Source organism: Carya illinoinensis, chromosome 15, assembly GCF_018687715.1.
Source record: "Carya illinoinensis cultivar Pawnee chromosome 15, C.illinoinensisPawnee_v1, whole genome shotgun sequence".
Taxonomy (NCBI): domain Eukaryota; kingdom Viridiplantae; phylum Streptophyta; class Magnoliopsida; order Fagales; family Juglandaceae; genus Carya; species Carya illinoinensis.
In genome coordinates this window covers 37,686,103-37,758,191 of record NC_056766.1, presented here as the reverse complement: position 1 = coordinate 37,758,191, position 72,089 = coordinate 37,686,103, and the positions used below count along the sequence as shown (strand labels likewise).

Genomic DNA, 72,089 nt, shown 5'->3' with positions numbered 1-72,089 from the left:
TCCTTACACGTGCACACCCTAGCAAATATTGCACGCTTGTCCTTATTTAAAACTTAGGTGTTACCATATGGTTGGCACCCTTGGCACTATGGATACTTGACTGGTCCTTTATCGAGAAATGGGCTACTACAAAAGTGTGTGTCAAGGGCAAATAAAGGTCAATAAGGGACCAAAGACACAAATACAGGAAGCCCACGTGAAAGAAGGTGAGCAAGGGTCGAAACTAAGTGAACGCATTGTTTGGTGAGATCATGTGATGACACTAGGAGCTATTGTGGTCAACAAAGAGTCCGACAGATAGGGCTTATCTCGTGAAAGACTTGCAACAATGAAACAAGTCCTGTAAAGATACCTCCGTCTGAAGGCCACTATTGTCTTTCGTATCATGCTCAAGGATAATGGTTCTTCCATTTTGTACTTCTCAATCCTTATAAATAAACTTCCAGATATGCATTACATCGATATAGATTTATTTAGAGACTCATACATCTAACTTAACCATTTGAGATATTCTCTACAGATATAACTCAAATTTCTTTCTATGTTTCGCATGAGCTTTTTGTGGATGTTGTTGAAAATTATCTCTGTTAGCAATTATATAAACGTACACAGCGAAAGAAATACCTCAAGAATAGTCTGTGTAGTTGTTCCACGAGTGAATCCAGTGTTCAAATAGATTTCTCCACTTAGTGCGTGAATGTGCTACGTAGATGAATCTAGAGTCACATTCAAAATGCCCACAGCCGAAGTATTTTCACTCACTGACAAAGAGAAATTTTTTCAAGAGAGAGTTATTCTGCTAAGGAATGGAGGACTAATTTATCAGTCGTCCGCGCCCCTTCATATAGTAACCGTGGCCAGCCAAAGTTACGACCCTTGACTCTAGGCATAACGCCTGGAGTAATGCCAGCATCCCTGAATGGTAAGAGGCAGGGGCATGCCCACTAAGGGCGCCCCTGCTTTATTACATCTCCCACTCGCACATAGTGGACATCCCCAGGCATATATGTCTCAACATGTTCTCTATCTCGTTCATACAAAATAAATAGGTCGTGCGACCACCGAGTACACTTGAAAAAATAAAAATTGGGAGCAGTATACCAAATCTTTCCTCGAGAAGACCAGCATAGCATCATCCTTAAAGTGTCTCGTATGCCCTAGGCTCATTCGATCGCATCTAATCAAGCATATTCGATCCCTTTTTGAGTTTAAAAATAAACCTAGAACTATGCTTTAATTGCTTCTTAGTTTTCATGATGTGTTCACAAAAATTGTCACTACCAAATTGTAGCGCCAAAGTTTGACGTCAGCAAACACAATCTAAATGCGTTGTCGAATAGTCTTCCCTTCGCCCTCATGTCACTCAATGTTAGTCTAACTGCTTTCCCAACAATACCTCTTTAGACCGTATCAATCATGATCATAGAGAGTATGCTAGAGTAGCAAACATCATAACCTCTATCTTATGACATTGTCAAAAGTCATGAAAGGGCATCATTTTAAAATATGAAGTATAGGACTCACACAGTGAAGAAACAGGGAACTATTCATTCACTTCCATATTTGGTTGCAAGAGCACATGTAGTATGAAATACATGCTACGGTGAATCTCTCTTTATCAAAGAGCATATGTCCATATCAAACACCGTACAGATCTTAGTCTAGACACATGTCTAACCCGATTTTCTCAATTTGCTCACCCCCAAGGTGCCAAAAAGAATCTCACATCTGGCTTACTACAGGCTACATGGATTGTGGAGTGTCCATGCACGGTTCTTTTAAATTTAATGAACCTCATTTTAGTTCTTACTAAGGCAACATATCTCTTGTGTCATACTTATCTCTCTCAGGACAAGTAACAAGTGACACAATGTCTCATCTTTGCTCGCTATCTCTTTACAGCGCCAAAGGTGATCACTCGTGTGAATGAGTCGATCTAAGCCTGTTAACATACCTTGTTTGTGTGTACAATTCATGCAATATGATCAAAAGAAAAGAAACACATTGCATTAATTTCTCCAAAGAAAGTTTACATAACAGTGTCAACTGAATCACAATCTACGCAGTCCTAAATTCCTAACATGAGTCATAAAAGCGAGTTTCGCTATGGGCTTTGTCAAGGGATCAGCAACCATGCGACTCGTAGATAAATGTTTCAGGACCACTTCCTTTTGTGCCACCATATCTCTTATGTAGTGATATCGGATATCAATGTGTTTGGTTCTTCCATGATATTTTAGATCCTTAGCATATGCGAGAGCAGCCATGCTGTCGCAAAAAATCGTCACTGGATCAGAATAATCCGCGCCAATATCTAAGTGCTGAAGGAACCTCCTCAACCAAACAGCCTCCTGAACTGCTGCTGAACCTGCTATGTACTCTGCCTCCATAGTGGATAAAGCTATACAGGGTTTTTTCTTGCTACTCCATGTGATGGCACCATTATTCAGCAAGAAAACATATCCAGTTGTCGATTTGCACTCATCTAAGTCACTGCCCCAATCAGCATCATTGTAACTATTTAGCTGCAAATTTGAACCCAGATAGCACAATGTATAGTCTGCAGTTCCCTTGAAGTATCTGAAAATCCTCTTGACTACTTTCCAATGAGCCAGTCCAGGATTAGATTGGAATCTACTGACCAAGCCAACTGCATAGCATATATCCGGTCGAGTACACATCATTGCGTACATCAGACTACCAATAGCGCTAGCATAAGGAACCCGAGTCATTTTCTCTTTCTCTTTTGGAGTTTTAGGACACATTTCTTGGCATAAGGTCTCGCCTTTAGCAATGAGATTGTCAAAGGGTTTACAATTACTCATTTGGAAGCGTTCAAGGACCTTCTTTATATAAGTCTGTTGAGACAAACATAGAAGCTTCTTTGAACGATCTCTATAGATCTTAACCCCCAAAATATATTCAGCCTCACCCATGTCCTTCATCTCAAAATTGAGGGACAACCACTCTTTAGTGGCGACAATCATCCCCTTATCATTTCTAGCCATTAAAATATCATCAACATATAATGATAATAACACAAAACTCGTTTTAGACCGTTTTATATAAACACAATGGTCTTCTGCGATCATCGTAAACTCATTCAAAAGAATGGCTTGATGGAATCGGAGGTACCACTGTCTAGATGATTGCTTTAGGCCATATATAGATCGTTTGAGCTTGCACACTTTGCGCTCTTGACCTTTAACCACAAAGCCCGTGGGTTGATCTATATAGATCTCTTCATCTAGTTCTCCATTGAGAAAAGCTGTCTTAATGTCCATTTGATAGAGTTCTAAGTCCAATTGTGCTACAATGGCTTGAACCAAGCGAATTGAGGCAAACCTTACTACTGGAGAAAAGGTTTCGTCATAGTCTATACCCTCTTGTTGGGTATATCCTTTCGCTACTAGACGAGCTTTATGCCTTTCTATTAACCCGTCCGCTTTACGTTTGACCTTTAGAACCCATTTGTTCCTAATGGCCTTTTGTCCTGGCAGTAGGTCTACCAGATCCCAGACCTGATTAGTCCTCATAGACTCCATCTCATCGTTTAGTGCTTTTATCCACTCATTTTTAGTAGAAGATGAGAAAGTCTCTTGGATGGTTCTAGGCTCATCATCATCTTACAGTCCCACCATGAAAATCTCCCCTTCAATCTCAAATCGACGACGGGGAATATTTCCGCATGAGCTTCTACGTGGTTGAAACTGTTGTGAATAATCAACAAGTGGTGTTTCTTTGCTCAGAGCTAAATCACTCCCACTGTTTCTAAGAGCTTGAGAAATTTCATCTTTCTCAACTACGACACTTGGAATGATTTCCTCTTGATCCACAAGTTCTTGGAGTTCCAAACTCCTATCAACCTCGCCTCTAATTGGAAATTCATCCTCGATGAAATTCACATCTTGTGACTCAATTTCAGATACCGTCCCATCAGGTTGTTCATCGATTAATACATATCCCTTAGAGTGATTAGGGTACCTTATAAAGATACACTTATTTCCTCTACGACCCAGCTTTCCATATTTATGGAAAGAATCGTGAACGAAGCCCGTTGAACCCCATGGCCGCAAGTTATTCAAGTTGAGTTTCTCACCGGTCCAAAGTTTATACAGGGTGGACGGCACCGATGTGGAGGGCACTCGGTTAAGGATATAGGCTGCAGTCAAAAGTGAATCCCCCCAATATGATATTGGTAAGTTTGCTTGTGCCATCATCGATCTAACCACCTCAAGCATATCCAATTTCTTCTTTCTGCCACGCCATTTTGTTGTGGCGTATATGGCATTGTCAACTGCCTTTTAATTCCTTTTTCATCACAGAGCCTTTTAAATTGCTTAGATAAATATTCACGTCCACGGTCTGTTCTTAGAGCTTTTATACTCCTGTCTAATTGATTTTCAACCAAACTCATGTACCGTCTAAAGCAATCCAATGCTTCAGACTTATGGGAGATCAAATAAACATGACCATATCGTGAATAATCATCTATGAATGTGATGAAATATAAAGCCCTGTGTCTTTCCTCCACACTTTTTGGGCCACAAATATCTGAGTGGATTAATTGCAACAGAGAAGATAAGATGCACTTGCTGCTTTTCCAAACGGTTTTCTTTTTGATTTTCCCATCAAACAATGTTCACAAGTGGGCAACGTGACTTTAGCGAGATTGCCTATTAGGCCTTCTCTAGCCAACCGTGTCATCCTCTCTTGCCCAACATGGCCAAGTCTAGCATGCCATGTATTTGAATCTAAATTATCAGATTCAGTGATAAAAATAGTAGATTCATTCACATTTGAATAATCCAAATCCATTATCATAAAACCGTCTGAAAGAAAAGCAGAACCATAAAAACATTACCCAAAAATAGGGAAACACCATTGTTTTCAAATAAAATGCGGAAACCAAGTCTGATTAAAGTAACTACGGAAAGTAAATTTCGTCGTATTCAGGGAGCATATAACACATGATGGAGTAATAGAATGCGACCGCCTCGCAATACTAGCTTGTAGGTACCAACTCCCAGCACCTCGACACTAGTTCCATTCCCCACCTTGATATCACGACTCCCAATTAGAATTCGACGATACTCGACAAATTTGACTCTGTCTCTTGCTATGTGCTCGGTCGCTCCTGAATCAATAGTCCACATAGAATATTAGTGAGCAACCATCACATGACTTGTTACATAAACAGAAAGAGAATAGTCAGATTGTACCTTCTTTGGCTCAGTATAGTCACGAGCGAAGTGGCCTTTCATTCCACAATTAAAGTAATCCATATTGGACTTGTTCTTTCCACGCTTCCCTTTCTTGGTGCGTTTGAAAGTTCCTGACTCTTTTTGCACACGTCTAGTGGATACCCCAAGCTTATTATTCTTGCGTTTAGGCCTAATTGCCATACACGAGCCAGATTCAGCCACATAGGATGAATGTTTAGGCTTAATAGCCTCTAGGCGCTCGGCCTCAAGCTCCAACTGACGAGACACATCATCAAAAGTTTTGATGTTCTCATTGTGCGTCAAATTTTGGCACATGGCTTCCCATGAATTGGGTAGTGAGCATATAGCTACTTGGACTTGCTACTCATCCGTCAGATTGTTTCCAGCCACTTTGAGTTCACGGATCATTGATGACATCGTTCTAAGATGCTGCTTTATCGTGTGTTCAAAGCACATCTTATAAGAGTCAAACTTCATAGTCAATCTGCACAATCTCGTGGCAGAAGTTCCCCTGAACTTCACTTTTAGTGCTTCCCACATACTTTGAGCAGTGTTATACTCCTCGAACTCACCGATAAGGTCATTGTGCATGCTGCTTAACATAGTAAAGCGCGCGCACCGATCCTTTGTGAGCCAATTCTCAAAAACCTCATGATCCTTTCGGTGTTGTTCATAGTTTCCTTTTTCAAGCACAGTTAGGGAGTGAGTTAAGGTCTCCAAGGCCTCTTGCTCATTCAGGACATACTGGATCTTACGATGCCAAATGTCGTAATTTTTTCCATCCAGTTTTTCTCCTTTGTTCAAATTAGCAACAATACTTTTCGATGCCATTTCACTACAAAAAATGCACAAATTAGATATATACACACACTTAAAAAAAATGCCGCGTTTATCTAAGTTAAAGAGAAAATAATCTAGACATGTCACAAGATCAAAAATTCGCTAAGCTTCCTAATCATCTCTTGCGCCACAATGCCTAATTATTAACTATTAATTTAATTTTCGCGCAATTTTAAATTGCATGGAAATTTTCAAAAAACAAATTCAACCATACATCCACTATCACCAGGAGAAGCAGTAGCCCAATGGTGCGCTTTCATCTTAACTCCCACTTGGTCATGGGTTCTAAACACAAGAAAACAATTTCTGCCATTTTAGTGAAAAAACCTCACGGGTTGGGCGAGAAAACTATTGGGCTCTGATACCAATGTTAGCAATTATATAAATGTACACAGCGGAAGAAATACCTCAAGGATAGTTTGTGTAGTTGTTCCACGAGTGAATCCAGTGTTCAAATAGATTTCTCCACTCAGTGCGTGAATGTGCTACGTAGATGAATCTAGAGTCACATTCAAAATGCCCACAGCCTAAGTATTTTCACGCACAGACAGAGAGAGATTTTTTCAAGAGAGAGTTATTCTGCCAAGGAATGGAGGACTAATTTATCATTCATCCGCGCCCCTTCATATGGTAACCGTGGCCAACCAAAGTTACGGCCCTTGACTCCAAGCATAACGCCTGGAGTAATGCCAGCATCCCTGAATGGTAAGAGGCAGGGGCATGCCCACTAAGGGCGCCCTTACATTATTACAATCTCAACAATAGATATGGTAGAAGTAAGTGAGTATAATAAAAGTGCTCTGAGTATTAAGTTCCCATTAGTTCTTTACATGCACCATTAATTAGTCTTTTTACATTACAAGTCCATATATACCATGAACTTTGTTTAAAGTTATTACATCGAACTCCTCTCAAGAGCAGGCTAAAAGGTAAGGCCATTTAGTCCATTGTTTAAGGCCCACTTTATATAGAAGGTCTTGAATTTTTATTTATTAAAAAAATTATACTTATCATCTCTACAAACCGCATATTATATTTAATTTTTTAATTTTTATTTTTTTATTCTTTTCAAATGTGTAGTGTATAGATAATGAGTAGAATTATTCAATTAATTTAGAAATAATAAAACTAATTTTACTAAAAAAATGTAATGTGTAATGTGTAGGGATGATGGATAACAAAACCTTTTAAATTTTAAGTAAAGCCTTATTCTATTTAAAAATTTAAATATTATTCATATTTTATATACTTATAAATAAATAAATAAATAAATAAATAAATAAATCTCATTTTAAATTTCGGATTAAGTCCTAATTTGTATTGGGCGGCCATCCTTTTCTCCTCCTTACCACAAAAAGATTGTATGGTGGAGTGTGCGGACGCCAACTCATCCCACCAACTTGCACTATTCCCTGCCAAAAGGCGAAGGGAGAGATAATTTTTTCCCTTTCCCCTTTGTGCATCTTTCTCTCTTTTCAATTTTAGGATTAAAAAAGAAAATACTTTGTAATAAAACTAAAACCGAAATATGAAAAATAAGAAATTTAAAATGGTATAAATTTTGAATAATTTTATTTAAAAGTCTTTCAATTACACACTATATACGTTGTGTAATTTGATTTGAAAAATAGAATTTTAAAATTTTAATCTTACAAATCAAATTATGTCATGTGGATAGTGTGTGATGTAAAGACCTTGAAATTTATATGTAAAATAAATTACTTTTATTCAATATTGAAATTCAAATTAGATAAAAAATCAACATTTTAATATTTTTGATAAATAAATCTAAAGAAAGAATTTAATTTTGAAGAATCTTAATCTTAACATTTTAAATAAATAGATTTAAAAAATATAACTTAATGCTTTACGTCAAGGGCGAAGGATTTTTTTTTTAAACTAATTGAATTCTTCTACATATTAACTATATACCATGCATTTAGTAAGAAAAAAAATAAAAAATAAAAACGTATAATGTATAGTGTGTGGGATGTTAAATAAAATTTTTCTTTAAAGTAAATGAATAATATTATTCATCATTTCCCCATTTCATGATAAGGTATAAAATGATTGAAGAAAATTTGTTGGAGATAATATATTATGTTTCACTTGTAAGTCAATTATGTGATGATATATCAAAAACTAATGTGAGGATGAAAATAAAAAATAAAAAATAATATATTTTTTTTAATTTTTAATAACATTTAGCATACAAAAACTTTTATAGAGTAGTAATACACACAATATTTCTTTACAACTTTTAATAAAATTATATTTTAAAATGAGGTTATTTTTATAAATTATTTTATAAAAATTTTGTCCATTTTAGATATAGAAAATATTTTATCTAACGTGCCTTAATGTGATATATTAGAATATAAGATTATTTATATTATAAAATTAATCTAATGTATTATATTAAGTTTTATATATTTATAAATTTATTTTATTAAAATTCTCTATGGTAGCACTTTTTGTTTAATTATATAAAAGATCATAAAATTATTATTTTTTTTTTCAAAAAAGTATAAAATAAGAGCACGACTTGGTCCAAGAGCAAAATATATATTTTTTTAATTTTTTTCATTTATTTTTTAAAATATTTTTAAACTTTTTTTTTAAATTATAATATCATTAAAAAATATTTTCTTAATTTCTAAATAAATAAAAATTTTATATCGGATACATCTTCGGGATGAATTATCGGGAGATTTATAACCAAACATTTCTGATAAAATAATTGTGCGAATATTACTTTACTTCCAAATAATCTATAACCAAACATTATTCTCTGAAAAGACGCGAAAGTGGCGTGTGGGGCAGACACGTACACAGTCTTAACTGATCCTTTAACTGCTGCCCTGCAGGTGGAAAAACGCGTAAATGCCGTGTGAGTGTGACTCGTGGCGTCACGTTTCCTCCCGTATCCTATTCCACGTTGGCGACCTTTCATCTTCTCTGCGCGTCCCCTCAAATCTTTCTCTCCATATATATACAAAGAATCCACCGATCCTTCTTCAGAACCTTCTCATTCGAGAAAATCTGACGGAATCGAACCTTCAGCAACCATGTCGACTAACCCAACCTCGAATCCCATCGAATCGAGCCAGAAGAAGCCATCGGTGTACCTCCAGAACATGGATGAGGTCGAGAAAGTATTCAACCGCTTTGACACCAATGGCGACGGCAAGATCTCCGAGTCGGAGCTCGGTGCCGTCCTCAGCTCCCTCGGTACCGCATTCGCAGACGAGGGAGAACTTCGTCGTATCATGGCAGAGCTGGACTCTGATAACGATGGCTTCATCTCCCTCCCCGAGTTCGTGGCCTTCTGCAGCTCCGGCTCCGAGGACGGTGGCTCCTCCGAGCTCTTAGACGCCTTCCGGCTCTATGACCAGGACCAGAACGGCCTGATCTCCGCTGCGGAGCTCCACCTCGTGCTCAACCGCCTCGGCATGAAGTGCTCCATTGAGGACTGTCACCGGATGATAAGATCCGTCGACTCCGACGGAGACGGTAACGTCAACTTCGAGGAGTTCGAGAAGATGATGAGCAACACAAACAAAAGTAACGGCTCCGCCCAGTAGAATTATGAATCAACGGTTGCGGACGGGTGGAGTGCAGCAGTCTCTACTCGCAGATCGATGTAAGTGTTATCGTTTCCCCTTTTCAGCACATCTTCAAATCTGAATCTGAAGTCCATCTCATATTGTTATTATTGTAGAATATTATGCCTTCCGGGGATTTTCTTACAAATACTATTTAGGAGAAATTCCGACCTGGAAACTTTCTTCCTATCATCTGTGGTGAGGTTGTTATGTATTAATCAGGTATTGATAGTCTTCTGGGAAACCTCACATGGAATAATTTCTCGCAAAATTCCCGAGTAGTTATCAAATATTTCTGTACATTTTTTGATATATTTTTGACATATTTTGCGAAATTTGAACAAATTTAAATTTTGCTCGTATTAATTTCGAAGAACATGTGCATTGCATAGGAGTCGGCGAGGTTTTTGGGAATGAATCCGATTGATTAGCGAACAGTGTTAGGCATAAGACAAAAGACTGGTCAAGATCTCCTGGATAATAGCGAAATTGACAAATCCTCAGTTTTTTCTTTTGAGAATTTTTTTTTTTTTTTTTGTCATGAATAATATCAAAAGTTTTGTCGATTAACAGATAGCAATCCTTCAATTTTTACTCCTATTCAAGACTTATGTTTGTACCATATCAATTTTTCCTCAATCAAATGAAAAAACCTATTATTTTTATTAACGTCATATCTGTTCATCCCATCCCCCCCCCCCCCCCCCCCCCCCCCCCCCAAAAAAAAAAAAGAGAAAAAACTGTCTACGATGTACTGTCCTGAGCATCCGTCTTCTCATCAGGATTCCTGCAATTAAGCGATGAAAAAAAAAAAAAATGATTGTTTCTCGTGAGAGGTGTTATTTACATAGAACGATTCCAAACATTACCAACATATCATATTATAGTAGCGCAAGAATATTACAAAAAAAAAAAAATTTATTTATAATAATTTAAAAAAAAAAAATTTATTTATAATAATTTAAAAAAAAAAAAATTATTTATAATAATTTTTATGTATTCTTTAGACACTCCATTAATATAATTAATTGTAGTAATTTTTTATAATATAATTAATTGTAGTAATTTTTTATATAAAATAATTAATTTGACTAATTATATTATAAAATATATAAGAAATACGTAAAAATAATTATATATAACATATAAAGAAAACCATAACAGGCTAAGAGTTCTTAAAAACGAAAAGTCAAAAGCCCTAAACACTCTTACAAGCTCTGATGCTAATTATTTTTAAAATAATGAAAAGTTTGGATTCAATCCATTTTGTGGATGAACTTGCAGATGAGCCCAAGCTGGCATGCCAACTAAAAAATGAAACATGGCATATCAATGGATGGGCGGGAGAGAAAATGTTGGATTTGTGGAACGTTGGCGCAAGAGAATGCTTAAAATGAAACGGTGTGTTTTCATAATTTGCCATATATGGTACATTTCAAGAACAGAGAATCTTGTTTTCCACTCCATGGTCCCATTCTCCTTCGAGCTCCATCTCCTCCCCCATATCCTTCATTCCTAATCCTAATTTTTCGTCCAATAGTCCTTTTTTCTCCTCCTCTATCTCCTCCATCCCTAACTCCCAAACATATGGTTGATTTGTTTGTTCTAAAACGTGCAGTTATTCCTAACTTTCAACATCAAATAGAGGACTTTTCTCTTTTAGTGGCATCATATTGTATCATAATTTTTGGTTATTTCTAATAATGGGTTTTTCCTAAGAGTCTAATATTGGGATTTCTTATTGTAACCCCTTTACTCTCTTTGTATAAGCTATTTCTCTATCACAAGTGAAAGTATTTATCAATAAGATTGGAGTATCGTTACTATTGAGATAATTTTCAGCAATACCTACATTACTCCAAATAGCCTCTTGTGAAACGAAAATACCACATTGATTGAACACAATAGAGGATGCCTTTGATGATTAAGTCAGTGAGAGAAGTTGGAATCTCAAAATAAATCTAGATCTCTATAATGCATGCCTGAGTGTATGTTTATAGGATTTGAGGTGCCCAACAAGGAAAATCCATCCTTTTGAACACAACATAGGAGATGGCGGTGTCCCACAAGTGAAGGTGTATCCATTGGACCTGTTATATTAGCATAAATTTCTCACAAGATAAATCTTATCAGGAGGGATTCTTTGTCAATCACGGAATCTCCTAACTTATCATCTGGTCTCCCAAATGACGCCTTTTATTTGGTTTCAATCCTTTCTTGCCCTGTTTTATGTAAAATTCTCGTACACATCACTTTGGTAGTGTATCGATCTTTTCTTGCCTTTGGCACATACTTTTACCTAACAGTTACCCCACAAATTCTAGATGCACATGTGACGGTGAGAAGTTTCATTTTTTGGATTCCTATTATGACCCTCCTTCTTGGACATGCATCCTTTTCCTAGTGTGCGCCAATGGTTTGCTAGACACACTTTTACAGGTTGCTTCGTGCAATGCAAATCCTGTGATTTTGTGTCATTTCTTTTACTGCGTGGTGCTTCCCCTTTGGTTATGTCTCCCCCACGTCTTGATTATTATTCTATCAACCTTATTCCTTTCTCCTTCTTTATTATTCTTCTCCCTCATTTCTTTCTTTTACTTTGTGCTTATGTTGTTCCTTCTCTTCGTCTACCCTTATAATCTCAATCCATTTTACTTCACATTCTCTATGGCTTCCAAAAACACTTCCAAAAGCACCTCCGGATTTTCTTATTTGTGCCGGTCTCCAAAATGTGCTTGTTGGAATGCATCTAGGCATGGCGGTAGAACTGCTGTTGGGGCAGACTCTGCCCACCCTATATCTAGATCACAGCCATCACTCAAACATAGTTGGACTCTACAAGAGGATGGTTTGGAATCCCATACTCTATCTGCCAGATGCTTTTTGACTCCCATAATGGCATAGCCAATCATGAAGGGGCGGCAAGCATTTCAGATTTTATATTAAGACGCTCTAAATAGGACTAAGCCTTCCTTTTTCTCGCCCCATCTGAGACGTCCTAGATTATTTGGGTTTCACTCTCGCTCAGCTACTACCCAACATATGGAGGATACCGCTGGCTTGCTATGTTGTTTGGCAGCAAAACCTTGAGACTGTTGGGGTGGAGAACCTAGATCTAACCGCATATGAGTTCCTTCAAGTTCACAGTGTGAAGAGATATGATGGTAATCAATGCAGCTTCCAGTCTCGTATCAACTATTGAGTCATACACCCAGAGTCCTAGTATTCTCATGTTAAGAATTGGAGCCAAAAGTTCCTCTGTGCATGGAGACAATTGGGAGCTTCCTGTTGGTGAGACTTCCCGTCACGAGTTCCTTGTTAGTGTCACTTGGAGTTCCATTCTTGACAGTTTCTCTTTTGAGGTAGCCTCCATTAGGGAGAGTTGTTGTCATGTTTATAAATCATCTATGCCTGGGTAACGGAAAATCTAGATTCAGAGGGTTCCAAAACTATCCTCACCCTACCTATGGTTTCTTGGTCATGCTAAATTAATCCCTTATCTTGGGCCACAACATCCCCAGTTCTACTATCCTTGGGCCTGTTTGTTGGCTTAAAGGATGGCCCCTACTCCTTTACACCATAAAGGAGAGAGACCTTATGCCAAGAGTGAGAGACGACGTAGTGGACCATGCATTTATCTCAGCTCTGCTTGCTCCAATAGGAATGATGTCACCCCTTTAGCGAGATGTTCTTTGCCTACTCCAGCTACGTTAGTACCTGAGGGCAAAAGGGAGACCTGTCAGCCACCTCTTTCACCAAATGTTGACTGTCTAGTGGATGTTATATTCTAATTAAATTAATATTAAAAAATGTATTATCAAATGTTAATAATAATTATATTAGAATTAAGTTAATATTAAATAAAAGTATTATTAAATGTTAATAATAATTATTATTATATTCTAAATGTTAAATATTACTTATACTCTAATTAATTTAATTTATTTGCTTAGAGTGAGAAATTAGTATTTTAATATTTAATGAAATAACTATACTTAGCTATATATGATAAAGTATTGTAACTGAAACCTAAATTATTTTAAAGATGTCCAATCTAAAATGGGGTCTTTTTGATACAGATTATCCAAATTTTGACATCCTGCAACTTTGATCAAATTAATGAGAATGCTCTAAGCAACACTAGTCATATATAAAACTTTTGAGAAATGTTTTTTACAGTCGGCAAATGCAGTTGGCGTGCAGTCGGGGAGAAAAAAGTAAATTAATAAAGGACCTATATGAATAAAAAAAAATTATTTTTATAACTTTTTTTTATTCATGTAGGTCTCCCATGAAAAAAAAAATTTTATAATTTTTTTTATTCATTCCGTACAGCCGACTGCATGCCGACTGCATTTACCGACTCCATCTAGCAAAGCCCAAAACTTTTTAACGTTTTTTCACTCATATATAAAACTATATGACAAGCTATACATAAAAGTTGGGGGCCCACACATCAAATTACGTTGCTTTATTAAAATTTCGGAGGTCATGATCTGTAAACCTTATGCAACTAATTCTTTGCTTACTAATAGAATTTGGAGGGGACAGCCTTTTTTTTTTTTTTTTTATAAAGTTATAGTTCATTAATTAATAACAGGCATTATAATTAGACTTGAAATATACATTACAAGTTAACTATAATATTAATAGTTTTTCAGAATATAATTGTGATTGAATCTAGTCTCTGTTGCAAATTTTTACAAATTCACAGTTTGAAAGATATTATAATTCTATCTAAGACAAAATTAACCAAATCTTATATTCCGTTTAAGACAAATTATTATAGACACTCTATGAACAAAAATGGAAAAGATAATGATTTTTTTTTATTTTTTATTTTTTAAAATAAACAATTGTACAGAATTTAAATAAAGGGATAACTCTAGCTTTTTTAAGTGGGGGTGGGGCAGCTTTTAACTTTAGCTGTCAGACGATTTGTTAGATTCTTTTTCATTTTTTTGGAGGGTGGCCTTGCCCCATGTGGCTCCGCTCCTGCATGAGAGAGAGGGGAAATGGGAAGTGGGAAGTGATAGAAAGAGCTCAACTAAATTTTGTATGATAGATATCATTAAAGATGCACATGCATGAATTTATCGAAAAACAATGAAAAGTTAACGTGTCAGTTTTTCATTTGTTGGTGCAAACCCATGCTTTTCGGGAGAACCCATATTGAAATATATATATTTAATGAAAATTATAATTAATTATTTATATAAAAAAACTTACATAATCGGATATATTCTGAGATATTTCTATATCAAACATAATATCATAAATCAAAATAATATATTTAGAGCTCTACTAATACACTATTTTCTTTTATAACTGATCGGGTATTTATTATTACTAATACTCTTTACAGAAAAACGTTCGAGAGATGATTTTTTTTAATTAACAATAAGGAAAATAATAAGATAGAAGCGAAAAAAGACGGATTACATCTTGGACCAACTCCGATAGATTTCAAAATATGTGACGGCCCATGAAAACAACACACTTGTCTCTTTTCAGTTACAAAGGTTAGATTTTAGAGGTCTAGTGATGGCAAGTTTGATGATCTAGCACGTGTATTAAGAAGAACTATCAGAATGAGTGGGGAATGAGAATCATGCCCAGATGTAGGCAATGTGTGAGAACCATGTGTGATGATTTTCTTAAAACCACCATGTTATATTTTTAGCCCTCTCACAACAAATACTCAAATAACCAAATTAATATAAATGATTATAATGTGCAATTAATTTGAACAAAACACAACCAAAACTCCAAAAAAATTAAATGATTCACGTGATCAGTTTAGTTTTATATTTTAAACACTTTAGAAATCTGAAATCATCTTATATACTCATGCAAGATCAGAATAAAAACAAGAATAATAAAAGAAATGCAAAATCAAGTGCTGATCTTCACCTTAAGTGCTGATTTAATTTTGATGAAACTAAGGTTTCAAACTCTCTGTTTCTCTCCAGAGGATGGCGGCTTCACAAACGAAGGAGAAAAGAAAATATTCGGACTCACCCATCAAGAAAGGCTCACATGCCTTTATATATAAGACTAAGTAATTACATAATTGCCATTTACCCAATATTACAAAGAATGCCATTAATGAAAAATACAAGTATATGGACAAACGGCAAGTCATTGAGGAGAAAGGCTTGGCATATCTTTAACAAATCTCCACCTTGTCAAGTCTTTTATCCTTGCAAAGTGGTCTTCTTCTTCCTCTAGATTGTTCCTGCAAAGTAATCTGAGCTCTAATAGCTCTCCATATTAATCAAATTTAGGCAATGCCTAAACTTGGTAGCTGGTAGGGATTTTGTCATCATATCAGAAGGGTTTTCCTCAGTTGAAATTTTTTCTACTTTAACCTCTTCAGATGCTATTACATCCCTTACAAAATGAAGTTGAATGTCTATGTGTTTAGACCTTTCGTGGTATTCCGAATTCTTGGCAAGATGTATAGTGCTTTGGTTATCACAGTTGTGATAACCCCTTTAACTATGCCTAATTCATGTGAAAAACCATTTAACTACATAACCTCTTTTATTGCTTCTGTCATAACAATATATTCAGCTTCAGTTGTTGATAAAGCAACTACAGATTGTAAATTAGCTTTCCAACTAATAGTCCCTCCAAATGCTATAAATACATACCTAGATAAAGACTTTCTGGTATCCAAATTAGCAGCATAGTCAGAATCCACAAATCCCTCTAACTCACTCCCCTGTTGCACATTCCCTCCAAACTTTAAACCTAAACACTGTGTTCCAATTAAGTACTGGAATACCCACTTTATAGCATGCCAATGTGGCTTCCCAGGATTAGTCATAAACCTACTTACCATGCTAACAGCATAGCTTAAGTCAGGTCTAGAGCACATCATAGCATACATGATGCTTCCCACCATGCTTGCATAGGATATACCTTGCATAAGTCTAATGTCTTTCTCGGTTTTAAGAGCTTGACTTATGGACAGTTTTGAATGTTGTCCTATTGGTGTGCTAACAGGTTTTAAATTAGATAAAGAAGCCTTCTTTTCCTATCTCTAACTATTTCCATACCTAATATCATCTTAGCTGGCCCAAGTTCCTTTATCTCAAATTTTGTTTTCAATATACACTTGACTTCTTCAATTAGATCATCATCCCTACATGCTATAAGCATGTCATCTACATATAAGAGTAGGTAGATAATGTGGTTCCCAGAATGCCTAAAATACAGACAGCTATCATAATGACTCCTTTTAAACCCATTGTCCAACATATGAGAGTCTAATCTTTTGTACCATTACCTTGGGGACTGTTTAAGTCCATACAAAGATTTATTAAGTAAACATACATGACCAGTGTTGGACTTATTTACATAACCCTCAGGGGGTTACATGTAAATAGTCTCATCTAGTTCACCGTGCAAGAAATCTATTTTTACATCTAATTGCTCTAAGTGTAAATCTTCATAAGCAGTATAGGATATAATTAACCTTATTGAACTATGTTTAACAACAGGTGAAAAAATTTCATTAAAATCTATCACTTCCCTTTGAGTGAATCCCTTTACTACCAACCTAGCCTTATACTTAGGACCCTCAACTTCAGGTATGCCCTCTTTCCTTTTGTAGATCCATTTAGACCCTACCAACTTAGCCTTTTCAAGCTTAACAACCATTTTCTAAGTATGATTCTTTTTCAAAGAATCCATTTCCTCATCCATGGCCTGAGTGGGTTCATGTATCTTCTCCAAGTTAGTATCCTGAGTGGGTTCAAGTCTTTTAGTTTTAACCTGAACCATTTCATGTTCATTAAAGACCACATCTCTACTAATGATACATTTTTGTATTCCTAGCTCATTAATCCATAATTTGTACCCTTTTACTCCCTTAGGGTACCCTACAAAGATACATTTCATAGCTCTTAATTCTAGTTTATCAGTTTGGGTATAAGCATATGCAACACACCCAAACACCCTCAAGTAGTCATAGTTAGAAGGTTTTCCAGTCCACATTTCTTAAGGAGTCTTAATCTATATGGCTGATGAAGGACTTCTATTAATTAAATGGACTGCAGTTGTCGCAGCTTCAACCCAAAAAGACATAGGGAGTCCCAAGTTTGATAGTAAGCATTTAACTCTCTCCAATATGGTCCTATTCATCCTCTCGGCTAGACAATTCTGTTGAGGGGTTTCCCTTACCATTTTATGCCTAGCCATACCCTCCTTCTTACATAATTGATTGAATTCACTTGAGAGATACTTAAGCCCATTATCAGTTCTTAATTTCTTAACCTTTCTTCCTACTTGAGTTTCTACCAATTTCTTCCATTCCTTGAATTTCTCAAAAGTGTCACGCTTATTTTTAAGAATGTACAGCCACATTTTTCTGGAATAGTCATCAATTATAGAGAAGAAATAACTTCCCCCTCCATGTGAATTGACCTGTGCTGGACCCCAAAGGTCCGAGTGCACATAGTCTAGGGTTTGTTTTGTAGTGTGAGTGGCTATTTTAAAGCTTACCTTTTTAGCTTTCCCAAGGATGCAATCCTCACAAAAAGGTAAATTTTCTAGTTTTTTCTCACCTAACAACCCCTGTTTATGGAGTTCTAACAATCCCTTATGACTCACGTGACCTAACCTTTTGTGCCATAGAATAACCTATCCTCAGCCTTCTCTAGGATAGAAGAAACCTCACCTATAACAGTTTTCCCAATGAGGGTATCCAAGCCATTTTTAATGACTCCTTGCATTACAATAAGTGAACCCTTAGCAACCCTCAAAGATTCAAATTCAGATCTAAAAGTGTACCCGGATAGGTCTAACACACCGAGTGAGATTAGGTTCCCTTTTAATTCAGGTATGTATCTAACCTTAGTTAAGAGTCTTTCAATACCATCATGAAGCCTTAGTCTCACCGACCCTATACCCTGGATTTTACAAGACTTATTGTTGCCAAGCATCACAAACCCCCATCTAAACTAGTGAAGGTTTCAAACCATGTTTTATTAGGACATGCGAAAAGAATATCTTGAATCAAGGATCAATTCTTTTCCTGAATCAACATTTGACACATTTAGAACCTTGGCACTCTCATACCCATCACTCACAACCAAGGCATCCCCCTCCTCCTTAGACCCATTTCTTTTGTTAGATCTCTTATCTGGGCAATCTCTTTTGAAATGCCCCTCTTTGTGACACAGGAAGCATTTTAATTGCTTCCCTTTAGACTTGGATCTATCCCTCACATTGTTTTGATTATTCTTTTCCTTTTGACATCTTTTTTACGCTCTCTCCATCACAGTCAAACCCTCCCCAGCTTCAGATTTTATTTCAGACATGACTTGTAATTCTTTGGAGTGTAATACGGCCTAAACCTCATCTAAGGTTAGTGTTTCCCTCCCATACATCATGGTCTCTTTCAAATTAGCATAAGTATTATCCAAAGAACTCAACAATAAAATTGTTTGATCTTCATCATCAATTTTAATATCAATATTAGCCAAATCTAAAATAATTTTATTAAAAGAATCGAGATGGTCAGAAATCGATATACCTGCGGACATATTGAATGTATAGAGCTTTATTTTCTTGTACAGTCAGTTGGCCAAAGATTTTGTCATGTAGAGGCTCTCTAATTTCAACCAAATTCTAGCAGCGGTGTCTTCATTGGCTACCTCCCTCAGAACTTTATCTCCGAGAGAAAGAATGAGTGCGCTGTGAGCCTTCCTCGAGATTTCTTTTTTATCCTTCTCTTCAGTAGATTCCGTTTTCTTTTTCTCCAAGAAGAGCTTCTTGGAGACCTTGTTGAGTGAGAATGGCGTTCATCTTGATCCTCCACAGCCCAAAGTCATTCTTTCCATCAAACGCTTCGATATTGAACCTTGCAGTCCCCATCGAACCTGGCTTTGATACCACTTGTTATATTTTCAGTCCTCTCACAACAAATACTCAAATAACTAAATTAATATAACTAGTTGTAATATGCAATTAATTTGAACAAAAGACAACCAAAACTCCAAGAAAATTAAATGATTAATGTGATCAGTTTAGTTTTATATTTTAAACACTTTAGAAATCTAAAATCACCTTATATCAGTGGCTTTCTCGTATTATCCTCTAACGAAACCACACATTTCTTGCACTTGATCTTCACTTCAAGTGCTGATTTAATCTTGATAAAACTAGGATTTCAAACTATCTGTTTCTCTCCAGAGGATGGCGGCTTCATGAATGAAGGAGAAAAGAAAATATTTGGACTCACCCATCACGAAAGGCTCACATGCCTTTATATATAAAACTAAGTAATTACAGAATTGCCATTTACCCAATATTACAAAGAATGCCATTAATGAAAAATACAAGTACATGGACAAATGGCAAGTCGCTGAGGAGAAAGGCTTGGCATATCTTCAACACACCATTTTTCTCAGAACAATTTTCAACCTGTGTATCTACTTGTGTTGCACATGTCTTCGGGAGTTGTCGGAAAGCTGTATATCTATCTTTTCGACAGTGAAGAAAGAAAAATAAAACTAAGCAAAAGAAATATTGATAAACAATGTGGGTGAATGGAGGAATGAGGGAATGAGAGAGATGAGGAGAAGGAAGCTGATGCCTCCTCCCTCTTTGGTGAAAATTAGATCTGGGGCCATTGATTTTTTACGCGAGAGAGAGAGAGAGAGAGAGAGAGAGAGAGAGAGAGAGAGAGAGAGAGAGAGAGAGAGAGAGGCACTAGGGTCATATTGAAGATATTGCCTCATGAAAAATAGCAAAACTCATGAAGGACGAATTAAATCTTTAATCTTACTAATAAACTTTACATCTATTATAAGAAGAGATGCGACGATCACGAAAGAGTGATAAACAACAGACATATTCAAAATCTTGAAAAATAAGAACTAAATATAAGATAAATATAATGATTCAAAATAGATTTATTTATGTCAGAAAGGGGAGGGGGAGAGGTTACAGAAAATTGTGAATGCCTTTTACATACAACATTCACTTTACATTCCTCAATCCTATATTAGAAACTAATCTACCTAATATCGTTGGGCTCGCTACTCATTCGCGTCGTTCCTTCCTTGCTTCTTTTGAATAATTTGGCTCTACGAGGTCTCAGGTATCTAAGATTGTGAAAGTGAGATTTTGTCCCATATCCATGTCTCTTTTATAGGGCGGAACTGTTATACGTCCTTCTGACACATCTTTGGATGTGACTCTTCAAGTGGAGTGTAGGCTTTTGCATATGACACTGCCACTCTTTAAGGCATCTATTGTGTTGTTCTGGAAAACTCTCATATCTATCACAACATTTTTTGTAACCCTTGCTCATCTTGGCAACTAGCTCTTCTCTCATTAAAGCTACTAGTCTCTTCATCTCTTTTCTAGCTCATGGTTGCAACTTTTCTAGCTCACCTACCATGAGGGGAGACACTCATCTCTGCCTCGGTCTGGGAGATATCTGTCAGGACGTCTACAAGGTACTTGCTCGCCCATATGGTGGATTAGCTGCACGTTGCAGAACCCACAACAATTTTCTTCACCAACCAATGGAGTGTTCCTAATCTTTCTTTCCACTAATCAACCGCATTGGTGGTCTGTCCCCTTGTGCTAGCGAGCCCCTCACACAATCTCTTGGAATGCATTTGAAGCCATTTGGATTTTGATATATTCTGTTTGAATAATAGACTCCGTTCACAATTGTTCAAACATGGTTCTTTGTTAGAATGCATTGTAAGATGTTCGGACGAGATTTAGATATGAAATACTTTTGTCCTGAGACTTGTTTCTTATTTGAATGAGTTGGGTGGACTTTGTCCCAAAAACTAATTTGGGACAAAATTTGCATTTTTGGGATGAATTAGTTTGTCTCGAAAAATGTTTTTTTATCGGTCACATTAAATATTTTGTGGTTGGAAAAGTCATCACTTGTCACCAAAATAATCATTTCGTGATGGTTAGGGAACAATTTGTTTTAAGATAATTAAAATTTTGACTTTTTTTTTTATTAAAAAACATTTTTGTAATTTTTGACAAAATAGATTCTTTATACTTCAATTATAACTTTATCGAGAATTAATATTAACAAATAAATTTATGCCTTTTGGGAATACCTTTATATAATATATAAAAGATATATCATTGACTATATTAGTAAAAGATTCAAGCAACATGCGTAGTATTAAAAACACAATTTACTCTTATATTTTTAATACCGAAGATGTTGATGCAATTTCTGACTATGCCTCCAATGTGCTCAATAACCTCCAAGGCTCCATGTATCCATATATATTTCAGACACAAGATTTAGTTGAGTAATGCAACATCCTAGCTCATGGCCTGGCTGTTATCTTTGGTGCATTGAATGACACTTCACTGGCTATTTTTGCTTCCCTTTCTTTTGCCATGTATAGCCCAACATGATGCATAAACTCATGTATGCATGTAACACAAATAAAAAACATAATCAATAATAAGATCAAACAATTAGGAAGAATAGCTCTTAAAGGAATTATTATCTTAAGCACTTATAGATTTGATCTGATTATTCTTCACCCAATCCACAAAAACATTTGAACCATCAGCCTCAGTTGAACCCAAGTATCCATCAAAACAGTCCTTGCGGCTTATTGTTACATTAGTTTCATTCTCTATCCATCGCAGAGCTACAGTTTAGTGGAAGAAAAACCAACATCAGATCAGAGAAAAAGAGAGGGAAGTTTATTCCAACAACATCATGTGTTTAACACAACACAACATGTTGGCAAACTTGGAGGGTCTTGACTCTTAAGCAAGGTATAATGAATACACAAAAAAGAGAAACAACCATGGGGAAACACCCCAGAATAGCAACCGACAGAGATGGTTGGACAACCTAAAGTTGGGGTAAACAACAGCAGAAGAGTTATGCAAAAGTGAATGTATGTAGCAGAATTCTTTTTAAGAAGGAAAAATCTAAAGCCCTAAACACTCCTACAAGCCTTGATGCTAATTATTTTTAAAATAAGAAAAAATTTAGATTCGGTCCATTTTGCAAATAAACTTGTGGACGAACCCTATCAAAGAAAGAAAGTAGAATACATTGCATTCTGTATGAATAAAATGCTTGCACACAGTATTCAGTATTATGTATGCCTTTATATAGGCATTCGGATACAAGCAGAAAAATGGACGTAGTGCAGTACAGAGAATGAAATATGTTACAATGGACAATACTACCTAACAGAATATACAACTAATGATTTATTCCTGAAGATTCTAGAACTTTTGCTGAGGTGGAATGCTTTATTTTATTTATGTTAATACGGCCCCGCGAGTCCAATGGGGTGTCACACACATTGAGACTCGTTCGTAGAGAGGAAAACTTGATCGCAACCAGCAACTTGGTAAAGACATCTGTGAGCTGGTCATTGTTGCTACAAAAAGAAACTTGCAATGTCTTGGCAGCGACTTGGTCTAAAACAAAATGAAAGTCTATATCCATATGCTTGGTACGGGAGTGATAGACTGGATTAGAAGTGAGATATGTCGCACCAAGATTATCACACCATAGAATAGGTGGATGATGAAGAGAGAAGCCAAGTTCTTTGATCAAGGTTTGTAACCAAATGAGCTTAGTTGTAGTGGTTGCTAAGGAGTGGTACTCAGCCTCTGCGCTTGATCTAGCAACTGTGTTTTGTTTACTGGAGCTCCATGATATCAGGTGATGGCCCAAAAAGATGCAAATCCTCCAGTGGACTGTCGATCATCGGGACAACTCGCCCAATTAGCATCCGAATAAGCATGGAAAGTAAGATTAGAAGTTTTTGTAAAAAAGAGACCATGATTAATAGAAGATTTGAGATACCTTAGAATCCAATGTGTGAGTTTAGGATCATGCATAAATTGGCAAACTTTATCCACAGAAAATGAAATATCTGGTCTAGTCAGGGATAGGTGTTGGAGGCTTCCAACTACACTTCTAAACAGGGTAGGATTATCAAATGAGGGAGAATCAAATTTTGAGAGCTTAACGGACCCTAACATGGCGGATGAAATGGGATTTGCATCAGTCATATTTGTCTTACTAAGAATGTTAGAAATATATTTTCTCTGTGATAGAAGTGTACCATCTGGTAAATAGTCTAATTCCAACCCAAGAAAATACAAGCATCCCAAATCTTTCACAGGAAAAAATCGACCAAGAGCCTCAAGAAATTGATCCGTAGCAACAGGGGATGAGGAAGCAATAATCATGTCATCAACGTAAACTAAAGTAAAGATAGTTGCTTAGTTCAGAGAACCAGCCACATGGTGCCTATTTGAGACCATAGATGACCTTGTGAAGTTTACACACATAATCAAGATGATTGGAATCCAAAAAACCAAGGGGTTGTTGCATATAAACAGTCTCATTCAGCCTTCTATGAAGAAAAGCATTTTGGATATCAATTTGTCTGAGGGACCAGTTTTGAGAAATGGCAAGTGAGAGGACTAACCGAATAGTAGTAGGCTTTACAACTGGACTAAAGGTCTCTGTGTAATCCACGCCAGGTTGTTGATGAAATCCTTTCGCAACAAGCCAAGCCTTTCTCCTTTCAATCGAACTGTCCGACTTCAATTTTGTTTTGAACACCCACCTGCAACCAATGAGATTAGAAGCATCTGTAGGGGAACAAGTGACCATGTGTGGGTCCGAACCAGGGCTTGGTATTCAGAAGTCATGGCATCTTGCCATTCTGGGAATTTTGAGGCTAGGGCAAATGACAATGGTTCATCGGGAATGATTTTGGTAGAAATGAAACAATTTTGGGTTGGATAAGAAATGGTGCCATCATTGAATACACAGGGACAGGAAGAAAGGGTCTGGGATCGGGTGATAATGGGGGAGCGTGGAGGTATCATGCGCGGTAAGGGCAATGGTGTAGGGGAGGATTCTGGGGAAGATGACGAAGGCTGTTCATATTGGGTAGGAGATGTAATGGGTTGAGTGGGAGTTAGATTATGTTGTGTGTGGGAGGGGCTTGGGTTTGTGTTGTGCAACGGAAGAATTGGTGTGGAGTTTGGGTTGTTAGAAGGTAATGGACGTGCAGTAGGGCTAGTGGATGAGAGGGGAGGTGGGCCCAAGATGGATGGTAAAATGCAAGGGATAGAAATCGTGGGATTATTGTTTGAAGTTGGAGTGGAATTGTTGTGTTTGTTGTACGGAAAGTTGGTTTCAACAAAGAAAACATCTCTAGAGATATAGAGGCGATTTGTTTTGGGATCGAGACATTTGTAGCCTTTGTGGGTGTACTATAACCAAGAAAAATGCATGAAGTGGACCGAAAATCTAATTTGTGATGATTATAAAGATGAAGATTAGGCCAACACTCATATCCAAAAATCTTAAGGAAAGAGTAATCCGGTAGTTTGTGATAGACCATAAGATATGGAGATTTATTTTTTAGAATTGGAGTGGGAAGTAAGTTAATTAAATAAGTAGTTGTTTCGAACGCATCATCCCAAAATGAAAAAGGTAAGGAGGCCTGGGCTAAGAGAATAAGCCCAGTTTCTACAATGTGCCTATATTTGCGTTCAATAAACCCATTTTGTTGGTGGGTATGTGGACATGAAAATCTGTGAATAATACCAAGATTTTTGCATATTGGAGTGAGAGAACGGAATTCCCCACCAGCATCAGTTTGAAGAGTTATTATTTTATTATTAAAGAAACATTCTGCAAAGGTAATGAAAGAAGTGAAAGTTGACAAAACATCAGATTTATATTTCAAGGGAAAAATCCATGAGAACATTGTGTAATGATCAACTATGGATAAATAATATTTAAACCCATTTCTGGACGCAATAGGAGCTAGGCCCCAAACATCGGCCCAAATTAATTCTAATGGCCCAACATTGTGAACTAAACTAGAAGAAAAAGGCAATTGCCGTGCTTTTGCAAGTGGACATTTTGGGCAAGTAAACTGTGACTTAGTGGGAAAATATGGCAAATGGTTGGAGTGCAACACACGGGAGACCAAATCAAGAGTGGGATGACCAAGTCTTCGGTGCCATTGGCTGAGGGAAATGCGTTCACCAAGAAGAGCTGTTGGAGAAGAGGAGTGCGACAGAGGTGGAAAGTGGTATAGACCATCACGGGTTGGACCGTTGATGAGGAGCTTCCCAGTTGTGTTGTCCTTGACATTGAAATGATTGGAATGGAATTCAAAAATGCAATTATTGTCAATGCAAAATTGAGAAACTGAGACCAAGTTTTTTGTAATAGTAGGTACATGAAGCAAATGATGTATGTGAAAAGAGGAGGAGTTAGAGAGAAAAGAGGAGTCACCAATGTTTTCAACAGGTAGTCCATTCCCGTTGCCAACAAAAATTTGGTCATGTCCTGTGTATGGGTCATAGAATATATTTAACTTGGAGAGGTCATGGGTGAGGTGGTGGGTAGCAGCGGAATCTGGATACCAAGTTGGATCGGCCAGTGAAGTGGAAGAGGTGTAGTTTGCAGTGAATGACTGAGGTGGTTCATACTGATAAGCATGGTTAAACCTATAGTGGCATTGTAAAGCTACGTGACCTGGTTTAGAACATACTTGACAGATGTGGCGGTTGGTGTTTGATGGTGAGTAATTGTTTTGGAAAGTGTTTGAGGGTGAATATTGAAAAGGCTGGGAAGAGCGACCTCTATAAGACCCTCTGTTTTGACCACGGCTACCATGATTCCCCCTATAAGTGCCTCTCCCTCGTTGATCACGGTACTGTCCAGTACTTAAATTGACCAAAGGTTGGAGAGAAAAAGAAGAGTTGATATTGCGAGAATTATAAGACAGCCTGGTTTCATGAATAAGAAGAAGGTGATACAATTCTTGAGGAGTGATAGGATCTGATCTAGTAGTTATTGAGATAACAAAAGACTCATATGTAAGGCCAAGACCATTAAGAAGGTAAGTAACGAGTTCTTTGTTAGAGAGAGGACTTCTGGTAGCAGCAAGAGTATTAGCTAACATTCGGACTTTACTGAAGAACTCAGTAACCAATTGTTCATTTTTGGATAAGTTGGTGAGCTGGAATCTAATATGGAATTCTTTAGCCTGAGAGAGTGAGCTAAACATAGATTCCAGAGTGAGCCATAGCTCTCTTGAGGTTTTTACCGAGGCAACATGTCCTATAACAGACTCTGTAAGAGAAGAAAATAAAACACTGAGGATGAACTAATTAGTTTTCTGCCAAGGAAGGAAATCAGGATTGGTTTTGAGTGTAGTAGTAGACTCTACAGTGGGATCGATTGGGAGATATTTGAGGGGAATGATTTGATTTCAATCAACAAGGGAAAATAGATCTTGCCCTTTGAGGTAAGCGGAAATTTGCACTTTCCATAAAAGGTAATTATCCTGGATTAACTTGATAATGACTATGGAGGAAGAGGAAGAAGAAGGTGTTAGAGTAGTCATGGTGGGATTGAGGGATGGATCGAGAGATTGCTAGTCAGCAGCTCTGATGCCATATCAGAAGAAAGAAAATAGAATACATTGCTTTCTGTATGAATAAAATCCTTGCACACAGTATTCAGTATTATGTATGCCTTTATATAGGCAATCAGTTACAAGTAGAATAATGGACGTAGTGCAGTACAGAGAATGAAATATGTTACAATGGACAATACTACCTAACAGAATATACAGCTAATGATTTATTCCTGAAGATTCTAGAACTTTTGCTGAGGTGGAATACTTTATTTTATTTATATTAATAAACCCAACCTGGCATGCCAACTCAAAAATGAAACAAGGCGTATCAATGGATGGGCGATAGAGAAAAAGCCAAATTCATGGAACGTTGGCAAGCGAGAATGACTAAAATGAAACGGTGTGTCTCGATAATTTTCCCTATACAAGTGCATTTCATGAACTTAGAATCTCCTCCTCCATTCCTTGGTCCCATTTCCCTGCCCCATTCGCATTTGAGCTACATCTCCTTCCCCATCTCCTTCATTCCAATCCCTAATTTCGCATGCGATAGTCCTTCTTTCTCTTCATCTATCTCCTCCATCCTTGACTCCTAAACATATGGTTGATTTTTTTGTTCTAAACGGTGCAGTTATTCCTCGCTTTCAACATTAAGTGGAGGTCTTTTCTCTTTTAGTGGCATCTTATTGTATCTTCAATTTTGGTTATTTCTAATAATGGGTTTTTCCTAAGAGTCTAGTATTGGGATTTCTTATTGTAACCCCTTTGCTCTCTTTGTATAAGTTATTACTCTATCACAAGTGAGTATTGATCAATAAGATTGGGCTATTGTTACTATTGAGATAATTTTTTGCAGTACCTACATTGCTCCAAATAGCCTCCTAGGAAACAAAAATACCACATTAATTGAATACAATAGATGATGCCTTTGATGGTTAAGTTAGCGAGAGAAGCTGGAGTCTCAAACTGAATCTAGATCTCTGTAATGCATGCCTAAGTGTATGTTTATAGGATTTGGGGTGCCCAACAAGGAAAATCCATCCTTTTGAACACAACATTGGAGATGATGGTGTCCCACAAGTGAAGTTGTCTTCGTTGGACTTGTTTCATTAGCGTAAATCTCTCATGAGATAAACCTTATCAGGTAGGAGTCTTTGTCTACCACGGCGTCTCCTAACTTGTCATCTGGTTTCCCAAACGATGCGTTTTATTAGATTTCAACCCTTTCTTGCCTTATTTCATGTAAAATTCTCGTGCACATCACTTTGGTTGCATATCGATCTTTCCTCTCCCTTGGCACATACTTTTACCTAACAGTTATCCCAAAAACTCTAGACACACGTGTGATGGCAAGAAGTTTCATTTTTTGGATTCCTATCATGACCCTTCTTCCTAGACATGCATCGTTTTTCTAGTGTGCGTCAATGGTTTACTAGACACACTTTCACACGTTGCTTCGTGCAACGCAAATCTCGTGATTTTGAGTCCTTTCTTTTACCACGTGACACTTCCCCTTTGGCTTTGTCTCCCCCACGTCTTGATTATTATTCTGTCAACCTAATTCATTTCTCCTTCTTTATTATTCTTTGTCGTCATTTTTTTTTCTTTCACTTTGTACTTTGTGTTGTTCCTTCTCTTTGTCTACCCTTATTCTCTCGATCCATTTTACTTCACCTCCTGATTTTCTTATTTGTGCTGGTCTCCAAAATGCACTTGCTGGAATGCATCTGCGCATGGCACTAGAATTGTCGTTGGGGCAAACTCTGCCCACCCTATATCTAGATCATGACCATCACTCAATCAAAGTTGGACCCTGCAAGAGGATGGTTTGGAATCCCAGACTCTATCTTTCAGATAGTTCCTCACTCCCATAATGGCATAGCCAACCATGAAAGGGCAGTCAAGCATTTTAGATTGTATATCAAGATGCTCTCGATGAAGTTTCCTTTTCCTAATCCCATCTGAGACATCATTGCCGGCCTGCTATGTTGTATGGAAACAAGCCCTTGAGGCTGTTGGGGTGGAGAACCTAGATTTGACCATCTATAAGTTCCTACACGTTCAAAGTGTGAAAAGGCATGATGGTAATCAATGCAGCTTCCATTCTCGTATCAACCATTAAGTCATACACCCAGAGTCCAGGTATTCTCATGTTAAGAATTGGAACCAAAAGTTTTTCCATACATGGAGACGATTGGGAGCTGTGGTTAGACTTCCCGCCGTGAGTTCCCAATTAGGGTCGCTTGGAGTTCGATTCTTAATGGTTGCTCTTTCAAGGTAGCGTCCACTAGAGGGGCAGTTGTTGTCATGTTTGGTTATCATCTATGTCTGGGTAATGGAAAATCTAGATTCAGAGCATTCCAAAACTGTTCTCACACTACCTATTGTTTCTTGGTCATGCTAAATCGATCCATTTCCCATAACTTGGGCAACAACATCCCCAGTTCTATTGTCCTTGGGCCCATTTGTCCCTGCAAAATGACGGCCCTAGCTCCTTTTGACCCTAAAGGAGAGAGACCCTATGCCAAGGGTGAGAGACAGCATAATGGACCATGCACTCGTCTCAGCTCTACTTGCTCCAATAGGAATGATATCACTCGCTCAGCGCGATGTTCTTCACTTACTATAGTTGAGGACAGAATGGGGGCTTGTTAGCCACCTCATCCACCAAATGTTGACCGCCTAATGGATGTTATTGGGTCGGATGTGCAACGCTTGGATTCACTTTTGGATCAAGCGTTTCTCAACTCAATTCCTGATTATCTCCCTGAAACACTTCTGAATTCTTTATCGAAGAGATTTTCTCCATTGGTCTCTTCTTCTCTTGCTTCAAGCGATTTTGTTGAGGTGATTGAGATTGATGAGGAGGAAAATACACTTGGCATTCCTGAGTAGAGTGCAGCTGGGGGTGATGTGCCATGTAGTCCCATGAACGTTTCTAAGGGAGAGGTAACAACTTTAGTTGAAGAAGTCCCATTGGGCACTAGCTTCGATGAGTGTTGTGCCTCTACAGAAGGGGGGAATCTTAACATTATTCCAGCTTATCTAGTAGGCAAGAGCGAGGCAAGGAATCAATGCCCATGCCTAAAGTATTCTCTGTGGGTCTTGCTGGCACAAATGATTCCTCTCATCCTCGGTCCTCACTAAAGGTTTCACCTAGAGGAAGTTCCTTCTAGGGAGGTGTGGCTAAGTCAGAAGCTCCTTGTTAGCCCAAGGTTCCCTCTCCCCTTGAAGCTGTCCCTCAAGAGATTATGCCTTGCCCGAGTTCTTTTCCTGCTGTAGGGCTCCCCCCTGCCTTGTTCAAATTTGAGGAGACAGAAGCCACAGATCCCTTGGTTCCAATGATCACCAAGGAACTCGGGACACTTTTTGTCCCCAGTGCATGTTTTGGTCATACTCTAGTTGACTTACCTTCATGTTTTATTCATCGGGCTTGATGTTGTGCCTTCCTTTGCTATGCTTATCTTCCCTAACTGGGTGTGTCACCCAGGGTTAGTCTACTGTGGAGAAGAACGTGGAGGCCTCCCAATCATTTAAAGTTGTTTTTGTAAGCACTCTCATGAGCAAGCTATCGAGATTGTTGTGGCAAAAGCTGAGGTAAAAGAGTTAAGGAGGTCTGGCCTCTAACATTCCTTGTTGGCAAAGACCATGAATGAGTTGGACTAGACTTAAAAAGAAAAAAAAAAAAAAAAAAAAAAAAAAAAAGAGAAAAGAAAAAGAGTTGGACTAGACTTGGAGGCTTAGTGGGATGTCACCCAAGCCATTTTGATGTTGGAGGAAGAGTTAGCTGCCAAGTAGAAGCTTCTTGAGGAACTGCGGGCTGAGCTAGAGTAGGTGATGTAGTTTGCGTGATTCAGTTTGCCTGAGTTAAGAAAGATTGTGGCAATCATTACATGAGGCTGGCTACCTTGACTGGGTAGTTGAGGGCCAAAGTTAATTTATATTGGGCTCAAAACTACCTAGAATGAACTTAAATCAGTTATGGCTAAGTACAAAACCATTTAGGATGAACTTAAAGTCGCCAATCACCCTGAAGAACTTTTTGTTATTTTGTTTCTAATTGATTCACAATTAAAATTAAAAAATAAAAATACTAAGTTTGAAGTAAATTAAAAAAAAAAGGACATTGAAAATATAAAGGAACTAACCTGGCTTAAGAAAACATAAAATGAAGCATTCTTCACTTACTTTTAAAATTTTGCTGTGTATGACTTTGTTTTTAACTATATATAGAAACTAAGGGCCACACGTTGCATCATGCTCTACTTCTAAACACTCGGTGTTCAATTATATATGAGAAATGATAGATGTAGTTATAAGTGCACAAGTGTTATTCAATCATTTTGAAAATAGTGAATAAATACGAGATCCACATGAAAATAAATTAATTTTTTAATAATAAACCTCACTCTTTTTTAAAGTGACTGCACGACACTTTTCTACTCCACAACTGTATGTAGTATTACTCGTTATATATAAAGGGAAATTATATATACAGGTCTTAAATATATAAATCTCGTATAAATCTTTTATAAAAAAGTGAATTATACATTAAAAGAGTGTGAAAAATTCACTTTTTTTTGGGAACTACTATAACTCCCCCTTCCCTAGGGTCAGGAGTGTCATTTGCTTACATACATAAAGCCAAGCAATAGACTTGCATTTTTCATAACTCAAACTAAATAAATAAACTGTTCTAAGAAAGACATGACCAAATTCTCAAACCAACTGAACTGGAATTTCTAAACTCATAGTCCATATTTAGAACAGGATAAAAACACAAATTTGTCATGGTTACAAAATAAGGGCAATAGGATAAGTAAGATCAACCCATGTGTTTTATGAAGAAAAAGGCTACATTTGTAATATTACTTCAAAAGTTTCCTTGCATTTTCACCAGAAAGTGAAAGGAAAAGGAAAAGCAGCAAAGGTGGGGCCTAGGAACTACTGGGCAGAAACCAAAAGCAACCTACTAAGGAATTTAACCTATAAAATACAAAGTATTCATTGCAGAGGAAGGCCATACAACAGACTCACCTAGAGAGAAGAAAGGTGCAGTGGCAGTGGATCTGATTGATAGAGAGTGACCGGCGGCACAAGCTAGAGAGAGAAACTTTCAAAGAGTGCGGGAAAAGGACGTTGCTACGTGATGATGGAGAGAGTGTTGCTGTGAGGATTTTCTGTGATTGAAATTAGTCCGAGAAGGGATAAATAGATGGGGAGAACCGCTTTGGTGTGTTAGATTCAAAGTGGTTCAGCTGTTCAGGAAATTTGTAAGAGACACCAAAAATAGAAGGATAACTAAGGAGGTGGCGTGAAGTGAAGTGTGATTTATCTGTAGTGATTTCGGTGAAGTTGGAATGGCATATGGTGGTTTGGATTATGAGATGAGGTGTTTTAAACAGAGGATAAAAGTTAAATAAAATATTATTTTATAATATTATTTATATTTTAAAATTTGAAAAAGTTATATTGTTTATTATATTTTGTGTAGAAATGTAAAAAAATTGTAACAATGAAATAAAAAGAAATGTAAAAAACTGTTATACTCAGTTACTCAAAGGATAACTCCACTGAGAAGATTTTTTCTCTCTTTTCTCTCTTTCTGTTTCTCTTGAGAGTTGGAATAGGAAGGACAAAGAGGTGAAGTTTGTTTAGCCGCTGCTTATAGTGTTACGTTGTAAGGGTCATAATCTTCCAAGTTCAATGTTCTGAATTGTGGATGAATTAGTGATGGATTTATTGGAAGAAACATGGAGGGATTGAGGCTGACGGAGGAAGATGAGGAATGCATCTTGGTGGATGTGGATATTTTATCCGATTCACTTAAAAAACGATCGAGAAGTCTTGTTGCAAAGTTGTGCTCTGGATGATTAACAGAGGTGTGCTCAGTACTACTATTTCAAAAGTATGGAAAGTTAGGAAGCCTTTTCAGTTTCAAGATATCAGTCCAAACCTTTTTGTCATTATTTTTGAGAATGAAGCGGATAGGGAGCAAGTGGTCTCAGGTAAACCTTGGTTTTTTGACAACAACCTTCTTGTGTGATAAAGGGTTTTGAAGGGTTGGCATCTCCTCAACAACTAGTTTTTGATTCTGAAGCTTTCTGGATTCAGCTTTATAATTTGCCTCTAGCATGTATGAATAAAGAGATTGGGCAACAAATAGGTTCTTCTATGAGAAAAGTTCATTAATAATGGCCCATTCCTTATGGACTAGCTTGTTGAGCCGAAAAATATTAGCCTGCAGAATGTCAATAGTGTATGCACAGCTGAGCAACAAACTAAAACACCTGCAGAGAACAAGATAGTTAGTACAAGAGGATGGAAAATGAGAGTTAAATTACAAGGGAACAAAGTTAGTAAGGAGTCTGAGAATAAGCCAAATGAGGTGGTTAACAGTAAGAAAAGCAGCATTGTGGAGGAAGTGCACACTTGTAATAGTCAAGGGCCTATGAAAAGAGGAAGAGGTTTTGTTGTAGAGGCAGTGAATGTGGTGACATAGGTAATGGTAGAGGCTACAAGGCAGCTCTGCCAATCATTATGAAACACTTAAGTTGGAATTGTCAGGGGCTTGGGAATCCCCAAGCAGTTCATGATCTCTGCCCGTTAATCAGAGAAAAGAAACCCAACTTAGTTTTTCTCATGGAGACCAAACTAAGATGTTTTAGATTTGACATGATTAAACGGAAGATGGGATTTGATTGCTGTTTTTTGGTTGATGCTTTGGGTACGCAAGGGGGTCTAGCGATGATGTGGCATAATGGATATGCAGTGGAGGTTATTAATTATTCTTAAAATCATATTCATGTTCTAATTACTGAACAAGAGGATTAGAGGCAGTGGTTTTGCACAGGTTTCTATGGACATCCAGTTGCTAATAAAAGAAGTAGTACTTGGGCTCTTTTATCTATGATCAGACCAAGTTTTAATTAAGCTTGGTGTGTAATGGGAGATTTAATGAGATACAGTTTGCTCATGAAAAAGTTGGTGGAAGACCAAGGCCTAAGAGACAAATGGAAGACTTTAGGCATGCTATTTGGTGTAATAGTCTGCATGATTTGGTGTGTAATGGAAGCTCAATTACATGGAGTAATAAACAAGAAGGCTTAAACTACATTAAAGAAAGGTTGGATCGTGTTTTGGCCAACTCTTAATGGAATGACATGTTTAAAAGGTATGGTGTAGATACTCTAACTGCTAGAAGATCTGATCATAGACCAATTTTACTGACATGGCATAGACATGATTTTCAGCATATACAACAAAGAAATAAGTTTCAGTTTGAGGCAAAATGGTTTAAGGATGAGGAGGGGGAGGATGTGATAAAACAAGGGTGGTATAGTGTGGTGGAGGGGCTGGATGGTTGGGATAGTGTTAAGGGTAAGTTGTTAGCATGTTCTAAAAAGCTTATTACTTGGAGCAAGGGGAAGTACATGGATTGTGAGAAGGATATGCTGGTAAAATCCGAGGCTCTAAAAAAATTGCAGGATGAAGAAGGCCCTCAGAATATAGCTGCTATTAAATTTTTGCAAAAGGAAATTGATGTATTGTTAGAACAACAAGATCTTACGAGGGAACAGATAGCAAAAGTTAACTGGTATCAGTTAGGGGACAAAAACATGAAGTTTTTTCATTTATGTGCAACACAGAGAAGACAAAAGAATAAAATCAGATCTATTACTGATTTGCAAGGTAGAACGTGGAATTCACAAACAGATGTTGAAGTTGCTTTTTCTCAATATTTTGAAGAGATTTTTAGATCCTCAAATCCTACTAATGAAGACTTGGACACATATTTGAGATGCATTGATGCGAGGGTAACAAGTGAAATGAATGACAGACTGCAGTAGGTTTTCATTAGAGAGGAAATAGAAGAAACTCTTAATCAAATGGCACCTCTCAAAGCTCCTGGACCTGATGGCTATAATGCTCAATTCTTCCAAATGTATTAGCATATTGTAGGGGATGAGGTATGTAAAACTTTGTTGCAATTTCTTAATGGGGTTAGAATGGACTTGGGAGTGAATTCTACTTTTATTTCATCAATTCCAAAAGTTAAAGAGTCAATTGTTGTTAACCAGTTTAGGCCTATTAGCTTATGTAATGTATTGTATAAATTGGTTTCAAAAGTGTTAGCTAACAGTTTGAAGCATGTGTTGCATCATATAATTTCGAGTAATCAAAGTGCTTTTATTCCAAATAGGTTAATCGCAGACAATGTGATTATTGCCTATGAATTGTTACACTCCATGAAGACAAAACAGAAAGGCAAAATAGGTACCATAACTATCAAATTGGACATGTCTAAGGCATATGATCGAATGGAATGGAAGTTCTTGGAGGTAATTATGAAGACTATGGGTTTTGGATGTAGATGGATAAATCTAGTAATGGACTGTTTAACATCAGTAAGCTACTCAATAATTGTAAATGGTAACCTTGGAAGATCTTTTAAACCAGAAAGAGGGATCAAGCAAGTAGATCCATTATCTCCTTACCTATTTCTCTTATGTGTAGAAGGACTTGGTGCTTTGTTAGCTCATGCTGAAATAAGAGGAGAGATTAAAGGTGTTGCAGCTTGTAGAGGGGGTGTGAGGGTTAGTCACTTACTGTTTGGTGATGATAGTTTGCTGTTCTGTCGAGCTACTTCTGATGAATGGCTATGAATACAAGGCTTGTTGAATACCTATGAGAAGGCATATGGACAATGCTTGAATCAAGAGAAAACTGCTATTTTTATCAATTCAAATACTGGTACTATTAGAAGGGATGAATTAGTTAATGTAATTGGTGTTTCATCAAGCAACAATTATGACAAGTATTTGGGCCTTCCAACCATTGTTGGTAGGTCTAAATATCAATCCTTTAGAGCTATTAAACAGAAGATATGGGTTAAGATGTCAAACTGGAAGAATAACTTTTTATCTCAGGCAGGAAAAGAAGTGATGTTAAAAGCTATGATCCAAGCAGTTCCAACATACACTATGGGTGTATGCAAGTTGCCAAAGAGATTGCTAAAGGATATCAATTCGATGATGGGGAAGTTTTGGTAGGGAAATTGTAATAATTAGAATAAGATCCATTGGAAGAATTGGAAGAGCATGGGGAAAGCTAAAAATGAGGGGAGTTTGGGCTTTAAGGACTTGGAGTATTTTAATTGTGCTATGTTGGCAAAGCAAGTATGGAGAGTGCTGGATAATCCAAGTTCTCTTGTTGCAACAGTATTAAGGCAAAAGTATTTTAGGAATGTAAATGTATTTATGGCAAAGAAGGGTAATAATTCTTCAATGATATGGCAACGTTTATGGTTGTCAATTCCTTTACTAAAGGCTGGTGGCCTTTGGAGAGTTGGGGATGGAACTAATATTAGCATATGGCATGATAAGTGGATTCCTAGAAAAGTTACTGGTAAGATACAATCTCCTATACAAGTGATGGGCAATGATGCTACTATGTCAGAACTGATTAATCAAGAGGAGGGTTGTTGGAAGAAGGATATGTTATCTTAGATTTTTCAGATGGATGAGATGGAACTGATTTGTAAGATTCCTCTAAGTAGAAGAAATGCTCACGATAAACTGATATGGGGATATTCTGCAATGGTTCTTTTTGTGTTAGAAGTGCTTATTACTTACAACAAACCCTTACAAGAAAGATGGAAGGAGAATGCTCTGGTGTATCAGCAGGGGTGACAAATTGGTAGCAGATGTGGAATTTAAATGTGCCCATGAAGATTAAACTTTTTGTGTGGAAGGCTGTACACAATATTCTGCCAACTTCACAAGATTTGGTTACAAGAAGAGTATTGGAGTCTGATGTATGTGGGATATTCAACAGGGAGACTGAATCAGTGTTGCATGTTTTGTAGAATTGTCCTGCTGCAAGTGATGTATGGGTTGTTTCTCAATGTCCAATATAGAAATGGCTTGCCATATTTTCATAATTTTCTATGTTATGGTCATATATGTCCACTAAGCTTTCTGTGGATGACTTTCAGATGGCTTGTTTCACTTTAAGAAGGATATGAATTAGAGGAAACTATATAGTTCATGGGAGAGTTCTTGAGAGTCCTCAATAGGTGATAATGACAGCTACTTTAGATAGGGATTCTTTTGTGATTTCACCAGCTCAGGAGGATAGAGGTGCTGGTCAGAGTATAGTTGACAGAAGTGAGGTGAGATGGAAGAAGCCAAGTCATCAATGGTTAAAAGCTAATTGGGATGCCTCGGTATGTACTTGACAGAATATAGTAGGCCTTGGTATTGTTTTTAGGAATGAATATGGGGAAGTTATGGCAAGTGTTTGTGCACAAATTAAACCTTGTGTTAAGGCTCTTATTGCAGAGGAGATGGCTTTGAGAAGGGCATTGGAAGTTAGTGCAGAGTTGGGTTTTGTCAGGGTAGTGTTTGAAGGTGATTCACAGATTATTGTGAAGGCTGCAACCAGTGACGAGGAGGTATGTGCAGATTATGGTCCTGTCATCCATGATGTTAGAGTCATGATTTCGGAAAAGCCTAGTTGGCAGGTGGTTTTGGCATATCATGAAACTAATGGTATTGCTCATCAAAATTAGCAAAATATGCCCTAGTTTTTTAGAATGAGCAAATTTAGAAAGAGAATGGTCCAATGCAGATTATGTCTACCATTTTGAGTGAACAGTTTATGTAATGGTGACAGATTTTTCTGTCTTTACATTTTTCATCAATAGAAATGTTATTGTTTAAAAAAAAAGAAAAAGAAAAAGAAATGAAATGAGTCACAATTAGAGAGGATTTGGTAATCGATTAGTACGGTATAAATCTGATAAAATTAATACAGATTTTGGCTTAAACATTTATAATAATATCAAATTATTAAAACTATAAAATGATAATGATGATGATGATGATGATAATAATAATAACTAAATAATTATATTAATTTTATAAGCTCTTTAATATATATTTAGTATGTTATAACTATATTTTTACAAAATCTTTTCACTCATATATAAAACAAGGGTAGATGCGATCTATTGTAAACATGATTTTTTTATATGTATTTTTTTAATATTGTTAAATATTTCTTTAAAAAAAATTCATAACATCTTTCAAAAATATTTTCTTAATCACAAAATAAAAAATAAAAAAAATATTTGTGCAGCAATGACTCCAATAGAAACTGAGCCTCGTTTGATTATACAAATGAGATGAGATGTTTTAAATAATAATGAATAAAATATTCTTATAATATAATTTTTTAATATTAATTTTGTATTAAAATTTAAAAAAGTTAAATTATTTATTATATTTTGTATGGAGATTTAAAAAAATTATAATGATAAATTTAAGGTCGGCTTAATACGAATGGGGGCCTAAGGCTAAAATTTTTACTGGGCTTTTTTTATTTTATTTTAAAAAGTAAAATTAAATAAAATTATTTTAATTTTTACATTATATTTTTATTTACAAATAATTCCAGCTACTAGATTTTTAATTAATAATCGACTTAATTTTTATTAAAAATTTTTGATTTAGAGAAGATTTTATTAAATCTAGTTTAAAAAGATGTGCATTAGACTATTAGAACCGTTTGGAAATATAACTGCGTTTAGGTATTTTTAGATATTCTCAAATTTAAATTTTTTTTTCTCATTTTTCAAAACTAAATAAAATATCTTAATTCAAACTATTTTACTATTATTCACATATAATCTTAACATATAAACAAACACTAAAAACAATTAATAAAAGCTATAAGACAATATTTTGGACTTTTTTCCACTCATATAAAACAATATGAAAAGCTATAAATAAAAGTTGGAGGCCCACACATCAAATTAAGTTTACCATTTAGCTGTAAGATTCTTTTTCCAGTTTTTTGGAGGGGGCAGGTGGTTTCGTTCCTGCATGAGAGTGATTGGAGGTACCGTAATTAAGTTAAAATATAAAATTCTTATTTTTATTAGTATAATTATATTAAATTTTTATATAAAATACCATAAATAATTTTTTTAATTTTAAAATAAAAATAATATTTTAAAATTTTATTTAAAATATACTGTAAATTCACAGATATTTTTTTACAAATATTTGATGCTACATTGCTGGTGACTCTCATCTGATTTCTATTTTTCAGGCTAAAATGCAAACTTGAAAAATGTACTGGACTTTCTTTTTCATTTTGGCACAAAAGTCGAGAACATTTTATTGGAAACAGAGCTGACAGGCACGTGTCAAATTAATAACTTATTCATTTTCATAAAATTCTCATCTCATCTCATTTTAATTATTATAATTTTTTATTATTTTTATATAAAATAAAATAAATAATTCAATATTTTTAAATTTTAATACAATTTTTTTAAATTTTAATATAAAAATAATATCTTATAATAATATTTTATTCAACTTATCTCAATTTATCTTATCTATAAAAACAAACTAATCCTACGTCTTCGTCCACCTTCCGAAAACGAAAAAGCTATGCTTTCCGCTGGACTAAAACTGGGATTATTTATTTAATTTTATTTTTTTAATATTTTTTAATAATATTATGAGATTTTATTTTATAAAATATTTTAAAATGTTCAAAAAATTCATGTAAAAAAAGTAAAGCAAAAAAAAAAAAAAAAAAGCATTAGCGAGCCCTAGAGAGAGCTTCCAGCAGTGGGTGTGGTCCCACCCTTCCGAAAATGCTTGACCAATGTAGACTTAAGGCCTTGTTCGTTTTCATAAAAATTTCATCTCATCTAATCTTAATCGTTACAACTTTTTCAAATCCCCATACAAAATAAAATAAATAATTCAACTTTTTCAAATTCCAATACAACTTTTTTAAATCTCAATACAAAAATAATATATTCTAATAATATTTTATTTAACTTATCTCAATTTATCTCATCTCATCTCTGAAAACAAACGAGACTAGCCGTTGGGTTTCTTTAAAATATATTGTTCTGATTTGAATTTAAAGATGAAATGAAATTATTTTAGATAGAATATTAAAATTATAATTTTTATCTCATTTATGTCCTCTCATATAATTATTAATTTTTTTAAAATTTTTATATAAAATATATTAAATAATTTAAAGTTTTTAAATTTTGAAATAAATTTAATATTAAAAAATTATATGATAACAATATTCTATTTAATTTTTAATAAAATATTTCATTTGTGTAATCAAAGGATAAGACATCTCATCTCCTCTCATCACAATTTTTTGACTATATAATAATTTTCTTGACTAGTTCAGATAAGAGATAAATAATTTTCTACACTATCTTTAAAAATGCATTTTTGATCCCGACTTTCTAGGGGGATAAAAAAAAAAAAAAAAAAAAAAAAAAGAAAAAAAGAAAAAAAGAGGGACTTCTTGACGGGGACTAGCTTAGGAAAAGGATTATATTTTCTCAGAGTAGCTCAAAAAAAGAAAAAAATATATAAATAAAAATTCTTGACTAGATCAATAATGAGTACTAGTAATTGCCTTCTATAAAAGGCCATCTTCTTGGTAAGTAGCACTAGGAATGAACAAAAGAATAGATCAAATTAGAGAGATAAAAAATGCAATTAACTAGCATGCAAGCTATGTCCTCCTCTTTTCAAACTGTTCTTCTGCATCAACAAGCTGCTATAAAACTCCTGCTTGGGGTATTTGTAATTTCTGCAGCAATATTTGTATCAATAGCTGAACCAATTTCCAGGTGCAACAGAACATGTGGATCGCTTCATGACGTGCCCTACCCATTTGGAACATTTGAAGGCTACTATCTTGACTCATCTTTTCTCATTACTTGTAACTTCTCCTCCTCCAACTCCAGGACAAGTACTCCAACACTATTTCTGCATGTTAGTAACATAAATGTATTCAACATATCATTGGAGGGTGAACTGTAAGTCTCATCTCCTATAGCTCGTGATTGCCCACAGTAATTGGACTATAATTCGAACGATAGCAGTACTTATCTCACCTTCCGAGAGTTTCCCATCTCGTATACAAAGAACGTGTTCACCATCGTCGATTGTGACACTTTGGCGCTCATTAAAAGTTTAGCTTCAGACAAGAATTATATGATAGGATGTGTGGCATTCTGTGATAGCATCGACGATACGATTAACGAATCTTGCTTGGCTTTGGATGTTGCCAGACTCCAATCCCAAATGGAATAAAAGATTTTATTGTGTCTATAAGCAGCCTTAAAAACCACTCCAATGTGAGCAAATTCAATCCATGTGGTTTCACCTTTGTCGTGGAAAAAATAGAATACAAGTTTTCAACCTTAGATCTTCAAAATATGCAGAATAAATCTGCTTTTCCCTTGGTGCTAGATTGGGCAATTGGAAATAAGACATGCGAAGTTGCCAAGAAAAATACTACAGGATATGCATGTAAGTTAGCGAATAGTGAATGTTACGATTCCACAAACGGTCCTGGGTATCGTTGGGTATCGCTGCAACTGCTCCTCAGGCTATTACGGAAACCCATATCTCTCTGGTGGTTGCAACTGTATGTGATTAATGCTCCATATATGCATTAATTTGATGGTAAATTTTGCTAGGTATAAGTAGATTTTTTAGATCTTCTTTAATTCTTTTGTTTTCACTTAGTTTTCATGTGATGTTCCGTCAAATCCATATATATTCCGAGAATACTTTTTTACAAATTAATATATATTGAAAATAAATATCCTACAATATATTTAAAAATATTCATTCATAATTATTATTTGCTAATATATCCGAGGGAATTTTGATGATATTTTTATACAATTATTGAAAATGAATATTCTTATAATATAATTGATAATATTCTTCTAATATTATCTCTTTTTTTTTATATATATTTTGAATAAGTTTTGATTTTTCTTTGGAGTATAATTGTTTTTCATGTATAGAGTAAAATTATATGAGATTGTATATAGAAAAATATTACAAATATAAAACAATACAAGGATATTGTAAATTTATTAGTAGTTAGAGGAAATATTTAAAATAAATAAAAAATATTAAAAAAATTATTTAATTAATGATCGATATAGAAAACCTTATAAATAGATCATAAACTATTCTATTAAACTCATTAAATAAAGATAGAAAAAATAAATTTTGATGACATAGGTACTTGAGCTAGTTAAATGACATCATATTGAAGATCTTATATTGTTACGATGGATGTGAGTATTGACATGAGCTATACTAATCATGGTGTTTCAGATATTGATGAGTGTCAAGCTCGAAATCACGAGTGCGCTCATAATGCATGCGTCAACCATTTGGGGTCTTACAACTGTTCTTGCCCCAAGGGTTACAAAGGAGATGGGTGGAGAAATGGAACTAGTTGTGCTCTCGATATTCCTAAACCAAGCAATTATAAGCATATCATCATTGCACTATATAATTATATATAAAGAGAAATATTCTAGTTACAAAAAAATTATATAAAAGTAATTTTATAAATTGATGTAGCTTAATATAATTTGTCAGATTGTAATATTACTTTTTTTATTATATAGCAGATCTAACAAATCACATGAAGTGACATCAATTTGTAAGATTATTTTTGTGATTCTTTTGTAAATATATCAATTGGTGTCATTCTAGTATCTGGAAGAAAGATTAAAGGCAATTGAAAATATATTGGTTCACCATATCCATTTTAAATAATTTACCATTTTGGCTTTAACATCAACCACATTTTAAAGTTGTCAGAGGTAGATATATATATATATCTATACTAGCTTATGGGTAATCACTCATGTAAATACTTTCTAGCTCAAATATTCATTGCGTCATCCTAAATATACTGGTGTTGGTAAACATGAAGAAGATCGACATGTTTTAGATACAAGATGATTTCATCAAATTAAAAATTCACAAATTGACGTGGCTAGATATAATACTACTTTTATTGTAAAATAGATTTATCGTATCGCATTATGCCATATCAGTTTGTATGAGTTTATTTTTATAAAATCTCTTTATATCTGTGTCACTTTTCAAACATAAAGAATGAACCATTGGATTTTGGTCACAATTTTACTTAAGAATTCATTTTGGGCATGTATAAGCATAAGTCTCTTAATCTTGCTATTGGGAGGTTCTTCAGTACTTTTGGGATTGAAAAGAAGAAAGCTCATTAAACTCTAAGAAAAGTACTTCCAACAAAATGGTGGCTTAATGTTACAAGAACATATTTTGAATCATAGAAGGTCTATAGAGACAACAAAAATCTTTAGCAATGACAAGCTTAAAAAGGCCACCAACAATTATGATGAAAGTAGAGTCCTTGGCAAAGGGGGTTATGGAATTGTTTACAAAGGAGTATTACCCGATAACAAAGAGGTTGCCATCAAAAAGTCCAAAATTTGTGATAAGAGCCAAATCGAGCAATTCATAAATGAGGTAATTTTGCTTATACAAATCAATCATAGAAATGTGGTAAAACTAATAGGTTGCTGTCTTGAAACAGAAGTCCCCTTACTTGTTTATGAATTCGTCACAAATGTGACTCTTTTTGACCATATTCATGATATAAGTCGTGCTTTTTCTCTTTCATGGGAAAAATGTTTGAAGATAGCAACAGAAACAGCAAGAACCCTTGCATACCTACATTCTGAAACTTCTATGCCAATTATACATAGAGATGTGAAAAGTACTAATATACTATTAGATGATAACTACATAGCAAAAGTGGCTGACTTTGGAGTTTCAAGGTTGATAGCTCTTGATCAAACAGAAATAACCACCTTAGTGCAAGGAACTCTCAAGTACTTAGATCCTGCATACTTCCAAACTGGCCAGCTAACCGAAAAAAGTGATGTGTACAATTTTGGTGTTGTGTTGGCAGAGCTGCTGACAGGTGAAGATGCAATTTCTACCAATAGGCCTGAAACTTATAAAAGCTTATCAATATATTTTGTTTCTGCAGTGAAAGCGGATCGTCTTTTTGACATTCTTGAGGATCACATTGTTAATGAGGGTAATATCGAGCCATTAAAGGAAGTTGCTAATCTTGCAAAAGGGTGCTTAAGATTAAGAGGGGAGGATAGGCCCGCTATGATGGAAGTGGCAACGAAGTTAGAAGGATTGAGAATTATGGAAAAGCATCCACGGGAAAAAGATAATCAAATCACTCAAGGAATGGAATACTTGCCCGATACACCTACACTCCCTTTCAACATTGATAATGGCGCTAGTTCTTCTGTAAGTGTAGTTAGTGGACATGATAGCATGATAAACCAACTCTTGAAACCCCTAGATGATGGTCGATAAGTTGCTAAGTCGACAAGAATTGATTTATATAAATCATTTAGATCACTTTGTGAACTTGTATATGCATATTAATGGTTTGTAATAATGTTGTAGAGTGCCATAGATCATTTAGTACCTTTTACTGGTTATCCCTCTTTTACTAAATTTATGTAGTTGGATATAACTTGCAAGAATTTTGTGTTCCTCCAAGTGAACAAATTAGTTTGATCCCATCCTAATGCAAAGAGCCTACTTTTCCCTCGATATGTTTCCATTCTTGACAATTTAAGAATTGTGTTAATGTAATAAAAGTTGTACAACTTGTACTATTTTTCACAACACACTAAGGTTCCATGATAAGTAGTACACTCAGTTCCTAGGTACATTACACTAACAATTAGCATCAAGTAACTAATAGAATCATGACATTTATCCCAACCTTAGACATCATGAAAATTAGGGGAAAAAAGATGAAAAAAATGACAAGAATAAAACTAAATAACACATGAATATTAAAATGGGAGATCTAGAGTTCAAGTGGCCAATCCTCATCAAGAGGGTCTTCACTCCCTCATGGGATGGCTCGTCTTCCTATGTGGAGTTCACCTTAGCATGGTTTTCTGCAAAGAGTGCATCTTTGATCCAAATATAGTGTAAAGTCGAGTTTAAACATGTACTTGAAACCTCATACATTAGTCTCTCTTTTTAGTCGAATAAATTAAGATGTATAGAATTATTGCCCATATTCGAAAAAGAAAATTATGAATTTGCACATCTCGCCTCCCTTTTCTTTGATATTTAGAAAATCTTTGACAAGTTATTGAACCCATGATATAGACCTACTTCCTCTCCATTGTTTGATCAAGAACTAAAGATGACTTGCATGTAAAACTTATAATTTTTCATCTCAAATAAATTAGGTCTAATCTAGCTTTCCATTTGAGGATCGAACCCCATTTTGACCAAGAATTTGCAAAGGCCATAACACTAAAAGCAAAGTCAAAGACAAGTTCCCATTTGCAAAATTGTCTTTGCTTCTCATGTTGGGCTAACATGGCCTATAATCCTTGAACTTGGAAGCAAAGTCAGAGACAAGTTCTTCAGTAGGTGCTCTTTATGATACATGCTTCATTGGAGAAATTGATTCTTGAGTTTCTCTGACTTCTTGATTTGATTTGTGTTGTATAGATTTTGTTAACAAATTTTTTATTTTTATTTTTTATCCAAGAAGGAACACTAGCCATGAGAATTTTTGGTTTTTATATGCTCTTTGTGGTTATAAATTTTAGCCTTCAAAAGTTTTGATTTTACTCTTCTAAAAACTAAAAAGAAAAGTTTTGACTAGCAATTATTTCTCCAAGTCTTCGTCACATGTTATTGTGGGTTCCAAGTTCCTTGAACATATTATGATTTACTCTATTTTGTTTGGCAGTCCAATCAAACAGCTATAATGCTTGCGTGCTTCATTTTGTCATATCTTTTCCATTTTGTTTTCTTTCTTCTTTCTTTCTTTTCCTCTTTTGTCATTACATCTTTTGAATATGATTGGACTTGTTTAGTTTGGAAATTGCATACAATATTCAAACATATAAATTTAACACCCAATGACCAAGATTGTTGCCCTTGACGTTTATTGCAACAATTGTCCATGGGGCGCGTCTAGCAAGCGGTCTTGGTGTATATATAACTTTTACACCAGCCAATTAAAAGATGCCACATAAGAATTTTTTTTAAAAGTCAACTAAACATGGATATAGTGAATCTTTAAACATTTCATAGCTTTTCATATCTCAAGATGATCCTTTTCTCTCCCAACCTTTTATATACCTTTCTCTCTCAACCTTTTACACCCATTTCCCCCTATCTCTCTCTCCTTCGAATAACTGGACCCATTCTCAGACTTCCTCTCTCTCGCACTATCCCTTGCATTTTGTCGCTCTCCTTAGGCCAAAGTGAGGTATTTTTGATGTGCTCACAAGTTTTGTTTTTGTTTTTTGTTTTTTTAAAGCTTCTTTCTTCTACTTTGATAAGCACGACAAAATAATCTATTTAGCCATTATTTCTAGCATTAACTTGTCTTAAAAAAAATATTTGTCAAGTTTGAGAAAAAAAGTTTGATTTTTTGTAGCATTAACCTGTCTTTTTTTTTTTTTTTTTTTTTTTTTTATAAATAAAAATAGAAAGAAAGAAGAAGACGGGTTAATGATTAAAATAAAGACATGTCTCACTACAAACTTGTAGCATTATTTGTACTACAAACCTGATAAAAAAGATTTTTTTTTCTTTTGAAAATGACTTTTTTGGATTATTGTTACAATCATATCCACTAACATGAAAAACAATGAATTTTTTTTTTCTTTTTAATTACAAATTACTAGTACTGTAACAAAATAGCCCACCAAAACTTTAAGAAAACCGATCCCAAACCATATACTTTTTAGATTACCTGCATGATTGAATAAAATATGTTTAGGTTGAAGAGGTGCATTATGATAATGATGTTTAGATTACCTTTTAGGTACAGAACCATAAAAAATTTCTCTTATTTGTTTTCTTTATGATAATGATTAGTCACAAAAAAATATATTTCCAGTAGTGCAATTTTATTTTAATTAATGATGTTTGTAGCCAATCTAATCTTTGGGTACTATTCTATTAAATTATTAACTATTGTGCATACGATTTTTGTTCTATAAATGACACGTTTCATAATATTAGGTAGAGTAAAAATTTGAAAGATGAGTATTTCTAGGGACGATGTTGAGGTATTAGATTCTGTTAATTTTAGTGCTGATAAAGTTGAAATAATTGAAAATTTGGATGTTGAGGTTGAAGAAGGTAGGAACTTGCCCAAGGAACTAAATACCGCGTCATCTTCATATGTGGAGCCGTATGTGGAGCTGTGGAGCTACAACTTGACGATGTAGAAAATGCACATATTTGCTACAAAGCTTTCTCTAGACGAGCTGGTTTTAGCATTCGAACAAACCATACCTGATTTTCAAAGGAAGATAGATCACTAATTGGGATAGAATATGTTTGTTCGAGGGAAAGGTTCTGTCACTAGAATTTGAAATCAAAAGGTAGAGTAAAACCCGAGTTTGCAGAAATAAAGATTGGGTGTAAGACAATGATGACAATAAGGAAGGATTGAGAAAAATGAATTGTCTCTAAGTTTATACTCCAGCATAATCATGAGCTGCTAACATCTAGGAGTACAAGTTTTCTTTATGGGCAAAAACAGGTAACACCAGCGTAAAAAAATTTAATAGACACACTAAATGAGTTGGGGATACCAATATGGAAAATAATCTTCATCTTGAGTAAGAATTTTGGTGGTGACTATAATATTGGTTGCATTAATAAAGACATTCAAAATTACTTGTTAATCGAATGAGACAGTTTTTGGTAGACGGAGACGCACAAGGCCTATACACTTACTTTTTGGAAAGTGAACGTAATAATTCAAGTTTTGTGTATTCGATCCAAGTCAATAAAAATGGATCAATGGGAAACTACTCTAGGGCAGATGTTAGATCGCGGGCTGCATATCATCATTTTAGGGACGTTGTGACTTTTAATGCCACATACCTCACCAATCGCTACAAGATACCTTTTTTTTCTGTTCATTGGAGTTAATCATTACCATCAATCTTTGATGTTTGGATGGGCCTTACTCATAAATGAGACAGTTGAGTCTTATGCATGGCTGTTAAAAACATGGTTAGAGGTAATACTTGTTTGTGCTCCACCAACAATAATAACTGATGATGACAAGGCAATGGCTAAGGCCATTGCGGAGGTATTTTCCAATAAAACTCACAAATTGTGTTTATGGTATATATTACGTAAAGTTCCTGAACATCTAGCTCGTGTCAATAATAAAAGTATCCACAATTTCAGCAAGATTTTCACCATTGTATTTATGAAACACTCACAATTGAAGAGTTTGAGTTGGAGTGGACTAGAGTATTATTAAAGTACAAAGTGGAGGACAATAATTAGTTGCAGGGTATTTATGCTAGGAGCGCAAAGTGGGTGCCAGCTTACTTGAGGGGCATATTTTGCACAAAAATGTCCACAACTCAGTGAAGTGAGAGGATTAACAAGTTTTTTATACACTTTGTTCTTTCACGTATAATGGTTCGTGATTTCTTCCATCAATATGATAAAGTATTGAACGCCCATTATCTTAATAAGAAAGAGAAAGATGTGAAGATAAAAACTATGAGGCCAATTATGAGAACTTGTTTCCAAGTAGAAGAGGAAGCAGCCAAGATCTACACAAGAAAGTCATTTTTGAAATTTCAAGAAGAACGAAGTGCGATTTTATAGCCAACGATACAAGGCCTTTAACACATGAGGAAGATGGAGGAAAATAAATTTGGTGACACCTGATGGGAAAGAAAGTCCAGCATATGAAGTAACAATTGGGAGGGAAAAGCTCAATGTTCTTGTACATGTTGTAAATTTGAATTTATTGGATTTTTATACCTCCATAGCCTACATATTTTGAGAAAAAGTCTATGATAAACATCGTACTACAATCATATGTCTTAGAGAGGTGGATAATCAACGCAAAGAGTCATTTGATACATGGCATATGTGGTGATGGGGGGCTAGTGGACACAGTCCCAACTGCATTAGTCATGAAACTTTGTTTGATGAGGCAATTTTATGAAGTTGCTGAAATAGGGTTGTAGTCTATCCGGAGATGTGAAGGAAGAGTTGACATTCAACTTGCGGCAACTGAGGGGCTTTTAGCGAGAGGTGTTACGACTTGGAACAACATGGAGGTTGGTGGTGGGCTCATGCTGGTCAATGTGGGTTGGTATATGTGGAGCTAGTGCACAATGGAGGCTGCTCTCATGGTTCCATAAGCATGGAATATTGATTGCCGTGAGGGGATGCATATTTTGGATGTTGCTTGTTGCGGTGATAGCTTGAGGAAACGAATGGAAACCCTAGGGAGGTTTAAGGATATATATATATATATATCTATGTACATATTGCAGTCTTGGGTTTCTCAAGTAGATGACAACGTGCCTAGGTTTTCTTATGCCTGAGGCAGAGGCTTACTGCAACTTGCTTTGGGATTTTTCCTTTGGACAAATGGGTTGTCCCATTTAATGGGCCTAACTTAATTATAATTTATCGAGTTTCTCTAGGTGAGTTTGAGTCCAAAGTAAGTCCAACTCATCTGATAAATTCTTTTGGGTTTTGAAAACAATTATTGGACCCACACACCATTCCTCGTAATATTAGATTAGCGTGTTATAGAAAGCGATTTTAGCATGAAAGATACAAATTAGATAAGAGTCCACACGTTTCACCACCAATGCATGCAGCATCTAACTTTGTGAAGACATATATGTGAATTTACAGTATCTGCTTGCACCCTTTAACTTTCTTTACTCTTTGTTGATAAATATATCTGGAACTAAGTGAATTAAGCAACTTGAAATTAAAATAGTGCTCCGACTTTTGAAGGGTGAGATTCCTCTTGAGCATGAATACTTTGTGGTTTTGCCTGATGATGCTTTCGCCAATCTTGCAAAATTGTTCTCACCCTACCTATTATTTCTTGGTCATGCTAAATCGATTCCTTTCCCACATCTTGGACAACAACATCCCCAGTTCTACTGTCCTTGGGGCCATTTGTCCCTGCAAAAAGGACGACCCTCGCTCCTTTTGACCCTAAAGGAGAGAGACCCTACGCCAAGGGTGAGAGATAGCATGGTGGACCATGCACTCGTTTCAGCTCTACTTGCTCCAATAGGAATGATGTCACTCGTTTAGCGTGATGTTCTTCACTTACTTCTACTACCATAGTACATGAGGATGGAAGGGGGGCTCGTTAGCCACCTCTTCCACCAAATTTTGACCGCCTAATGGATGTTATTTGGTAGGATGTCCAACACTTGGATTCACTTTTGGATCAAGCTTTTCTCAACTCAATTCCTGATTATCTCCCTGAAACACTTCTAAATTCTTTATCCAAGAGATTTTCTCCATTGGTCTCTTAATCTCTTGCTTCAAGCGATTCCATTAGGGTGATTGAGATTGACGAGGAGCGAAATACACTTGGCATTCCTAAGTAGAGTGTAACTTGGGGTGATGTGCCATGTAGTCCCACGACTGTTCCCAAGGGAGAGATAACAACTTCAGTCGAAGATGTCTCATTGGGCACTAGCTTTAATGAGTGTCGTACCTCTACGGAAGGGGGGAATGTTAACATTGTTCCAGCTTATCTAGTAGGCAAGGGCGAGGCGAGGAATCAGTGGCCATACCTAAAGTATTCTCTGCGGGTCTTGCTGGCACAAATGATTCCTCTCATCCTTGGTCCTCACTAAAGGTTTCACCCTAGAGGAAGTTGCTTCTAGGGAGGTGCGGCTAAGTCAGAATCTCCTTGTTAGCCCAAGTTTCTCTCTCCCCTCGAAGCTGTCCCTTGAGAGATTATGCCTTGCCTGATTTATTTTCCTGCTGCAGGGCCCCCCATGCCTTGTTCAACTTCGAGGTGACAGAAGCGTCAGATCCCTTGATTGCAATGATCACCAAGGAACTCAGGGCACTTCTTGCTCCAATGCATGTTTTGGTCATACTCTAGTTGACTTACCTTCATGTTTTATTCATCGGGCCTGATGTTGTGCCTTCCTTTGCTATGCTTATCTTCCTTAGTTGGGTGTGTCACCTAGTAGTCTACTGTGGAGAAAAACATGGAGGCCTCCCAATCATTTAAAGTTGTTTTGGTAAGCAATCTCATGAGCAAGCTATCAAGATTGCTGTGGCAAAAGCTAAGGTAAAAGAATTAAGGAGGTCTGGCCTCTAACGTTCCTTGTTGGCAAAGACCAAGAATGAGTTGGACTAGACTTGGAGGCTTAGTGGGATGCCACCCAAGCCGTTTTGATGTTGGAGGAAGAGTTAGCTGCCAAGCAAAAGCTTCTTGAGGAATTGCAGGCTGAGCTAGAATAGGTGATGCAGTTTGTGTGATTCAGTTCGCCCAAGTTAAGAAAGATTGTAGCGATCCTTACATGAGGCTGGCTACTTCGACTGGGTAGTCGAGGGACAAAGTTAATTTATATTGGGCTCAAAACTACCTAGGATGAACTTAAATCAATTATGGCTAAGTACAAGACCATTTAAGATGAACTTAAAGCAGCCAAGATTCCTGAAGAACTTTTTGTTATTTTGTTTCTAATTGATTCACAATTAAAAATAAAAAATAAAAATACTAAGTAAAAAAAAAAAAAAGGAGGACATTGTAAATATAAAGGAATTGACATGGCTTAAGAAAACATAAAATGAAGCATTCCACACTTACTTTTAAAATTTTACCATGTATGACTTTGTTTTCAACTATATATAGAAACTAAGGGCCACACGTCGCATCATGCTCTACTTCTAAACACTCAGTGTTCATTTATATTTGAGAAATGCTAGATGTAGTTATAAGTGTATAGGTGCTGCACAATCATTTTGAAAATAGTGAGTAAATACGAAATCTATATAAAAATAAATCAATTTTTTAATAATAAACCATACTCTTTTTTAAAGTGACTACACGACACTTTCCCACTCCACAACTGTATGTAGCATTACTCATTATATATAAAGCAAAATTATATATACAGGTCTTAAATACATAAATTTCGTATAAATCTTTTATAAAAAAAAGTGAATTATACAATAAAAGACTGTGAAAAATTCACTTTTTTATGGGAACTACTGTAACTCCCTCTTCCCTAGGGTCAGGAGTGTCATTTGCTTACATACATAAAACCAGGCAACATACTTACATTTTTCATAACTAAAACTAAATAAATAAAATGTCTTAAGAAAGACATGACCAAATTCTCAAACCAATTGAATTGGCATTTCTAAACTCACAGTCTGCTCTTTCTAAACTTGGCCCGCTTGCTCATATTGATCATCATCTTGACTTATGTGGTTAGAAAACATGAAATTAACTAAAATGATTCGAAAACTCAGTAAGAAATCGATCACAATGTGAACATAATAAACGTAAGGATTTTTCATAAAAGTTTTTATGCTGAGAACTTAAAATCATGATTGATCATTTTGATGCTTACGCTATACATGACTTATCTTGATCTATTTGAATTAACTGATTGTTCTGACATATCTATTCTAAATTGATTGATCTGACTGATTTTACTGAACTAATTGGCCAACACACTTAACTCTGTGTGTAAGATTGTGCACCGGCCCTACATCCCACTATGGCAATGGGAGCTGCTGAGTAGTATTCTGGTATCCTACAGTAGATCACGCTTGACTCCATGGCTTGCACATCCACCTTGATCTGAATTGAATGATGATTTGATTAAACTGATTACCTTTTTTCTGATTTACTGATTTGAAGAAATTTTTTTGATCCTATCTTGTACTTGTACTAAAGATAGCTAGTATGTCTCATGCGACATAAGATGCATGACATATTGATATACACAATTGTAATTTTTTGATTCTGAACATGATGTTGAATAACATGATCATGTGTTGTGCTGAGTAACATGCTGGCATACATCATGACATGCGTGGAACATAAAAATGGCTGTCAATGAACTAGCTTGAATAATACTCATATATAAGCTGAATTGTGATGATTCTAATTTATGATCAAATTACTTAACTTGTTGTGTCGTTTCCTGAATCTTATTTCTTAGCTTGCCACCTATACGAAGTACTAAATATCACTAAATTTGTTTGAGATAGTGTCTTAATATTCTGCTTGATTGATATATATCATGGAAAATAATTTAATACACATCATGTTTCATACAAAATCATGGAATCATAAAGTTAATTCAGTATATTAAAGTTTAGTAAAATACTAGGGCTAATTCAATTCTGTTAAAATAAGTCATGAAAACCTAAATTCTTAAAATAGATTTACTTTCTTGAATTAAACATAATTATTCAAGAAATCAGATAAATATTCATATCATTTAAATATCCTTAACATATTTCTTTTAAATTCACAACTTAGTACATAATTATAATAAAATTTGTCAAAGCCAATCACTTAATCTCGTTTAATAAAATAGATTTAATCAGATTTTTGCGTTTAAAATTAAACACTTACTATGCTCAAATTTAAATACTAATATAATATCTAATCTTTCAAATATCATAATTTTATCTAAGTTTATAAAAATAACTGGTCGAGACATTCGATTCATAAAAATAGACTTAATAATATTAATTATTAAAATTCTTGTAAACTATTATTATAGTCTAATAATAACTAAATACTTAGTAGTATATTTTAACTCCCTTAATTATTTTTTTGTAGGTAATCGTATTTTATTTAATTATATTAAATAACAGTGGAAAATCATTTCATAAAAACAGACTTACTCAATTTAAAGCATTCAAAATAAATGTAAACTCTTCATTAGTTACTACCGAACTCTCGTTATAAAATTAATAATCGATATTTTTGTAAATTATAGGTTTTTGAGTTAACATAATTATTCAAATAACACTAAACCCAATTTAAATATTAAGCCCAGTCTAACTTAAAATAATATACAGTTTTTTGTAATAACTAAGCCCATCATATAATAGAATTATACTCTTTTGAAGTCAGCCCATTTTAAACAATATACTAATTTATGAAATCAGTCCTCTTAAAAAAATACAGGCCCAAGGCCTATGTTAGATATCAGCCCACGTTCAGAACAAGTTAGAAACACAAATCTGTCATGGTTAGAAAAGGGCAATAGGATAATTAAGCTCAACCCATGTGTTTCACGAAGAAAAAGCAAAATAATCAAACTCAATCCGTTTTTTATGAAGAAAAAGCAAAAGCAAAAGTAAACGCAAAAGCAAAAGCTAAAGCAATGGCAAAAGCAAAAGCTAAAGCTAAAGCAAAGGTAGCAACCTACTAAGGAATTTAATCCGTAAAATACAAAGTATTCACTACAGAAGAGGGCCATGCGACGGACTCACCGAGAGAGAAGAAAGATGCAGTGGCGGTGGATCTGATCGATAGAGAGTGATCGGCGGCACAAACTAGAGAGAGAGAAACTTTCAAAGAGTGAGCGAGGAGGACGTTGCTGCGTGATGATGGAGAGTGTTGCTGTGAGGATTTTCTGTCGGAAGGGATAAATAGATTTATCTGTCGTAATTTCGGTGAAATTGGAATGACGTATGGTGGATTGGATATTGAGGTAGAGATGATTTGAAGAGGATAAAAGTTAAATAAAATATTATTTTATAATATTATTTATATTTATAAATTTTAAAAAATTATATTTTTTATGTAGAAATATAAAAAAATTATAATAATGAAATAAAAAGAAAAGAAATGAGTCAGAATTGAGAGGATTTGGTAATTGGTTAAAGCATTGTTATTAGATTATGTATATGTAAATGACACTTTTGATAAATATAAGATAAATTTAGATTTTGACTATTCTATTTACATAAATCTTTATATTGGAATAGTTATTTTTTATTATATAATAATAAAATAATATAAGATTGATTTAATTTTGACTATTCATATCAAATCTCTATATTAAATTATCAATTTATTTATTATATAGTAACGAGTAATTAATAATTATAAAAATATTTAATTTTTTTAATTATTAATTTATTTTATTTTATCATATTTTATTATTCTACCTATTATATGTTAATTAGTAATTATATTCTAATTAAATTATCTAAATGTTTGTGGATATAGATAGAGAGAAGAGAGAGTGTTATAAAAAATAATAAAATATAAATTTGTCCTTAAACAGTAGGTATCAAATTTAGATTTTGGTTTACATATAGTGTAGCTCAAAATTAAATTATTTGAGTTTGTATAATTCATTGTGAGTCACTCTTCATCTCTAATAGTTAAAAAGTATAATAATTTTACATATAGATAATCCAATGAGAGTGCTTTTAGTAGAGTATAAATCTGATAAAATTAATACAGATTTTGGCTTAAACATTTATAATAATATCAAATAAATAAAACTATAAAATAATAATAATAATAATAACAATGACTAAATAATTATATTAATTTTATATGCTCTTTTTAGTATGTTATAACTACCTTTTCACAAAATATTTTCACTCAAATATAAAACAATATGAAACGCTATACATTAAAGTTGGGGACCCACACATCAAATTACATTGCCTAACTTTAGCTGTCAGATTCTTTTTCCATTTTTTTTGGAGGGGGCCCTGCCACCCTGTGGTTTCGTTCCTGCATGAGAGATTTGTGATTTCCTTTAAGCAGGGTGCGTGCAAACACTGTGAATGCACAGATTTTCTTTTTTACAAAAGTTGGATGCTACATGCATTGATGGTACTGCAAGATGTGGACCCTCATCTGATTTCTATTTTTCATGCTAAAATCCAAACTTGAAAATGTAGTGGGCTTTCTTTTTAATTTTGGCACAAAAGTCGAGAACACTTTATATTGGGACAGAGCTGACAGGCACATGTCAAATTAAGTCTTCGTCCACCTTCTGAAAATGCTTGACCAATGTAGACTTCGCTGCCTGTCTCTTTAAATAATATTGGTCGAATTTAGATTTAAAATGAGATAATATCAGATAATTTTAGATAAAAAATAAAAATTATAATTTTTATTTTATTTTATTTTATTTTATTCTCATATCCTCTTGTCTCAATTTCTAGACTATCTAATAATTTTCTAGACTATATTTAAAATCGCGTTTTTGATCCCGACTTTCTAGGAGAAAAAAAAATTAAATAAAAGGAACTTCTTGATGAGGAGTAACTTAGGAAAAGGAATAGAGAATTTTTATTTATTATTCTATACTTTATACATCACATCTATTTTAATTTTTTTTTATATTTTTTATAATAAATATGTAGTGTATGAATGATAAATAAAACATCTCAATTAGTTTAATAAGAATAAAATAAAATAATAAATAAATAATATTAAAAAATAATATTAAAATATGTAAAATGTATGGTGTAGGATGATGTTTAGAATTTCTCAAATGAATATATTTTCTTTCTTGAGTAGCTCAAAAAAAGAAAAAAAATAAAAATTATTGACTAGTTCAATAATGAGTACTATAATTGCCTTCTATAAAAGGCTCTCTTCTTAATAAGTAGTACTAGGAATGAACGAAAGAATAGATCAAATTATAGAGATAGAAAAAGGCAATTAACTAGCATGCAACCTATGTCTTCCTCTATGTCCTCCTCACTTCAAACCGTTCTTTTGCAACAAGAAGTTGTTGTAAAACTCCTGCTTGGGGCACTTATAATTTCAATAGCAACATTTGTAGCAGCAACAGCTAAACCCAATTCCAGCTGCAACAGAATATGTGGATCGCTTGAAATCCCCTACCCATTTGGAACATCCGAAGACTGCTACCTTGACTCATCTTTTCTCATTACTTGTAACTCCTCCTCCTCCTCCTTCAACTCTGAGACGATTACCCATACACCATTTCTGCGCTTAGGCAACATAAAGGTACTCAACATATCATTGGTGGATGGAGAATTGCGAGTCTTAATTCCTATAGTCATTGATTGCCCACTGGAATCGAACTACAATTCCAAAAATCGGGGCAATAAATCTTGGACCAAACTACGAGAGTTTCCCATATCGTATACAAAAAACGTGCTCATCGCAGTCGGTTGCGACACTCTGGGGCTCATTACAAGTTCAGCGTCTTCAAACAATAATTATACAACTGGATGCGTGTCACGCTGTTATAGCATCAAAGGTATGGTTAACAATTCTTGCTCTGGCATAGGTTGTTGCCAGACTCCGATCCCAGATGGAATAAAAGATTTTACTGTGTCCGTTGAAAGCCTTAAAAACCACTCCAAAGTGAGAAAATTCAATCCATGTGGTTTCGCCTTTGTTGTGGAAGAAAAAGAATACAAGTTTTCAACCTTAGATCTTCAGAATATGCAGAATAAAATTGCTTTTCCCTTGGTGCTAGATTGGACAATTGGAAATAAGACATGCAAAGTTGCCAAGAAAAATACTACAGGATACGCATGTAAGGCAGCGAATAGTGAATGTTACAATTCCACAAATGGTCCTGGGTATCGCTGCAACTGCTCCATAGGCTATTATGGAAACCCATATCTCTCTGGTGGTTGCATCGGTATGTGATCAATGCTCTATATATGCATTAATTTGATAATAAACTTTGCTACGTACAAGTAAATTTATTTAGATCTTCTTTCATTTTTTTTTGTTTTCACTAAGTTTTCATGTGATGCTCCGTCAAATCCATATATATTCCGATAATAATTTTTTACAAATTAATATATATATCGAAAATAAATATTCTAAAATATATTTAAAAATATTCATTCATAATTATTATTTGCTAATATATCCAAGAAAATTTTGATAATATTTTTATACAATTATTGAAAATGAATATTCTTATAATATAATTGATAATATTCTTCTAATATTATCTCATTTTTTTAATATATATTTTGAATCAGTTTTGATTTTTCTTTGGAGTATAATTGTTTTTCATGTATAGAGTAAAATTATATGATATTGTATATGGAAAAATATTACAAATATAAAAAAAAAAAATACAAGGATATTGTAAATTTATTAGTAGTTAGAGGAAATATTTAAAATAAATAAAAAATATTAAAAAAATTATTTAATTAATGATCGATATAGAAAAACTTATAAATACATCATAAACTATTCTGTTAAAGTCATTAAATAAAGATAGAAAAAATAAATTTTGATGACGTAGGTACTTGAGTTAGTTAAATGACATCATATTGAAGATCTTTTATTGTTACCATGGATGTGAGTTTTGACATGAGCTGTATTAATCATGGTGTTTCAGATATTGATGAGTGTCAAGCTCGAAATCATGAGTGTGCTCATAATGCATGCGTCAACCATCCGGGGTCTTACAACTGTTCTTGCCCCAAGGGGTACCAAGGAGATGGGTGGAGAAATGGAACTAGTTGCGTTCCTGATATTCCTAAACCAAGCAATTCTAAGCATATCATCATTGCACTATGTAAGTATATATATAGAGAAATGCTCTAGCTACAAAAAAATTATATAAATTAAAGTAATTTTATAAATTGATATAGTTTAATATAGTTTGTCAGATTATAAAATTACTTTTATTATAAAGCAGATCTAACAGATCACATGAAGCGACATCAATTTGTAAGATTATTTTTATGTGATTCCTTTGTAGATATAGCAATACGCATATATAAATGATTTGTACAGCTTGCATAAGTTTCATAATTAGCTCTATTTAAAAAAAAAACTATATATAACATTATTTATATCTATATATTTTGCATGTTATCAATTAATTTGTTAGAATTTTTAACCTCATAAAGACTTCCTAATTATTAGTCAATGCAGAACAAAGAATAAAAAATAGTTTTAAAGTCTCTATTTAGAAAGTGAAAACTATAAATGCCAATTGGTGTCATTCTAGTATCTGGAAGAAAGATTAAAGGCAATTGAAAATATATTGGTTCACCATATCCATTTTAAATAATTTACCATTTTGGCTTTAACATCAACCACATTTTAAAGCTGTCAAAGGTAGATATATCTATACTAACTTATGGGTAATCACTCATGTAAATACTTTCTAGTTCAAATATTCATTGCGTCATCCTAAATATACTGGTATTGAGTAAACATGAAGAAGATCGACATGTTTTAGATACAAGATGATTTCATAAAATTATAAATTCACAAATTAACGTGGCTAGATGTAATACTACTTTTATTGTGAAATAGATTTATCGTATCGCATTATGCCATGTCAATTTGTATGAGTCTATTTTTATAAAATCTTTTTATATCTGTGGCACTTTTCAAACATAAAAAATGAACCATTGGATTTTGGTCACAAATTTACTTAAGAATTCATTTTGTGCAGGTATCAGCATAAGTCTCTTAATCTTGCTATTGGGAGGTTCTTCTGTACTTTTGGGATTGAAAAGAAGGAAGCTCATCAAACTTCAAGAAAAGTACTTCCAACAAAATGGTGGCTTAATGTTACAAGAACATATTTTGAATCATGGAAGGTCTATGGAGACAACGAAAATCTTTAGCAATGACGAGCTTAAAAAGGCCACCAACAATTATGATGAGAGTAAAGTCCTTGGCAAAGGGGGTTATGGAACTGTTTACAAAGGAGTATTACCCGATAAGAAAGAGGTTGCCATCAAAAAGTCCAAAATCTGTGATAAGAGCCAAATCGAGCAATTCATAAATGAGGTGATTTTGCTTACCCAAATCAACCATAGAAATGTGGTTAAACTAATAGGTTGCTGTCTTGAAACAGAAGTCCCCTTACTTGTTTATGAATTCATCACAAATGGGACTCTTTCTGACCATATTCATGATATAAGTCGTGCTTCTTCTCTTTCATGGGAAAAACGTTTGAAGATAGCAACAGAAACAGCAAGAGCCCTTGCATACCTACATTCTGAAACTTCTATGCCAATTATACATAGAGATGTGAAAAGTACTAATATACTATTAGATGATAACCACACAGCAAAAGTGGCTGACTTTGGAGCTTCAAGGTTGATAGCTCTTGATCAAACAGAAATAACCACCTTGGTGCAAGGAACTCTCGGGTACTTAGATCCTGAATACTTCCAAACTGGCCAGCTAACCGAAAAAAGTGATGTGTACAGCTTTGGTGTTGTGTTGGCAGAGCTGCTGACAGGTGAAGAGGCAATTTCTACCAATAGGCCTGAAACTTATAAAAATCTATCAATGTATTTTGTTTCTGCAGTGAAAGAGGATCGTCTTTTTGACATTCTTGAGGATCACATTGTCAATGAGGGTAATATCGAGCCATTAAAGGAAGTTGCTAATATTGCAAAAGGGTGCTTAAGGTTAAGAGGGGAGGATAGGCCCACTATGATGGAAGTGGCAACAGAGCTAGAAGGATTGAGAATTATGGAAAAGCATCCATGGGAAAAGGATAATCAAACCATAGAAGGAATGGAATACTTGCCCGATACACCTACACTCCCTTTCAACATTGATAATGGCGCTAGTTCTTCTGTAAGTGCAGTTAGTGGACATGATAGCATGATAAACCAACTCTTGAAACCCGTAGATGATGGTCGGTAAGTAGCTAAGTCGACAAGAATTGATTTATATAAATCATTTAGATCAATTCGTGAACTTCTATATGCCTATTAATGGTTTGTAATAATGTTGTTTGTAGACTGCCATAGGTCATTCAGTACCTTTTACTGGTTGTCCTTCTTTTACTAAATTTCTGTAGTTGGATATAACTTGCAAGAATTTTGTGTTCCTCCAAGTGAACAAATTAGTTTGATCTCATCCTGATGCAAGGAGCCTACTTTTCCCTCGATATGTCTCCATTCTTGACAATTTAAGAATTTTGTTAATGTAATAAAAGTTGTACAACTTGTACTGTCTTTCACAACGCACTGAGGTTCCATGATAAATAGTAGTCTTTGGTTCCTAGGTACATTACTCTAGCAATTAGCATAAGTAACTAACAGAATCATGACATTTATCCCAGCTTTAGACATCAAGAAAATTAGGGGAAAAAAGACGAAAAAAATGACAAGAATAAAACTAAACAACACATGAATAATAAAATGGGAGATCTAGAGTTCAAGTGGCCAACCCTTGTCAAGAGGGTCTTCGCTCCCTCATGGGATGGGTCATCTTCCTAATTATATGGAGTTCGCCTTAGCTTGGTTTTCTGCAAAGAGTGCATCTTTGATCCAAATGTAGTGTAAAGTCGAGTTTAAACATGTACTCAAAACCTCATACATTATTCTTTCTTTTTAGTCGAATAAATTAAGATGTATAGAATTATTGCCCATATTCGAAAAAGAAAATTCTGAATTTGCACATCTTACCTCGCTTTTCTTTGATATTTAGAGAATCTTTGACAAGTTATTGAACCCATGATATAGATCTACGCCCTCTCCATTGTTTGATCAAGAACTAAAGATGACTTGCATGTAAAACTTATAATGCTTCATCTCAAATAAATTAGGTCTAATCTAGCTTTCCATTTGAGGATCGAACCCCATTTCGACCAAGAATTTGCAAAGGCCATAACACTAAAAGCAAAGTTGAAGACAAGTTCCCATTTGCAAAATTGTCTTTGCTTCTCATGTTGAGCTAACATGGCCTATAATCCTTGAACTTGGAAGCATAGTCAGAGACAAGTTACTCAGTAGGTGCTCTTTGATGCATGCTTCATTGGAAAAATTGATTCTTGAGTTTACTTTGCTTTGTGGTTTGATTTGTGTTGTGTAGATTTTGTTAATAAATTTTTTATTTTTATTTTTTATCCAGGTTTTTATTCGAGAAAGAACACTAGCTGTGAGAATTTTGGTTTTTCATATGCTCTTTGTGGGTATAAATTTTAGTCTTCAAAAGTTTTGATTTTACTTTTCTAAAAACTAAAAAGAAGAGTTTTGACTAGCAATTATTTCTCCAAGTCTTCGTCGCATGTTATTGTGGGTACCAAGTTCCTTGGACATATTATAATTTACTTTTATTTTGTTGGCCAGTCCAATCAAACAGCTATAATGCTGGCGTGCTTCATTTTGCCATATCTTTTCCGTTTTGTTTTCTTTCTTCTTTCTTGTCCTCTTCATCTTTTGAACATGATTGGAGTTGTTTAGTTTGGAAATTGCATACAATATTCAAACATATAAATTTAACACCCAACGACCAAGTTTGTTGCCACATTTATAGCAACAATTATCTAGCAACGGGTCTTGGTGCAGTTTACACCAACCGATCAAAAGATGCTACACAAGAGTTTTTTTTTTTTTTTTAAATGAAATAAACATGGATGTAGTGAATCCTTAAACTTTTCATAGCTTTTCATACCTTGGGACGATGTGTTTCTCTCTCAAATTTTTACATGCTTTTCTCTCTCAACCTTTTACACCCATTTCCCCCTAACATCTCTCTCTCTCTCTCTCTCCTACGGATAACTAGATCCCATTCTCATACTTCTCTCTCTCTCTCTCTCTCTCTCTCTCTCTCTCTCTCTCTCTCTCTCTCTCTCCCTCATATCAAATGAGCTTCTTTTCCTTCTTCATAGCAAATAAAATATGTCTTTTTCTCACATGTACTTAAGAATTAATTGAAATTTTATGGATTTAATTCCCAGCAAGTAAAATTTTTCTTGGCCAACAATAAATTTCTTCAATAGCTTGAGATCAATTTGACATTGTTTCTAAATATCACACTCATTATTTCATTAAAAAGAAACATATATGTATATATAGTATCCATGGGAAATCCAGCTATTCTAAGAGCCAAGTACCTAAGAAAACCACTCAAAAGAGTATTAAGCTATTTCTTCTTCCACCTCTTTAGAAGGGGAGGGAAGGAGGCTCAAAGATGATAGAAGTCCTATAAGTTGAGATTACAACGAGAACAATTAAACACCAAAGAGCCAAGGCATAGAGAACTAAAGCTAGCTTCATTCTATTGCAAAACCTTCTGTAGGAGCTATAGTCTTGAGAAAACTCCAAACTGTAAAGAGCATAATACTCCTGAAATATAAAAAAGCATACAATATCAATTAACAACAGCCAAAGAGTTAGAGATTGTTTTCAATTGTTGATGCTGCCCATCTATCATGCTTATTTGTCTCCTAAGTTTAGCAAGATAAGCTTGTACCTAATACAATCAGAGTAAAAACAAATAGTCAAAAACTTGGCTTCTACATTTTGCCAAAAAAATAAAATAAAAAAATGTATCTAAATTAACATTTTTCAATGAAAAATTGTCAATGACAAACTTGCCTAAAGCACAAGTTCAAATTCTTCCCCGCTAAAAGAATACATACACACACATTCAGATTCTTCTATATCTCTATAAACACAAAAGCCATCCCACCATCATTCTGAAAAATTGGATATAAAAGTTAAAACCCATTTAGCCAAAATTTTGATCCTAGTTTAGACAATAAGGTCTAAGCGACCTATTAGGTAGCCTGTTTGAGATGCAGAACTCCATGACATGTCAATCAATACAAATGTGAGGGTTCTTAGAAAAGATATCCAACGTGATATGTCAATAATGAGAATACGTACCCATAAAAACAATTGAATTGGGAAGAGAAATAAAGCACTATCTTTAAATCCCCATGATCACGTAATGTTTCTAGTACTTAGGCATTAAGACAAATTTGACATTCCATTAATGCTTTAAGTTATAATAAATAAATGAAGTTCATCGAACTTAATAGACTACAAATCTCAAGAGGTTTCTTTCCATAGAATATATATTAATTTATGGACTACACCAGGAAAATTTTGTATTGTGCATAAAACTATTTCCTTAATTCTGAATCTTCACGTGTCAAAAACCATTTAACAAGGCTTTAGTTCGAAGTACTCCAAGATCAAAAAAGGGAAGGGGAAAAAAAACACTACATCTTTTGACAAACTATCTATCACTAGAGTTTAATTGCCTCCCCATCTGGTCTTAGGCTCAACTGTTTTTCAACCATGTTTGAATGTTTGAATTGTTTAGATGAAATAATTAGTTTAGAAGTAAATTAAATGTTTGAATTGTTGCATATAGTTTAAAAAAGCTCATATTTTTCAAACATGTCCGAACTATTTTGCACATATAAAAATGGTCTTACAATTTCTTTTGATGCAGTTTGTCAGCATGGGAAAAGGGAAAGGAAACCCATTTCTCTCAACACCATCTAGCGTAAATACCCCAATTGCGGTATGTTATTAGATTTTTAAAGGCTGTTATATTAGTCTCGTACTTGCTAATTATCATTATTTTTGTTATATTAGGACATCCCAACAATTGCTCCAAAATTTTCAAATTACATGCATGGTTACTATGGACCACGACTTGCATTTTCACTAGTTTTTATAACTTATGGTTCAATTTTGTGGTATGTGTATGAAAAGTATATGCATAGTATGTGCATGAAAATTGTCTAATAGATATGACTTTTCATTATATCTTCTTAATTTAGCAAGATGTAAGAGTATTGTCTGTGGAGCTTGTGCTGATTATTTTTGTTGAATGCTTGGAAGAAGAAAGCTTGGCAACACCCGATTTTTGCTATTATTTTTGTGGGAAGAAATCTTGCAAATGATAGGTTTTGTAACTATTTTTGTAAGAAGAAAGCTTAGTGGTTATAGTTTTTGTATTTATTTTTATAGGAAGAAATCTTGCAATTGATAGGTTTTATAATTATTTTATAAAAAGAAAGCTTGGAAATTGATGGGAAACCAATTATTTTGGGAAGAAGAAAGATTTTGTAATTATTTTATATTCCTAGTGATGCAATTATGCAGGATTATTGAGGAAGCAGTTTGAGTTAGGATGATTATGCATTGCTAGGAGTATAACATAGTTCATTTACGTGCCCTTCAAATCGCTCCAATTCGGCCATAGAGAAGGAAGAAAATGGCAAAATTGGGTTGAAGATAAAAACAGGGTCTTCTCATAGTGTATTCTCCTTTCATCACCATTAAAGATCAAAGCGCAAAACTGGGTGGGAAATTCTTGTTACCCATTTCATCATTTCTCTGGAAATTGGTTCTACAAACATTTTAATTATACAAATATATCTAAGATGTAACATAAACCACTACTCATACAGACTAAACTACAAATCAGTTCTCTAAATAATTTATAACACTTAATTATATATATAAATCTAATAACTAAATAACTTATAACACTTCAACTACAAATTCAACTAAGATGTAACATAAACCACTACCAAGTCAATAAATAATAACAAACAATAAATACAAAACCCCAATACACCCGGGGTAGCATGCGTGAACGCCTTAGGACAGCTTCACATATTCACTTCTCCCAGCACTCATTGTTGCTTGGATATTAACCGACATTCAACCTAATTTGACGAATAGGATGCAGAGATTGTGAAACAGTATTTGTTATCTGCATGACAAGAAAAAAGCATGCTATAAGTTTTCTTTTTTTCCAAAATAGGTATGTTTAGCACTCATGACCAAAAATACGTTGATCTCATCCACCAGAAAGACATGTTGACTAGTAAAAACTCTGCAGTTTCAAAATATTCATTGTAAATGCCCAAAATATCATTCTAAATAGAATTACTTGGGATATTAAGCAACATGGCAGCCAAAGTTGAAAACTATTCTACCCCATTTTCAGATTCATGAATAAATAAAAAGATTACCAACAACTCATGTAATTAAAATCCCTCAAACTATCACAAACTCAAGGGAAAGGGGCGATCTTAACCATTACTGGTTATAAACATACAATGAAAGACACAAAGTATCATGTGGGCTGCAACTGTCTAAACAATGACACATGTTCATCCAGCCTAATTCATCCAACCATAAAGACAATTAACCCACTCTAAACCTCAAAAGTTATAATAATAATAATAATAATAATAATAATAATAATAATAATAATAATAATAATAATAATAACTGATCAAACTTATCCACCATTGCCGAATTTGCCTCATCATTGACCTACAACATATCTTTGATATCATTTAAATCCTAAAAACCTCAACTTTGGAATTAGAATGAAAGGAATTCCAAGAGTGGATATATGGAATAGGAGGAATTAGGCTTGATGGAAAGGGTAAATGACACTTTCTCTGTGAGTTATCTACTTCTCACTTACACTTGTAACCTTTGACACAGTGCAACTTTAACCTACTCTGAAGTTTTGATATTGGTTTTCCCCTCCATTACAAAATTTCCATTCATTCCATAAAAAAAAATGGCCGTTCATGTAAAATGACAAAAATGGCCCTAATGAAAATGCACTTTTGCCAAGGGTATTTGTGTCATTTTACATGATTAAGCGTGTAAGAGGTGGGAGTTTGAGTGAAAAGTGCTATTACGCCATAGAAAAGTGAGCTACCTTGGCATAATTACAAAATAGTTACCATTCATATCAGAAAACAATATTCTGAAGTAATGTTAACACAACCTAGTGAAGGTGAAGCTTGACGGTTCAAAGTTTTCCAAAGCATGTCTTTAAGCTTTACGTAGCCACTATCATATATGATGGCATGACCATCTGGTTGTCATCAATAAAATTTAGAACAAATGGGACAAATGTATCACAATCTCCAACATAAATACTAGAGTAAACAGATTGAACAAATAAAGTATGCAACCATGCAGATGAAAATTTACACCCTAAGCGCACCATAGAATCATAAGTTGGCATTTTTGAAGTCTTGATCTAAACTGAATGTATGATTGTTACAATAAATTATTTCCATCCAGCAAGCATAAAAAATCATATGAGTATCTACAATGACAACACCCAATATAACTAGATTACCTCTTGCAAATTGCAACTTCTTCAAGCAAAACTTTTCCATAAGAGTGGTTTACCCTTTCAGCTTCGATGATGTATGGTTTCCTCCCCTATAGAAAAGTCAAGGAGAACCTCAAATTAAAATATAATTAAGTAGGCCAATTAGAAATTTTGAAGAACGTTAACTCCTGGGACATGTTCTTCCAAATGTCAAGCCCGTTTTGATCAATGCTAATCACATTCATAGTCTTTCAGGTCTTCACAAAGCTCTCCCTAGTAAACCCACCGAAAAAGAAAGAAAGAAAGAAAGGAAGAAAAAAAAGAAAAAGAAAATTATTCATCAACTCCAAACATGAATACGTGCCTATATCTTTCAAACATATTCCAAATCTTATAAAAAAATTATATTCCAAATATTTTATACTCAAACTTCACTTCAATATTTGTCAAAAAATACCAATTCAAAAATTAATCTCAAAATATTGTTTCTTTTCTTAATCATCCATTTTCCCAACAAACAAATATAACGAAAACGTTATAAAGCATATATGTCAGTGTTTTTCAGCATGCGCAAACTTTTGTTATGCATAGAATGCAATTCTACATGATTAAGGGCACGAGCTTATACATCTATAAAGCATGTCGCACAAAAACTAAAATCAAGGTCAAATTAGACTCCCAGAAAACAAAAAAATTAAAAATATGAGTTACGGAATTGCCTCGTATAATGAAAAAAGAGAGTGTTTACATGAAAACCCGAAAAGGCGATCTAGGTTGGTCCCCAAAGGTCAGTTTCGCAATGCTTTGTGTAACGCCCCCAAATTCCATTTGAGATCGGACGGACATTTGAAGCGTCGAGACATGCAACACAAGGTTACCTGCCCCCGTTCATGACATATAAGATGCAATGTTCCTAACATACATATAACATTATGCAATATTTGCAGCGGATAATTTTTTTCTTTAGCAATACTATGCACCAAATTGAAAATATCCCAAATGCTTAAAACATACTTCATACATAAAGACTCATTGAATAGATCACAACACTAGTCCAAAATGGTTATGATCCAAAAAGTACTAAAAATGCAACTCCATTGTACAAGTAGTAATTTACGTTAACTACTATATTAATATTGACGTCGCACCGTCGCTTAGTCAACTGTGTCTAGTTGATCAGCTCCTGATTCTCCTTCAGGTCCTGTAACAAGATCTACCATTCGGGGGGAATGGTAGTTGGGACTACCAAAGTGAGATTTGATTACAAATCTCAGTAAGTTAACAAAAAAACTTCCACACAAGCTAATGATGCATGGATGACAGTAAAAACATAAATGCATAATCAAATTCATAAGTAATTAAAGCATAACTTGGCTACAACACAGCATAATTGACATAACTTAAATTGAAACATGAACTGAACTTGACTTGACATGAACTTGATCTAAAACTTGACTTATCATGAAAAATACATACTCCACAGTTGTTGTGGCCCCATATATTCTACATGTAAATACATACTCCACAGTTGTTGTGGCCCCATGTATTCTACACAAACTTGACTTAACATGAAAAATACATACTCCACAGTTGTTGTGGCCCCATGTATTCTACGGAAACTTATTCTTTAACTGCTTAAATACATACTCCACAGTTGTTGTGGCCCCATGTATTTTACGTGTAAATACATACTTCACAGTTGTTGTGGCCCCATGTATTCTACGTGTAAATACATACTCCACAGTTGTTGTGGCCCTATGTATTCTACACAAACTCAATATGAAACGTGATTGAAATACGAAATGACTGAAGCCCTGACATAACATAACGTGACTTGAATATAACTTGAAATACATGACCAACTTGAGATAGCAATATTTCGTAACATTGCATAACATATAATAGATAACATATTTAACATGACATACTTGCAACAATGAATATTACATGACTTGACATACATGTAATAGATGACATACTTAGCATGACGTACTTGTAAGGTACAGTAATACATGACAGAATATATTATGTAACAGATAAAAATTGACGACAGAATAAATTCTGTATAATAGACAATTACGTGATAACTTGGCATGGCATGACATTTATGATAACATACATACATACACTGTAGTTCCTTTACTTAGCACACATACACAGTAGACTGCTAGTAAGTTAAAAGATAACTTACCTCGATCTCCGCGTTTCTTATAAAACTTCAAGTGCGATCACGAGGAACTGTAATTAGTGATTCTAAAAGTTAGAACTAAATCACTAATAATTTGAAATATGGAAAATACTAACTTAAAGAGTAAAATTTTCATTTTACTCTCTACATGTGGGAAAATGACCGTTTTACCCATAACTTAAGGATTTTACATACTAACTCCAAAAGTTTCCAAAATTTACATTTCTCATGTAAATTTTATCCTAAACTTAAATATCAACTCAGAAAAATTTAAAACAAAACACAACTATGAAGAACACACTATGGCCGAAACATCCATAGGCCATTTCCCTTGATTTTTGTTGCAATTCCTTCCAACTTCAAAACTCATGCTTAAACCAAAATTTTGCAACAAACATCTTCCAATCCTAAGTTCAAAACCATACTTAAAACATCCATTTAGAAAAAGCTAATAATTAACACCAAACTTTTTTGTAAAAAGATCTAAGCACTTGAATCACAAGTTTTGACCTTAAATCAAAACATCTCCAAGAATTTCAAAAATCAAATCTTACTTCTAACATATTCATAATATCATCCTAACATCAACCATGCTTTAAATCATCAAAATAAAGTCACCAAAATCACAAAATAACATTTGGAGTTTTTGGTTTTACACTTAGTCCAAAAACAGAAACTTTTTCCTCAACTAGTTTTGATAAATCTCTTGATCTATGACTTATAAATATATGATCTTCAAACTAAACCATTACATGGTTTAAAAAGATGTCCTAAAACATATATAAGCTTCTAATTCAAGATCACATGGTTAGAAATTAACCAAAACATAAATTTAGCCAAGAATATCCACACTTTGACTTATCTGAATATCTCTTTGCATAAAATTTCATATCTTTGAAACTAACATCAAATATCTTCAAAATAATAATATAACATGTATATAAAATTTTTAGGATCATCCAATAAAATTATCAAAGTCATTAGAATAGTTTTAGACCACCAAAGAGTTAAACTTTCTCAAAACAGAAACTGTTTTTCCTCTTCGAGTTTCTAAGTTTCTAAATCTAAGAAAATCTTTCATCAAAACCTTTAATCATGCAAAAATCCTCAACCAATAGACATATATACATGTTAACAATACTTCATAAAAATTTCGGACCAATATCTATCCATTAGCTTGGTCAAAAACTCCAAACTATAACATATTCTCCAGTTTATCTCCCAGAATGAACTTTCTATGGTTTACATAATATTTTACTGACCAAATTATCTTCAAATGGGGCAAATAAGATATCCATGTAAACTAGACTAAAAAAGGAACAACTTATATTAAGGAGACTTTATGATAAAACACTTACAACAGCTTCGAAATGGGCGTGCAAAAGACTTCCTAAAAGCTGTCCGAGAGAGAGTGTTTGATATTCTTTCAATGGAAAGTGTAAATGAAGATAATTTCGTGGGGAGAGGTGGCTGGAGATACTTATGGATGAGATATGGAAGAGATGAGGCTGGAGTTGAGAGTTGAGTGTAGTTTTCTCCTACCAAAATATCTATAAAAGATTATCTCATAATATTCTATCCAATAGTATCTACAAAAAATCAACTTAAGATATTTTTATCTAATAATATCTATAAAAATCAACTCAAAATATTTTTACCCAATAATATTCATGAAAATTACCTCAAGATATTTCTTTTTATCCAATAATATCTACAGTTTTGAACAGACGTTTTGACTGAAAATATGAAAAAATGTTATTGCGCCATAAGACTTTAAATAACCCTCCGAGTCTAATAGCACAAACCATAATACATTTTGACACTTCTAACTATCTCCAATAATAAAAAACATACTTCTGATACCATAGTAAATAATAACACTAACTATGTAGTTAGACAAAAACCTATACGATTAATGGATTCGTGAAAACTTATGGGGTTTTCACGAGGTTCCTAAAGTTAATAAAAATTTCACAATTGAATTTCTAGCGGGCTGTTACACTTTGCCTCTCTGATACTCCTTTGAACCTCTACACCACCACTTCTTGGTTTCACACTTGTGTAGGTGGGCCAAAGCGATTGCCACTAAAAGCCCACAATTGTTGCTGAAACATTGACAAAAAATGAGAGTAACAAAAATAAAAAGGACAAAAGAAAAAAAAGAAAAAAGAAAGGGATATGAATATAATATACATTGCAAAGATGTATCTGCGTATGTCTATAAGTGTAATTACCACTTCCGATAGCTTCCATCAGGAGCACGGTGGACTGCTTGGGCCCTTTTTCGGTTCTTAGGTGGATTGGCCATAAGAGTGTCCACACTCCAAGCTGCTCTGCAACTTTTTACCTTCTCTATACATCTTCTCTTGATCAATTAGGCTAATATTGGTTTTCTTTCGTGGGCTTCTCTTGTAATTGGGCGGGGCAGAGAGAGCACGAGTGCCTGTGATATCTTCTCAAGTGACTTTGGCTACTTTTGTTTTCTTCATTTTGCAGAATTGGAACTTGTTTATTTGTCTTGGGGAGAGAGGTTTTCGTCTTCGAACGAGAGAAACACTAAAGAGTCTTGGCGACGGCAAAATATAAATCGTCTTCAAGGGAGAGAAATCGAGGGAGAGAAAAAGAAAGGGAGGGAAACTGATGGAGGTAGGGTAAATTTTGGAGAAATTTTGAAAAGGAACCTAATTGGTTGAAATGGTGCGTTGTTATTTTGTTGAAACGGTGCATTTTTATTTTCTCCACGTCACATCCGTTTGCCCCGCTGCTTCACCAGGCAACTGAAGCAAGCATTTTTGTTCAGATGTTAACGAGTGTCAAACTCGAAATCACGAGTGCGCTGATAATGCATGCGTCAACCATCCGGGGTCTTACAGTTGTTCTTGCCCCCAAGGAATACTAGGGAGATGGGTGGAGAAATGGAAGTGGTTGCACTCTCGATATTCCTAAACCAAGCAATTCTTAGCATGTCATCATTGCACTATATTTAAGTATATATACATGATTTGTACAGTCCATGTGTAAGCTCCGTATACTCTATATATTGTTTATATCTATATATTTTGCATGTTATCGATTAATTTGTTAGAATTTTTAACTTCATAAAGACTTCCTAATTATCCGTCCATGCATAACAAAGAATAAAAATTAGTTTTAAAGTCTCTGTTTAGAAAGTGAAAACTATAGATGCCAATTGGTGTCATTCAAGTATCTGGAAGAAAGATTAAAGGCAATTGAA

The 72,089-nt window shown here is 34.6% G+C and overlaps 3 protein-coding genes across 5 annotated transcripts; all 3 read left to right on the top strand.

Annotated features, from left to right (window-relative positions):
* Nucleotides 1–8,957: 8,957 nt before the first annotated feature.
* LOC122297443 (probable calcium-binding protein CML27) lies at nucleotides 8,958–11,500 on the top strand. Of its 3 annotated transcripts, none has more exons than XM_043107493.1 (2): nucleotides 8,958–9,708; nucleotides 10,955–11,500. In XM_043107493.1, exon 1 carries the CDS (start codon nucleotides 9,134–9,136, stop codon nucleotides 9,647–9,649), a length of 516 nt encoding a protein of 171 aa, XP_042963427.1. In that variant the 5' UTR covers nucleotides 8,958–9,133; the 3' UTR covers nucleotides 9,650–9,708; nucleotides 10,955–11,500. The 3 variants fall into 3 exon arrangements, with proteins under 3 accessions (XP_042963427.1, XP_042963428.1, XP_042963426.1); XM_043107494.1 differs by lacking the exon at nucleotides 10,955–11,500 and adding an exon at nucleotides 10,063–10,368; XM_043107492.1 differs by lacking the exon at nucleotides 10,955–11,500 and adding an exon at nucleotides 9,787–10,036.
* Nucleotides 11,501–43,265: 31,765 nt separating this feature from the next.
* Nucleotides 43,266–44,360, top strand: LOC122296906 (wall-associated receptor kinase 1-like). Its single transcript, XM_043106703.1, has one exon. It carries the CDS (start codon nucleotides 43,266–43,268, stop codon nucleotides 44,358–44,360), a length of 1,095 nt encoding a protein of 364 aa, XP_042962637.1.
* Nucleotides 44,361–56,481: 12,121 nt separating this feature from the next.
* Nucleotides 56,482–60,676, top strand: LOC122295736 (wall-associated receptor kinase 2-like). The gene is made up of 3 exons (XM_043104842.1): nucleotides 56,482–57,472; nucleotides 58,190–58,369; nucleotides 59,261–60,676. The coding sequence occupies exons 1-3, from the start codon at nucleotides 56,524–56,526 to the stop codon at nucleotides 60,469–60,471; spliced, it is 2,340 nt and encodes a 779-aa protein (XP_042960776.1). The 5' UTR covers nucleotides 56,482–56,523; the 3' UTR covers nucleotides 60,472–60,676.
* Nucleotides 60,677–72,089: the final 11,413 nt, after the last annotated feature.

What these genes read in the sequence shown, in the direction of transcription:
- LOC122295736 (XM_043104842.1), top strand. Translation starts at nt 56,524, where the DNA reads ATGCAACCTATGTCTTCCTCTATGTCCTCCTCACTTCAAACCGTTCTT. An exon ending in TCTCTCTGGTGGTTGCATCG is followed by an intron (nt 57,473 to 58,189) that starts GTATGTGATCAA and finishes ATGGTGTTTCAG; the next exon opens with ATATTGATGAGTGTCAAGCT. An exon ending in GCATATCATCATTGCACTAT is followed by an intron (nt 58,370 to 59,260) that starts GTAAGTATATAT and finishes CATTTTGTGCAG; the next exon opens with GTATCAGCATAAGTCTCTTA.
- LOC122297443 (XM_043107493.1), top strand. Translation starts at nt 9,134, where the DNA reads ATGTCGACTAACCCAACCTCGAATCCCATCGAATCGAGCCAGAAGAAG.
- LOC122296906 (XM_043106703.1), top strand. Translation starts at nt 43,266, where the DNA reads ATGTTACAAGAACATATTTTGAATCATAGAAGGTCTATAGAGACAACA.